This window comes from Myxine glutinosa, chromosome 7 (assembly GCF_964187855.1).
Source record: "Myxine glutinosa chromosome 7, kmMyxGlut1.1, whole genome shotgun sequence".
Taxonomy (NCBI): Eukaryota; Metazoa; Chordata; class Myxini; order Myxiniformes; family Myxinidae; genus Myxine; species Myxine glutinosa.
The window spans coordinates 22,936,361-23,007,997 of NC_136267.1; the positions used below are offsets into that span (position 1 = coordinate 22,936,361).

A 71,637-nucleotide genomic window follows, 5' to 3' on the forward strand; every position below is an offset into this window, starting at 1 on the left:
ATATTTTTGAGGTCAACATGGGCCAAATTTCTAAAATCCTCAATTTTCATCCAATTGACTTGAAATTTGAAGAGTATTTGCATATCTGGTCACTGAGTATTTTTATGAGGTCAACATAGGCCAAAAGGTCACCATAGGCCAAATTTCTAAAATCCTCAATTTTCATCCAATTGACTTGAAATTTGAAGAGTATTTGCATATCTGGTCACTGAATTCAACCACCAAGTATCTTTGAGGTCAACCTAACCAAAAGGTCAACATAGGCCAAATTTCTAAAATCCTCAATTTTCATCCAATTGACTTGAAATTTGAAGAGTATTTGCATATCTGGTCACTGAATTCAATCACAAATTATATTTGAGGTGAATATAGGCCAACAGAGGCCAAATTTCTAAAATCATCAATTTTCATCGGATTAACTTGAAATTTGAAGAAGACTTGCATATCTGGTCACTGAATTCAACCACCAAGTATTTTTGAGGTCAACATCAGCCAAAAGGTCACCATAGGCCAAATTTCTAAAATCCTCAATTTTCATCCAATTGACTTGAAATTCTAAGAGGATTTGCATATCTGGTCATTGAATTCAACCACCAAGTATTTTTGAGGTCAACATAGGCCAAGCTTCAAAAATCCTCAATTTTCATCCGATTGACTTGAAAATTGTACAGCATTTGCACATTGAGTCACTAAATAGGGAAACTAACTATTTTTGAGGTCAAAAGGTCAACTCAAGGTCAACCTTACAAAATTATCATTTTTTATCTGAAAAATCTTCACTTGTCATCCTGTTGACCCAAGCTTTGATCAAAATCGTCAATTTTAATCTTGATGAAATGGACAATTTCCTGTATCAATGGAATTTTTTTTTCTTGGGGGAGGGGAGGGGAGGGGGCGGATTTTGCAAGTATTGTGCTCCGCATGACGTCTTATTGTTTGTTTGTTTGTTTGTCCGCACAGAATAAATATCATTTTCTCTGCAACCATAGGTGCAACTCCACCTGTAGAATTTTACAAGTATAATTATGACATCATAAGTCACGTGGTATGGCCGCCATCTTGGAAAAAAACGAAAAAGGTTGCAGCTCTATACTGAAAGCACTGCATAGAAAAAAATGAGACATGGCTCATTGTAAAGAACTCTCCATGGGGAATAAAATGTGTAAATGATGACGTCATAATTCGACAAGTACAAAATGTCATCCGATTAGGATGAAATTTCTTGAGCATCATCTCGGGATAAATTGGTGGAGCAAAAAAAAATAACGATGACGTCATTTGGTCACGTGGTTCGTCCACCATATTTGTGTTAACACAAAAGCCTAAAAACTACTGAAAATACGTCCTGGCGAGGGTCTGCAATCTCTGATTGCTCTTTCTTGTTTGTTTTGTAACTCGGATGGTTTCAAAAGAAAACTGTTGTTTACGTTTTGCAGATTTTGAAATGTGTCAATTTCTCACCCACCCCAACTCTCCGCTTTGCCTTCTCTCCCCCAAACCAACCACCATTTTCTCTTGTATTCATCAATTTTAATTGTCTGAACTTAACTCTCTATCCCTACTGCTCTTCCACACCAACCCCATCCTCCATGTGAACGTGCAGGTAATGTCATGACCTTAAAATTCCTGTCCGACGCATCTGTGTCGGACCGTGGCTTCCGAGCCACCTACAGAGCCATTGAACATTCCAAAAACCACCAGGAAGTTCCTGATCTTGTTCAGGCAAACCAGAATGAGAGTTTGGCAAAAATGATGTCACAACAAGAGTACCAAAGCAGGGGAGATGCACGGAACACATAAAGAGGACTTCTCTTGAATCCAGGGCCATGACGACCCATCCAAAACCATCATCCTTTGTACCCCGTTAACCTCCTCAGCTCCCTCTCACCTCTCTTTCCACTGTTCCTTCTGCTCCGTTGCATCCTGATCCATTCAGTGTTCTAGCTCTTCCATGAGCCTCGACTTTGCAGATAAAAAGGGTCCATGGATCTCGTGTACACAATCGAGGTCCACGAATCTTGTTTTCCATGTCGATGTTCACACAATAAAACAATTACCCTCAATTCATCAGCACCGTCTTCTTTCTCCCCTCTCAACCACAGTTGTTATCGTGATTCATGATGATGCTTTTAAACAACCCAGCTTGCTCGTAAATATTGGAACCCCTCAGTTCACTCTTAATGCTCCCGTTGTTTTACAAATCCAGAGCAAATTGCACAGAAAGTCCTTTCCATCGTGAATGTGCAACCAAATTGAGAATACTCTGAAAAGGGAGAGGTAGAGACCTTCACAGGACATTATACAGTGGACCACTACCTAAACTAGAGAGTCCATAGAGCACCTTTCCCCACACAGTGTATGAGTATGTAATTAAACTTAAATTAATTAATTTTAAAGGTTGTATGGAAATTTTCGGGAAGTTTAGCCACGTTGCAGTCTTACGGACGACCTTATATAACATGTCCAAGTACTGATAAACTGGAGGTGTTTGGAAATGACAAGAAGGTGATTTGAGTTTTGGAGTGTTCAAGTGTATAATTCTATTGAAATAAAATAAAGATTGTAAAAGTTGTATAAAATTTTTATTCCGGACGTTTACCGCCGTTGATGCAGTGGCTATTACACCACCAGCTCGTCAACTTCAGGAAAAGAGCAGAGAACAACATCGCAATCTATACATGGTCTTCGTGGACTTTACAAAAGCGTTTGATCTGGTCGGGAGAGAAGGCCTGCGGAAGCTGTTACACAAGGTCGTCTATCACGCTAAGTTGGTCAACATCATCAGATCCTTCGACGATGGAATGGTTGCTCGTGTGAGGGACAGCGGATGTACTTCTGAGTCATTTCCTGTTACCAATGGCACAAAGTAAGAATGTGTGCTTGCTCCCCTATTATTGAGCATTGTGTTTTCCTTGATGCTCCATGATGCCTTCAAGGATTGCACCCAGGGAGTGATGATCCAGGTTCGCACCGACGGTGGGGTCTTCAATTTGCAGCGTCTGCGTCACTTGCCGCTTCCTGTAACCATCCCAGAACCTCCTCCATCTGGCGATATTGCTCATCTCATGGCTAACATCATTCATGATGAAGCACCTGGAACCGCTAAGCAGATTGCTTGTGCTACCAATCCAAATCCCAAATTGTCACAAGTCAAACGGTGCATTATGTCAGGTGACTGGCCATTACTACCGGAAGGGGTGAAACCACATCTCATCCCGAAGGATGGGTTGTCTTCTAATGCAGACTGCCTGCTTTGGGCCCAGTGGTAATTCCGGCTAAACTCCACGGAGAAATTATGAGCGAACTTCACAATGCTCATCCAGGTACAGTCACCATCAAGGATATTGCCCGAGCCCATGTTTGGGGTCCCGGTTTGGACAGTGTTATCGAATCCAGTGCACACACGCTATTGTCACGCTTGTCAAGCCCACGCCAGGACACCACCAATCTCCATCGGCCATGTGGTCGTGGCCATCTTCACCATTGGGATGAAGGGCCGAAAAAGATATATAGCAGGATATCTCAAAAAGGTGTGGACGGAAACGGACGAAAATGGGTGGAGAGGCAGGTTGGGGTTGTGACAAGACCAAATCGATTTGATTTTGGTGAAGATCTGAATGTGGATTCGGATATAAGAATTTTTTTTTAAAGTGATTCTTCACCATTGAGGGATCGGATGAAAACCGATAAATAACATGAGGTTTAAAAAAGTTCTGGACGAGTTATGAATAAACTTGGTGGATGAGTTGGTTTGGTGACAAGAACAAGCCGATTAGATTTTGGTTCAGGCCCGAATCCAGATTCGGCCTATCAGTGGGATACAAAAAAAAACTGTTAAGCCTGGCGGAGGTACAGTCGTGGGCAAAAATATTGACACTCTTGCACTTTTTTCAAATAACTCACAATTTTCTCCAAAAATGAGTTGAAATTGGCAAAAGTATTTGGTCCCCACAATTCTTAATTTCACTGGAAATATTACAGAACCTTTGTTTTTGATTCAGAACTTAATATATCCTTTTAAATCAGAAAATAAAAAGAAATGGCATTGACAAATTATTGACACCCGAGACTTAATATTTGGCATCACAACCTTTGGACAAAATAACTGCGATCAAGCGCTTCCTATAGCCAGGAATGAGCTTCCTCCACCCCTCTACTGGCAGTTTGGCCCACTCTTCTTGTGCAAACTGCTCCAGTTCTCCAAGTTTTGAAGGGTGCCTTCTTCCAACTGCTGTTTTCCAATTTCCCCACAGGTGTTCAATGGGATTTAGATCTGGACTCATTGCTGGCCACTTCAGAACAGTCCAGCGTTTTGTCTTGCATCATTCCTGGGTGATTTTTGAAGTGTGTTTGTGGTCACTGTCCTGCTGCAAGACCCATGACCTCTGACAGAGACCCAACTTTCTGACAATGGGTTGAACATTGTGCTCCAAAATGCCTTGGTAATCTTCTGATTTCATGATGCCATGCACACATTCAAGGCACCCAGTGCCATAAACCCCAAAACATCACTGAACCTCCTCCATGTTTGACTGTAGGGAAGGTGTTCTTTTCTTTGAAGGCTTTATTTTGTTTTCTGTAAACATAGATCTGACGTGCTTTCCTAAAAAGCTCTAATTTGGTCTCATCTGTCCAAAGCACATTGTCCCAGTAGATTTGGGCTTGTTCAGGCATGTTTTGGCAAACTCCAGTTGGGCAGTGGGGTCGTCCTGCGTCTCCTACCATAGAACCCCCTTAGATTGAGTTTGCAACGGATGGTGTGAGTTGAAACTGCCGTACCTTGTGTCTGAAGGTCAGCTTGAATCTGTTTGGTAGTTGATCGAGGTGCTTTCTCCACCATTCGAACAATCCTTCACTGCAATCTTTGATCAAGTTTTCTCTTCCAGCCACGTCCAGGGAGGTTGGCTACAAGGCCATGGGCCTTAAACTTCCTGATAACATTGCGTACGGTGGACACAGGAACATCAAGTTCTCTGGAGATGGACTTGTAGCCTTGACATTGTCCATGCTTGGCTACAGTCTTGTGTCTGACCTCCTCAGGTATGGTTTTCTTTCTTTTCTCCATGCTCATTGTGGTACACACAGTGACACAAAACAGCAGAATGATTCCTTTTCTCTTTTCAAACTGGTTGAATGAGTGATTTTTATATTGCAGGCACCTGCAACTCACCACAGATGAGTTCAATTCCAAAGTAAAGGAGAATCACCTGCTTGAAATCTAATTATTTGCAACAACTTCTAAAAGGTGCCAATAATATTGTCCGGGCCATTTTAGGATTTCTGTGTGGAATAACCTAAGAATTCGTATTTTTTCAGATTTTTCTGTTTTGTTCCACTGCAAGCCAAAGAAATACATATGTGGATATTAAATGATTTTTTAATTTCAACAATTTTCTGGCAGAAATGGTGCATTATTTGAAAAAAGTGCAAGGGTGCCAATATTTTTGGCCACGACTGTATGCGCTCTACCGAGTGCCTTTCTAGTTGAACCCGAGATGCCTCCTCATGTAAGTTTGTCACCAACCAATGTATCTGAACTTCCTCTTGACCCTGAACCCTCAACAGTCGCAAGCAAGGACAGCCCTCCAGTCCCTTAGAATTTTGAGGTCAAAGGTCACTTTCAGGTCAAATGTCTAAAATTGTCATTTTCATCCGATCGGCTTGGAAATTGAACAGCATTTGCATATTGGGTGAATTAATTGGAAAACCAACTAGGTTTGAGTTCAAAGTTAAAGTTAACATCAAACATCTAAAATCATCAATTTTCATCCTATTAACTAGAAAATTCAACAGCCATTCCATAGCGCATCACTGAATTTGGAAACCAACAAAATAATTTAGGTTAAAAGCTCAAACTTCTAAAATCATCAATTTTCATCTGATTTGAAATGAGTTTTGATTAATATCGTAAATTTTAATCTTGATGAAATGGACAATTTGATGTATCCATGGTAACATTTTTGGGAGTGGGTGGGGGTGGGGGGGGGGGGGGGGGGAGTGGATTTTGCAAGTATGGTGCTCTACACGATTGGAAAAAACAAAAATCAAGTTTTACTCTCGCTGACACAAACGAGGCCATTGAGGAACAACATGACATTACATTGCTCGACAAGTTTTCCATTTTATTACTTATCTGGTCTTGTGCGTTATTCTGTCTGTATGTCAGTCGCCTACAGGTCACAATTTGCAACCGATCTTTACGAAACTTCACAAAATGGTAGAGTTGGTCATAAGCAAGAAGCCTATTGTTTTGGGGTCAAAAGGTCAACATAGGCCAAAGGTCACCAAGCTTTGTCAAATTTCTAAAATCCTCAATTTTCATCCGATTGACTTGAAATTTGCAGAGGATTTGCATATCTGGTCACTGAATTCAACCACCAATTATATTTTATGTCAACATAGGCCAAAAGGTCAACATAGGCCAAGCTTCTAAAATACTCAATTTTCATCCGATTGACTTGGAATTTTAAGAGGATTTGCATATCTGGTCACTGAATTCAACCACCAAGTATTTTTGAGGTCATCATAGGCCAAAAGGTCAACATAGGCCAAACTTCTAAAATACTCAATTTTAATCCAATTGACTTGGAATTTTAAGATGATTTGCATATCTGGTCAGTGCCTATTAACTAGGCCACGCTTCCTAACCCTAACCCTAAACAGTATTTTGAGGTCATCATAGGCCAACACCTTACTTTAGGGATTTCGCAAGTATCGTGCTATGCACAACATATTTCTTGTTTCTCCTTTCTTGAGAGATGAATTGCCAGCTTGGCTGTCACTACAAGAAACCTCATGAGCATGTTTACCTTATTAGACTCGTCATTAAAACCAAAAATAAAGGAATGTAAAGAGAACACAACATTCAATTTTTGTGACACAAAATTGAACCAATGAAATAAAGGAAACAATGTCACACAATCAATGAAGGCACGGAACAGATCTTCTGTGAATATGCAAAATGGGCAACATGTGGATGCAGGAGAGAAATTACTAATTAGCCTCCTAAAAGGAAGTATACAGTGCACCAACCTCCAGTGGAAATTACCTGTCCTTTTATATAAGAGCGAGTTCAGGGGTGGGGAGGGAGGGGGCAGGGGTCCCACAGGCATCAGTCCCTTCTACTGGGTCACTTCCGTTCAATGGTGTATTGCTAACTTAACACAAGCCTTGTACACATCTTTACTACTTACCCAGCAGGGCAAAGATGGAAAAGTATGGAATTCATGATGTAAAGCAGAAGCTGAAAATTTTCAACGTAGCTGGAAAAGAAAAAAAAGTCACCTTTAAAGTTGCGTCATCGTAGTATTTTGAAGCCTGGAAATTATGGAAGAAATAAAAATAGCGATAACTTTGTACAGAAACAAGACATCCGAACAAAGTACAACTTTAAATGTTTGTATCAAACTGCGCTATGTTAACATATATAAAAAGCAAATCAGATAAATATGGTATGTCAGAAATCTCATCAAGCTGATCACCCTTTTTGGAAAAATGGGTGGAGGCAGAAGGGACAGATTAAGTTTTGATATTTCCTTGATTTCAGCATGCTTTTGAACTCTGCTGATATGACAGCTGCCATAATCCATTTCAGGCGAGCAGCAGGATATTCAGCAATGCCATCAAGGGTACTCGCCTCATTACTATGAGCATTGTATGTCTGTTCTAATATGTCCAGGAAGACCACAGTATGGCTACCACGAGACCTGGCCACGAAGCATCCCTGCTTCAAAGATTCTTAAACTGCTGGGCAGTCCATTCAAGTGTCTTCCTCTCATGTATACAACAACAGGCATTTTAAGGCCATTTTCCCTGCTAGAGCGGGGGTTAGCCTTGCGGTCCCCATGACAATCTTCTCCATTTTGCTCTATTTTCTGCATCTCTCCTTCTTAACCCCCCCCCCCCCCCCCCCCACTTCCCATGCCCCCGCCGCCAAAGCCCTCTCCCTCTCACAGATCTCTCGATGTCTCTCGGTCCCTGCTCTCAAATGTTGTGTTTGTGTCCTTCCCCCTCTCTCCCCATCTTGTCTACCGCTCCCGATGTTATATGTTTTATGTGTCGGTTTGTCTTTCTGTGTGATTAATGTTCGCTCTTTCACGAGCCTCGATCTTGTATACAAAAAAACAACAAAAAAAACAACCCCCTTGCCCACATTTCTTCTTCCACCATCTTTAGCCAAGTCTTTCTCGGTCTTCCCCGTCCTTGACTTCCTTCTACATTCATCCATCACTCTTCTCAACCAGTCACTTTCATCCTTCCTCAACACATGACCAAACCATCTCAACCTGTTTCTCTTCACAGCATCAATCACAGGCTCTATTCCCATCATCTTTCACAATTCATCATTTGTCTTCCTCTCTCTCAACGATACTCCGCACATCCACCGAACCATTCGCATTTCCACCCTTCGTTGCTGCTCTACGTTCATGACCCATGTCTCGCTCCCATAAATCATAACACTTCTCACACATGCAGCATACACCTTTCCCTTCAGCTTCAACGACACTCCCCCTCCTCGTCAGCACGCCACTCAGTTCCTGAAACGTCTTCCATGCACATCTCACTCTGACAACCGTTGCCGAGTCTGATCCACCTTCTCTGTTCAGCATGTCTCCGAGGAAGCAAAATGTTTTCACACCTTCCAGCTTCACGCCATCTCCAACTCAACATTTCCTCCATCTGCAGCTTCCTCTGTGCACACCTTACACTTGAATGTAGCTGCCACACTGGTTAATGACCCTCTCAAACCACTACATTTTTGATGAACCCACTCAGCGCACATTGAAAATTGTACATTGAACGGAGTTCACTCCGACACCCTTCCTGCACACAGCCACTTCCCAGTTCTTTCCACCTCAACACATGCTTTACCACTTGCCATCACCTTCAGCTTTCTGATATTCACCTTCAGACCTTTTGTCTCCATACATTCCTTCCACTTGTTCATCTTTTCCTTCAGTCCATTCATAATTTCTGCAATCAACACCAGATCATCTGCATACGACAACTCCCATGGTAAACCCTCCTTTATGTTCTGAGCCAGCACCTCCATCACAGCTACAAATAGTAGTGGACTTATTACCGACCCCTGATGCACTCCCACCTTCACCTCAAGTTCACCACTGTTCCCGTCCTTCGTCCTTACAGCTGTGCGCGCTCCTTCGTACATTGCCATCACTACTCTGATCAACCATTCCTCCACTCCTAACTTCCTCAATGCCCATGTCACTAATTCGCGTGGAACCCGATCGAATGCTTTCTCCAGATCAACAAACCCAAAAAACAACTTCTTCCTCTTCTCCATGTACTTCTCCTGCAACTGCCTTGCAATAAAAAGCACGTCTGTCTTTCCTCGACATGGCATAAATCCGAACTGCATTTCGGCACTCTTCACTCTCTTCCTTATCTTCTCCAACACCCTTTCCAACACCTTCATTCCATGCTCCAATAACTTATCGCTCGATACGAGCCACAGTCCAGAGGGTCACCTTTCCCCTTGTATAGAGAGAGGGACAAGGGTACTCAATTCCCAATCCACTGGAATGCGGCCTTCTTTCACCACCAGATTACAGATCTCTGTCATTCTCTTCACACCCCAACTTCCTGCTGCCTTCAACATGTCTCCCACAACTCCCGTCCGCCCTCCCGCTTTTCTACTCTTCATTGCTACTTTTTATCGCTTCCTAAACTTCCTTCTCAGTTATCTTCTCTGCCGGTCCTAAAACTGGGTTACTTTCTATGTTGCCATCCCATTCATTCTCTGTATTCAACAGCCTTTCCACATATCTTTTCCATCTTCCTTTAATTCCATCTGGGTCCACAACGATTTGTTCCACTTCATCCTTCAAGCAACTCACCCCCATCACATGACACCTCTCTTTCGCTATCTGCTTTGCAATCCTGAATACCACTCTCTGACCCTCTTCCGAATCCAAGTGTTCTCCGAACATTTTCCTAAATGCCTCCTGCGCCTTTGCAACCTCTTTCTTTGCAGCCTTCCTGGCTGCCTTATAACTTTCATGGTCTGCCTTTTCTGCTCCCATACCCTTCGCCTTCTGCCACTCCTTGAACTTCTTCCTCTTCTCATCAATCTTCTTTCCAATTTCACCATCCCACCACCATGCTTCTGAGTGCCTCGGTGGTCCTTTTGTCCATCCACATACCTCACCAACGGCTCCCAACAGACTATCTTTCATTGACATCCAACCACGTTCAAGCTCAACCACATCATCCTCTACCATACTCAGCCTCTCTTTTAATGCCTCCCTTACCGTCACCTCTTTCAACCTCCACACCTTCAGTCTCGGTTGGTACTTCACACGCCGTGCTCTCCTCGCACCTTTCACCCTTATGTCGCAGACAACCAAGTGGTGCTGTGAAACAGCCTCCTCCCCCCGGGATCACCTTTGTGTCCCGGAGGTGCCCCCTATCTTGCCTACGCACCAGCAGGTAGTCAACGGTTGTCGTCGACCCACCTGACGTGTATGTAACAAGCTTATTATGCTCTTTCTGGAACTGAGTATTACAAATCAACAAATCAGCTCCATCAGCAAACTCCAAAATCCTTTCACCTTCTCCATTCCTCACACCATATCCGTAACCCCCATGAACTCCCTCAAAACCGTCCATACTCCTTCCCAAATGTCCATTTAGGTCTCCTCCTACCACAACAACTTCCTCATCTCTCACGTTTTCCATCAGCTTCTCTATCGCACACCAGAACTTGTCCTTCTCTTCATCGCTCCGACCAACCTGCGTTTGTCCTTCTCTTCATCGCTCCGACCAACCTGCGGAGCATATCCCGAGATGACGTTCACCAAGAGCTTTCCAATCATCATTTTCACCATCAACCTTTCACTCACTATAGTCACACTCACCACACTGTCTACAAACTCCTCAGAAAACAGGACACCAACACCATTCACACCCTCGCCACACAAACTTGTATTTCTGTCCCTGCCTACCCTTCACCATTCTCACACCACTTCCCTTCCATCTCCTGCATACAACATATGTCCACTCTTCTTCTGACCAATACGTCCACCACTTCTCCTGATCTCCCCGTCATTCCATGTCCCAAATCTCAGAAACCGATCTCCACGTCGGGCATCAGACGTTTCGTCGTCATAAATGGAATGATTTCCAGCCTTGCTTCGATCGGGTTCCCCACCTTGAGTTTTGACGAGAGGGAGTGGGGTCCCCCACGGGGTACTTCGGGCTGTACACTGCCCATATGTAGTTGTAATTGTCATGGTTCTCTTTTTGAGGCAATGTTTTATATGGCCGGATGCCCTTCCTGATGCCAACCCTTAGTCGCCTCTTACGATGCGCAGGGATACGGTGTACTATTCTAACCCGGGGTACACACCGGGGCTTCCTCATGTATGTAGAGGGGAATTGATTCTTGTCCATACTTATAGTGCCCAGCAACTGTTAGGTATGGGAGAACCTTGGCAGATTCAGACAAATGGCCAAGCCAATGCCCCTCACGCTGTGAGCATGGAGATCCAATTCAAATATCAGACGTCTCAGAGCACGTCCCAGAATACAGCATTCTGCTGATGAATCAAGGTGCCTCTGAATTCATTGAACTTCTCCATTACAGATTCTGTCTGAGGAGCTGCATCTCTTATCCTCAATTGGTCATGACCTGTAATTGTTGTGGGACAGGCGATACTGTGACAGTGTCAGTCACTCTCTCAGATCATAAGAATCCTCACAGGGGCTTACACAGGCTCCCCAAAGCAGTTTCCACATTCCTTCATTCAGAACTCTGATGGCACGGAGGGTTTTATAAGAATTCCCCTTCTCACCAATTGATCTTGCTCTGTAATATGTTTTGGGGGAATTGGGAAAGGCAGATACACAGAGTGCTTAATTACCTGGATAAAATGGGCTATTTTTTGAAAACTGACCTTCTTCCACTTGTTGCTGATTAAATATTTGAAGAAACAATAGAACATTGGTGGTTTGAATACTTCACAGGATCTCTATTCGAAACAATCTGAAAAAAAGTCCAATTTGGCTGAAATTGCTAAATATTTGATGAGTTCCCTGATTTTAAGCATTCATCAAATTTGGTGGCCTTTTGACCTCTGGTGACCTACATCTTGATCTGATTTGCATTTCATAGACGTTAACTTATACAGCAGTTCAGTACAAACATATTGAATGATAATGTGTTCATGTCTTATTTCTGTACAAAGTTATGACTTTTTATTTCTCCCACCCCTAAATTCATGGCCTCAAAATTATGACGCACATTTAAAACTGCTTTTCCAGCTACGTGCAAAAAATGGAAAGGGCAGTCCACACTATCACAATTATAGGACGCCCCATGAAGACAGTAGGGGGCACCGACCTTTTACAGCATCAAGTCCACACTTTCAAAAAAAAAAAAACCAGAAAAAGAACAAGTCAGGAGACGACGATGGTTCACACGCAGCGGTATTCAATGGCAAAGGACGGACTACAACCGAAACAGGCCCGGACTGGGGCCCACTTGGCAGGTGTCGGCCCCCGACATGCGGTGTGTGTACATGCCTATTCACAAAGGGCCCCAATGCGCTGCGTGCGCAGGCCTTTAAGAGCCAACTGTACATAATTGTGTGTGGTGCTAGCCTGGAAATGTCAAAACGAAGGTTACTGACCTTGAAATGAGATAGAAAATAATGTATAATCAGTTATGAGGTTAGTTAGCTACACAATACCGAAAATTCGGTTCGATTCCGACAACTTTGACCTTTAAAGGTCAAGGATTCTGAAATTTGTTGAAAAACTTGTATTTCATGATAGTCAGGGCCCTGAGGGATATTTTGGGGCCGTTTGGTTCAAATTCTTCCAAAAGCACCAAATTTGGCCCAGATGCTGCCCATGCCATACTCTTTCGATTTTTGACGGGCCCCATATTGGCGGCATACAAAATGGCCGCTACCCAGATTAGAGGAAAATCAGTTAAATAACCAAAAGGGTTGGAATCATGTATGATACCACTTTTCAGGGGTTTTCGAGGTCGAGGTCAAGGAATCCAATTGTTATTTTGATGATTCGAGGTCAAGGTCAACCCTCAAGGTCATCTTAAAGGTCATTTTTGAGTCAAACATGTCGGTTTTTGTCAAGATTTACGTGAGGTTCACCATTTTATGTTTCTGGGTTGGGTAATCGAACTCTGACCTTATTTTTGACAATTAGAGGAAATATTTACATGTCTATTTCCTAATTTTCAGGCATATGCAGTTCATCAGTCTAATTACAAAGGTACGGATTTTGATGTTTTATGAACTGCATGCCATATCCTTGCGTTTAATTTTTGTGCGATCATGATCCGGGTTCATGTATACATGTCATAAATATGACGTCATAGGTCATGTGACCTGGCGGCCATATTGGATTTTATGAAAACCTTAAAAATGGATCCCTGCCTTCATTTTTCGATCGATTCATTTTGAACTTTGACCACTTATAGTACGCCATGTGATTGGATGCATATCCTAATTATGACGTCATAGGTCAGGTGACATGGCGGGATGGACCGGTATGGTCCCAGGATCATACCGCCCGTCAAAAATCGAAAGAGTATGGCATGGGCAACATCTGCGCCAAATTTGATGCTTTTGGAAGAATTTGAACCAAAATATCCCTAAGGGCCCTGACTATGATGTATGTGATAATATACGATCATGTACATTTCACCGTATCAGGATGCGAACAATGTTATAAAACCATCAAAAATCGACTTTTCTAAATTTCGTGACCTTGACCTTGGGGTGAAAATGAAAAATCGAGCTCCGTGGGGATAGACATGACATTGGCCTAACCAAATCCCTCGGAGAAGATGAAGCTTGAACTCGATTACCCCCTAAAAAGACATCTTTTTCGGGCGTCGCTCCGCCCACAATGGGCGCAATACGCCCACTCCAGGCAGGACACAACTAGATCATGATATCAACCTCCCACCCAAGTTTCATCAAGATCGGATGATATCATCGGGTAGTTATGCTGCAGACAGACAGACGCACACACATGACGGATATAGTGGGCACTTGATAACTCATGAACCAAAAAGGGAAAAAATGAGTTTTGCCCGCCCCCCCCCCCCACCCTCCCCTTCGAAATGGCCAAACTGCCACCCTCATGCTGCAGAACAGTGTGGAGGAATTTTCATCGAGCATGTGTACAAGTTCACCACACCGGACTATCTCACTTGTGGCCATGGCCATTCTGGATGTCCAACACATGTGGTGAGTGGCTGTTCTGGACCAAACAACTGTCTCCCTCAAAATCCTTCCTTGTGCAGAAGCACCCCCCCCCGGCAAGCATTTTCGGCTTCTTTTAGAAGCTTTGTGAACCATTTTAGTTAACCAAACCTGGCGCGCATGCACGATAAGTTCACATGCCCAAAACGGGTTTCTGCACATGTGCAGAGCATTCTGGGGTGGATTACATAGTTTTGAAAGTCCCATATAAACTCTCCTTCGGGGATGAGCTCCTGTGTGTGAAGGAAAAAAACCTATTTCCACAGATATATACTGCACTGTGTCTTCTCGGTCCTCACCACTATTTGTGGAAATCTTTCAGTTTTGGCTTCCACCACTGCTCAATGGTACACGTCATGTGTCAATGGATCAGATTGAGGGATCCATTACCATTGCTCACTTTCCACAATGATTTAATGCAGCTCCACATAAGATCTCACAAATCCAGAGGTTGATGCTCTCTTTTCCTCATGAACACTTACACCGGTTTTTTTGACCATGATCCGTTTTCACCTTGGAAAACTAATTGGGTGCAGAGTTCCAAAAACCTGGTCATAGCCACCAAGGTTGAAAAGCTAAGTGGTCTGACAGCTGAAATGATTGATATTGTAAAGTCCATGGCAGCCATTTTGGATTTTACCATCAAGAATGGGGGGTGGAGGAAGGGAGGAACATTGACACCCCCCCCCCCCCTTTTCCATATCATTTAATGCCGATATACAGGGGCATGTTGAGGAGTTATTTTTCTTCAAAACAGGTAAAGATATTCGAATAAAACTAAGACTGGTAATGTCTGTATTATAGCCTTGGTGCTTATGTATTTCTCAACATAATCACCACTAAAGGCAGGTAGGTGGTCTTTCTCTCCGGCCTTTCTCCCCCAGCTCTCTCTGTGCTCTGTCCCCCAAATATTCCTACAGGTCGCACAAGATCTGCCAGCAACCCTCTGATGGTTAAACTGCCGAAATCTCGGCTCTCTGCTCACCTTCACTCTTTCATTCCTCTTTTCTCCCGCCTCTGGAACAAACTCCCACACTCACTTCAATCACACTCCTCCCTCCAGGTCTTTAAAACAGCTGTTCACCACCATCTCTTATCTTCCCCCATCCAAAACCTTGATCTTTCCTACCCCCACTAATTCACCCCAGATCCACCTTGTTTGAAATTCCAACTTCTTTCCTGGAAGTCCTGGCAGTGTCCATATGTTTTATACCTCTCCCACCCTCCCCCCCAAAGCCCTCTCCCTCCCACAGTTCTCTCGATGTCTCCACGTCTCTCGGTCCCTGCTCTCAAATGTTGTGTTTGTGTCCTTCCCCCTCTCTCCCCATCTTGTCTACCGTTCCCGATGTTATTTGTTTTATGTGTCTGTCTTTCTGTGCGATTAATGTTCGCTCTTTCACGAGCCTCGATCTTGTATACAAAAAAAAAAAAAAGACACAATTCTGCCAAAGTTCGAGGAGTTTCGTGATGACAGCACAATATATCTGCCTACGTCCTGCTGAGTTAACCAGCGCTTCCACAGCAAACATGACATAATCATTGGAAGAAAAATGTCCCCCATTAAGGTATTCCTCAAGTTTTGAGTAGAGATGAAAATCTGATGGAGCCAAGTCAGCACTGATGACCCTTTATGGTGGTACTCCCAAAACTAACACGCTCAGGATCGTAATGCCATCTTGACCCACGTAGCAATGAGATCTAGTGTCAGAATCACGAAACTTCGCATGCAGTAGCAGGACAAACGAATACGCGGACTGCACCTTGTTTCATTTGAATACCTTTACCTGTTTTGGAGGGGGAAAAAATAGGCAGCATTACTTTTCAACACAACCTCGTATTACTACCAACTGCATTAAAAAATTAACTAAATTTCCATCCTCAGCACTGCCAGGGCTCGTTTAGGAGCACCTAGGCCAGTCATGTTTCAAGTGGTTGGTGTTGCATTGTGATTTGAGACTTCAGCAACGGTACATGCAGAAACCTCACCCAAACACAATGCTTTGCTCTCCTTCCTTCGACGGCCCTCCATGTAATGGCCTGCATATAAAATACAGGCTGCATGGAAGGTGCTTTTTCAGGAAGGATCATTCCGTGACAACTTTCTCTATGGAATCATGTATCGCGTCGCATCACCTAACAAAGTATATTTCAATTTCGATGAAAAAAAAAAAAAAATTGCGTCGGAGTGGCAACCCATCCAGGATTGTGCCCAATAGCCTAGGAAACTGCTTCGGCAGCTCTATGCACCATCACGATACAAAAAGGAATGGTCATTATATATGAAAAAGCTCACGGAATCACAATATCTCCATGCACTAAAAACCTGAGGAAAACAAAATAAATAAATAAATTCTTTAAAAGGGGGAAACAAGTTCGGAAACGATTTTCACTCTAAAATGGAAAGATTGTGGGAATTTTAGAGAACACAATTGTCTCATCTTCATCCTCCAAACCCAACTAATCTGATGTGCTGTTTCCATGAAGCACTTCAAAACATTGCCAGTTTCAAGTTCAATACCATAATGCAGTCTACCCACGCATCAGCACAATACAAAACTATTTTAAATTTCAACCATAAGCATGCATGAGACACATTTGAGAACAAAGGACTTTATTTCAAGACTTTCAAGACCTGTGCCAAATGCCTGGATGGGAATAAAGGACTATTTCAAGACGAACAATTCAAGCGATGCTGCCTGCATTGGACGCAATCCTGGGCCAAAGATCTGCACATTCCTTTGCCACGGGCCCTGTAATGGCAGAACCTGCAAAAGACAAGACATTTTAACATTTACAGAACATTTCACGACAAAGCAAAACAATCAAAATGAAGGGATTTGGGCCCAAAAGAGCCACAGCTCATTAGAAACCAACACAGATGTGTTTCGGTGCTGCTCCTTTCATCCGCCAAGGTTTCATGTTAGATCGGCATCTTTGAAGAAGAAGAAAAAAAAGACGAAAAAAAACATTTCTGCAGTGCTCCAATTTTGTATGATTTACTTGAAAACCACATTAAAATTTAGTCGACAATAATCCACAACTATCATCATCAAATTGTCTACTGGCGCCTCCTGCCCCCCCCCCCCCCCCCTTTCATTATTATTACGAGTCACATGGCGAATGCTTTCAATTGGACAAATTGACAACTCAGCCCATGGCCTGGCTAAGCAGTTTAAATTATAAGAAGTACACCAAATCAGGCGAAGGCCTAATTATCAGAAGCAAAGCCAGCGAAGGACTAATTATCAGGAGCAAAGCTAGCGACGCACTAATAATCAGGAGCAAAGCCAGAGAAGGACTAATCAGGAGCAAAGCTAGCGACGCACGAATTATCAGGAGCAAAGCCAGAGAAGGACTAATTATCAGGAGCAAAGCCAGCGACGAACTAATTATCAGGAGCAAAGCTAGCGACGCACTAATAATCAGGAGCAAAGCCAGAGAAGGACTAATCAGGAGCAAAGCTAGCGACGCACGAATTATCAGGAGCAAAGCCAGAGAAGGACTAATTATCAGGAGCAAAGCCAGAGAAGGACTAATTATCAGGAGCAAAGCCAGAGAAGGACTAATTATCAGGAGCAAAGCTAGCGACGCACTAATAATCAGGAGCAAAGCCAGAGAAGGACTAATCAGGAGCAAAGCTAGCGACGAACTAATTATCAGGAGCAAAGCTAGCGACGGACTAATTAATCAGGAGCAAAGCCAGAGAAGGACTAATCAGGAGCAAAGCTAACAATGCACTAATTATCAGGAGCAAAGCTAGAGAAGGACTAATCAGGAGCAAAGCTAGCGACGAACTAATTATCAGGAGCAAAGCTAGCGACGGACTAATTATCAGGAGCAAAGCCAGAGAAGGACTAACCAGGAGCAAAGCCAGCGAGGGACTAATTTATCAGGAGAAAAGCTAGCGATGGACTAATTATCAGGAGCAAAGCCAGAGAAGGACTAATCAGGAGCAAAGCTAGCGAAGGCCTAATTATCAGGAGCAAAGCTAGCGACGAACTAATTATCAGGAGCAAAGCCAGAGAAGGACTAATCAGGAGCAAAGCCAGCGACGAACTAATTATCAGGAGCAAAGCCAGAGAAGGACTAATCAGGAGCAAAGCCAGCGAGGGACTAATTATCAGGAGCAAAGCTAGCGACGGACTAATTATCAGGAGCAAAGCCAGAGAAGGACTAATCAGGAGCAAAGCTAGCGAAGGCCTAATTATCAGGAGCAAAGCCAGAGAAGGCCTAATCAGGAGCAAAGCTAGCGACGAACTAATTATCAGGAGCAAAGCCAGAGAAGGACTAATCAGGAGCAAAGCTAGCGACGAACTAATTATCAGGAGCAAAGCCAGAGAAGGACTAATCAGGAGCAAAGCCAGCGAGGGACTAATTATCAGGAGCAAAGCGAGCGACGGACTAATTATCAGGAGCAAAGCCAGAGAAGGACTAATCAGGAGCAAAGCTAGCGAAGGCCTAATTATCAGGAGCAAAGCCAGAGAAGGACTAATTATCAGGAGCAAAGCCAGAGAAGGACTAATCAGGAGCAAAGCTAGTGACGAACTAATTATCAGGAGCAAAGCCAGAGAAGGACTAATCAGGAGCAAAGCCAGAGAAGGACTAATCAGGAGCAAAGCCAGCGAGGGACTAATTATCAGGAGCAAAGCTAGCGACGGACTAATTATCAGGAGCAAAGTCAGAGAAGGACTAATCAGGAGCAAAGCTAGCAAAGGCCTAATTATCAGGAGCAAAGCCAGAGAAGGACTAATCAGGAGCAAAGCTAGCGACGAACTAATTATCAGGAGCAAAGCCAGAGAAGGACTAATCAGGAGCAAAGCCAGCGAGGGACTAATTATCAAGAGCAAAGCTAGCGACGGACTAATTATCAGGAGCAAAGCCAGCGAGGGACTAATCAGAAGCAAAGCCAGCGAGGGACTAATTATCAAGAGCAAAGCCAGTGACAAACTAATTATCAGGAGCAAAGCGAGTGATGGACTAATTATTAGGAGCAAAGCTGGCGACGAACTAATTATCAGGAGCAAAACTAGCGACGAACTAATTATCAGGAGCAAAGCTAGCGACGGACTAATTATCAGGAGCAAAGCCAGAGAAGGACTAACCAGGAGCAAAGCCAGCGAGGGACTAATTATCAGGAGCAAAGCTAGCGATGGACTAATTATCAGGAGCAAAGCCAGAGAAGGACTAATCAGGAGCAAAGCAAGCGAAGGCCTAATTATCAGGAGCAAAGCTAGCGACGAACTAATTATCAGGAGCAAAGCCAGAGAAGGACTAATCAGGAGCAAAGCTAGCGAAGGCCTAATTATCAGGAGCAAAGCCAGAGAAGGACTAATCAGGAGCAAAGCTAGCGACGAACTAATTATCAGGAGCAAAGCCAGAGAAGGACTAATCAGGAGCAAAGCTAGCGACGAACTAATTATCAGGAGCAAAGCCAGAGAAGGACTAATCAGGAGCAAAGCCAGCGAGGGACTAATTATCAGGAGCAAAGCTAGCGATGGACTAATTATCAGGAGCAAAGCCAGAGAAGGACTAATCAGGAGCAAAGCCAGAGAAGAACTAATCAGGAGCAAAGCTAGCGAAGGCCTAATTATCAGGAGCAAAGCCAGAGAAGGACGAATCAGGAGCAAAGCTAGCGACGAACTAATTATCAGGAGCAAAGCCAGAGAAGGACTAATCAGGAGCAAAGCCAGCGAGGGACTAATTATCAGGAGCAAAGCTAGCGACGGACTAATTATCAGGAGCAAAGCCAGAGAAGGACTAATCAGGAGCAAAGCTAGCAAAGGCCTAATTATCAGGAGCAAAGCCAGAGAAGGACTAATCAGGAGCAAAGCTAGCGACGAACTAATTATCAGGAGCAAAGCCAGAGAAGGACTAATCAGGAGCAAAGCCAGCGAGGGACTAATTATCAAGAGCAAAGCTAGCGACGGACTAATTATCAGGAGCAAAGCCAGCGAGGGACTAATCAGAAGCAAAGCCAGCGAGGGACTAATTATCAAGAGCAAAGCCAGTGACAAACTAATTATCAGGAGCAAAGCTAGTGACGGACTAATTATTAGGAGCAAAGCTGGCGACGAACTAATTATCAGGAGCAAAACTAGCGACGAACTAATTATCAGGAGCAAAGCTCGCAACGAACTAATTATCAGGAGTAAAGCTTGTGACGGACTAATTATCAGGAGCAAAGCTAGCGACGGACTAATTATCAGGAGCAAAGCTAGCGACGGACTAATTTATCAGGAGCAAAGCTAGCGACGCACTAATTATCAGGAGCAAAGCTAGCGACGCACTAATTATCAGGAGCAAAGCTGGTGACAAACTAATTATCAGGAGCAAAGCTGGCGACGGACTAATTATCAGGAGCAAAGCTGGTGACGGACTAATTATTAGGAGCAAAGCTAGCGACGGACTAATTATTAGGAGCAAAGCTTATGACGGACTAATTATGAGAGCAAAGCCAGAGAAGGACTAATTATCAAGAGCAAAGCTAGCGACGAACTAATTATCAGGAGCAACGCTAGCGACGAACTAATTATCAGGAGCAAAGCTAGCGACGGACTAATTAAATTATGAGAAGCAAAGCTGGTGACGGACTAATTATGAGGAGCAAAGCTAGTGACGGACTAATTATCAGGAGCAAAGCTAGCGACGGACTAATTATCAGGAGCAAAGCTAGCGACGGACTAATTATCAGGAGCAAAGCTAGCGACGAACTAATTATCAGGAGGAAAGCTAGCGACGAACTAATTATCAGGAGCAAAGCTAGCGACGGACTAATTATCAGGAGCAAAACTAGCGACGGACTAAGTATCAGGAGCAAAGCTCGCGACGGACTAAGTATCAGGAGCAAAGCTCGCGACGGACTAATTATCAGCAGCAAAGCTAGCGACAGACTAATTATCAGGAGCAAAGCTAGCGACAAACTAATTATCAGGAGCAAAGCTAGCGACGAACTAATTATCAGGAGCAAAGCTAGCGAAGGACAAATAATTATCAGGAGCAAAGCTAGCGACGAACTAATTATCAGGAACAATGCTAGCGAAGGACTAATTATCAGAAGCAAAGCTAGCGACGAACTAATTATCAGAAGCAAAGCTAGCGACGAACTAATTATCAGGAGCAAAGCTAGTGACGGACTAATTATCAGGAGCAAAGCTAGCGACGGACTAATTATCAGGAGCAAAGCTAGCGACGGACTAATTATCAGGAGCAAAGCTAGCGACGCACTAATTATCAGGAGCAAAGCTACCGACAAACTAATTATCAGGAGCAAAGCTAGCGACAAACTAATTATCAGGAGCAAAGCTAGCGACGAACTAATTATCAAGAGCAAAGCTAGCGACGCACTAATTATCAGGAGCAAAGCTGGCGACGAACTAATTATTAGGAGCAAAGCTAGCGACAGACTAATTATCAGGAGCAAAGCTAGCGACGGACTAATTTATCAGAAGCAAAGCCAGAGAAGGACTAATTATCAAGAGCAAAGCTAGCGACGGCCTAATTATGAGAAGCAAAGCTGGTGAAGGACTAATTATTAGGAGCTAAGCTAGTGACGGACTAATTATCAGGAGCAAAGCTAGCGACGGACTAATTATCAGGAGCAAAGCTAGCGACGGACTAATTATCAGGAGCAAAGCTAGCGACGAACTAATTATCAGGAGCAAAGCTAGCGAAGGACTAATTATCAGCAGCAAAGCTAGCGACGAACTAATTATCAGGAGCAAAGCTGGCGACGCATTAATTATCAGGAGCAAAGCTAGAGACGCACTAATTATCAGGAGCAAAGCTAGCGACGGACTAATTATCAGGGGCAAAGCTAGCGACGGACTAATTATCAGGAGCAAAGCCAGAGAAGGACTAATTTATCAGGAGCAAAGCTAGCGACGGACTAATTATCAGGCGCAAAGCTAGCAACGGACGAATTATCAGGCGCAAAGCTAGCAACGGACGAATTATCAGGAGCAAAGCCAGAGAAGGACTAATTATCAGGAGCAAAGCTAGTGACGGGGACAGGAGAGGAAGAGTTGGGGAGGAAGGCAAAACCAGACATATTACCTACATCACTAAATATCAACTCAATTTTGATCCTCAAATGATAAATACCACCGGCAGGGCTTGTGCAGGTGCATGGATGCCACAGTCATGTTTCAAGTGGTTGTTGCATTGCGATTTGAGACTTCAGCAACGATACATGCAGAAACCTCACCCAAGCACAATTCTTTGCTTTCCCTTCTTTCGACGGCCCTCCATGTAATGACCCACATAAAAATACAGGCTGCATGGAAGGTGCTTTTTTCAGAAGGGCCCGACTGACGGTGAAGCTTTCAACGCTCAATCTTTATACAAATGTCTCATTTCCAACATGACAACTTTTTCTCTCTGTGCACCATCTGGTAAAAGCTAGTATTCCAAGTCATAAATCATGAAACTTAGGGAATTAACCCTTTCGTAAGGATGGGTTATTTGCGAGTATCAATCAATTCCTCAATGAAACTGAGGCCATGGTATGCAGAGAATAGAATCAGACATGCCGCTGACATGGAACAGTCTGTGATCTAACATATAAAGAAGTTTAACGTGTTTATACAGGAACCAGTGCAAACAAATTTTGCATGGCCTCCTCTATCATCCAGAGTCTCGAGGAAAGCCAAGGGTTTGGATTTAAAAAAATTGACCCCAGATAAAATCAGATAATTGGGCTTCAGGCCTCGATCTGGTATTGTGCATATACACTCCTTGGGTTGTATACATTGTGAAGACCGACCACCTGTCCGTATTTATAATATATACAAAACTTTATAAACAAAACTAAACCAAAACTTATTTTATAGAAAACATTTATTTATCCGTTTTATTCCATTTCCACACACAGGTTTTATACAAACGGCGTCTTTGCACAGACGCCAGTTTATGATCGAGGAACAACTTATTTCAATTGAATCTTGTATTTTGAACACTATAGAACACGAACCTGCAGTTTATAGTACTTTGGCTATGAATTTGGCACAATGTACGGAATCTCCTCCCACCATGCGCAGAGAGGAGTGTGAGATTTTTATTTATTTATTTCTTTTTAAACTATGTCTGCAACTACATACGGACAGACAAACGCTGTTCAAGACGGCTTTGTCCTATGGGCTAAGCCTTAAAAAGTTTAACTTCAATTATGGGGGGAGTTTATGGGGTGAGGAGATTTCTAAACCATTCTAAACGGTGGTTTTTTTTTATGGGGGAGTTTAGGTGTTGTTAGGAAGCCTGGTGTTGGGCTAGCGGCTAGGGTGCCAGTTTAGGATCCAAGGATCCTGGGTTCGAATCCCGGTCGATCGCTGAATTAACGCCAGGGGGGTTGACTCAGCCTGTCATCCTTCCGAGGTCGGCTAATTGCGTACCAGTTCACTGGTAATTCCCTGTGTCGTAAAAAGGCGACAAACAGGGTTGGCGGCAGGAAGGGCATCCGGCCGTAAAACATTGCTTCAAAAAGGGGACCAAAAAAACAACAACCACGGCCCCCGAAAAAGGCCAACCCCCGCTTTGCGGGGAAAAATGGCCTCTAAACGGTGGTTATGAACTCTAATATACGAGCTCCAATATCAAAAGCAAAAATACATCCAGACAGATCATAAATTTACAAATGAGCAAGGAACTGCAGTTTCTGGAATGGCATATTCAATTTTTACATTATTTTCATGTCTTATCCCAAGCCATGTGAAAATTAAAGTGTTAGCCAAACAAATTTTGATTTTTCTTATAGTAGATTATGCGTTAAAAAAAAAGTCATCGTTATGTTCAGAAATGTCTGAGAATGTAAGAGGAGCCTCCAATGAACCTCCAGCATCTGGGGTCCTTCCGAGGGCACAAGCCCCCACCACCCCAGCCTTTGTGATGGGATCCGAGACCGGCAATATTGCATTTGGTGCTGCAACCCAAAATACCAAATAAATCACTGCTCAGTACCTGGTACCGACCACCTGTCCGGCTCAACAGGCATGGATCAGGTTACAAACTCTGTAGCTCGTTCATGGGATCAGCAAAATAATCGTGAAATACAATGAATGGTGCAAACGGGAAAGGACCACCTGCTTTACCAAACAAGTCACACATCTTTTGTTGTAATAGCTTTGAAAAAAATATTTGTCAGACAACCTTTCATTTCTCCTTTGTTGTTGACAATCACTCCTGCATTGTCCTCAAAGTATAGAAACACACCATCCTTTCTCCGGAAGGCTTTTCGTTGCCTTATCACCACCGCTGGATGAACTGAAAAATAGGGATATCAAAAATAAAATTAAAATCAAAAGGGTCGGAACACAGCAACAACCGCAAAAATGCAGGAAAAAAATAAATAAAAACCACCGTTTAGAGGCCATTTTCCCCCGCAAAGCGGGGGTTGGCCTTTTCGGGGACCGTGGTAGTTGTTGTTTTTTGGTCCCCTTTTTGAAGCAATGTTTTACGGCCGGATGCCCTTCCTGACGCCAACCCTTTTTGCCGCCTTCAACGACAAACAGGGAATTACCAGTGAACTGGTACTCAATTAGCCGACCTCGGAAGGATGACAGGCTGAGTCAACCCCACTGGCATTAATTCGGCGATCGACCGAGATTCGAACCCAGGATCCTAGGATCCTAAGCCGGCACCCTAGCCGCTAGCCCAACACCAGGGATAGGGAAAAAATAAAAATAGGAAATAAATAATAAAATAAAATAAATAAAATAAAATAAAAATAAAAAATAGGAAAAAAATAAATAAAATAAAATAAATTAAAAAAAGAGCACAAAAGTGCATCGGGTGGGGAATGATTACCTGAACAGTCTTTTTAAATGTTAGGGAAGCCAAGAAAGCAAATAAAACTCTGTCATGCATGAGTGGGGAGTGGGGGTGCAAGGGGGGGGGGGGGGGAGAGGAGGGAGGATAGGAGAGGAAGAGTTGGGGAGGAAGGCAAAACCAGACATATTACCTTCATCACTAAATATCAACTCAATTTTCATCCTCAAATGATAAATACCACCGGCAGGGCTTGTGCAGGTGCACGGATGCCACAGTCATGTTTCAGGTGGTTGTTGCATTGCGATTTGAGACTTCAGCAACGGTACATGCAGAAACCTCACCCAAGCACAATTCTTTGCTTTCCCTTCTTTCGACGGCCCTCCATGTAATGACCCACATAAAAATACAGGCTGCATGGAAGGTGCTTTTTTCAGAAGGGCCCGACTGATGGTGAAGCTTTCAACACTCCATCTTTACACAAATCTCTCATTTCCAACATGACAACTTTTTCTCTCTGTGCACCACCCGGTAAAAGCTAGTATTCCAAGTCATAAATCATAAAACTTAGGGAATTAACCCTTTCGTAAGGATGGGTTATTTGCGAGTATCAATCAATTCCTCAAGGAAACTGAGGCCATAGTATGCAGAGAATAGAATCAGACATGCCGCTGACACGGAACAGTCTGTCATCTAACATATAAAGAAGTTTAACTTGTTTATACAGGAACCAGTGCAAACAAATTTTGCATGGCCTCCTCTTTCATCCAGAGTCCAGAGGAAAGCCGAGGGTTTGGATTTTAAAAATTGACCTCAGATAAAAACCAGATAATTGGGCTTCAGGCCTCGATCTGGTATTGTGCCTATACACTCCTTGGGTTGTTTTTTTTCCCCCCTGGGAGTGATAGAGTAATATGTATTGTGAAGACCATATGTTGTAGTTGTCGGGATTTGTTGTCAACACAAATTTCATCATTATAATGTTCACACGTGGGTCTGGGATAAAACTATTGCTTTACACAGGCTTATTGCAACACCTCGGTATTCAAGCCTCGATTGAATATGTTGCTTATACACTGCCTGGGGTTTCTCCAAGAGTGATTAATATGTTTTGTGAACATCGTATGTCGAGGTTGCAGCGATTTGTTGTCAACAACACATTTAATTATTTCATCGAATTTCCCCGGGCACATCAGCATTTGTACACGTGCACGTTACACACGAAGCGAAATGTGAGGTGAAGCAGTTGGGTAACTTTGCGTTTACAGATGCCAGTTTATGTTTTATACAGACGTTTTATGCAAAACTTCATAAACAAAACAAAACCAAAACTTATTTTATACAAAACATTTATTTATCTGTTTTATTCTATTTCCACACACAAGTTTTATACAAACGGCATCTTTATACAGACGCCAGTTTATGATCGAGGAACAACTTATTTCAATTGAATCTTGTATTTTGAACGCGAACGTGCAGTTTATAGTAATCTGGCTATGAATTTGGCACAATGTACGGAATCTCCTCCCACCATGCGCAGAGAGGAGTGTGAGATTTTTTAAAATTTATTTCTTTTTAAACTATGTCTGCCAGTCGAACAAAATTGAAAATCATTCCAAAGAGGAAACTTTTTTTTAAGGACCCAAACAGGCATGAAAACAACGTATCGTTCTGATGATAAATACCACTAAATACCTGAGGTGATCCACTGCGTCAACGATGGTAAATTCCGGAATCAATTTTTACGACTATTGCAATCTTTATTTTATTTCAAATGAATTATATACTTGAACACTTTAGAACACAAATCGCATTCTTAACGCTTCCAAAAACATCCAGTTAGCAGTACTTGGGCATTTATGCAAAACTGCTTCAACAGCGCTAAACCTATGGATTTTTAAACAATTTTTATCATTATTCCATTTAAAATGAAGGATGCAGTTCAACACTGCATGGGGTATCGTGTTCTATGAACTCCAATTTATACAGCACAAAATATTGCGGTGACGATTTGTCCGATGACTACTTGTGTCCTTGTATTTAAAGTAAGAGTGGGCTATACGGGGGTCAAAAATACTTTTATTGTTATTCTTCTTCGGTGACAGTTTTTTTGTATTCCATTTGACCTATCTCAACATGAAATGACAAAATTTTTGGCCTGGGGTCCAAGAAAAAAAGTGTACAGGGCAAAAATTGTAGTGTAAAAAATAGACAATGTGAAATAAAAATAGACAACATAACATGTCTTTATAAAAATATGATTACTCAACATCGAAAACATCAAAAATATGTCAACTCAACATCTGAAGGTTTGACACTTCTAATTTCATAAATAGATTGCCTGACCCCATAAACATAGGGTTAGACACCACAACCAAGTAAAAAGACCCAGGAATGACAAAGTTATGGCTAAAAATGTGATTTTTCAGGGAAAACGGTGGCCATTTTGGATTTTTGCCCTGCACACCGTTTTCTTGGACCCCAGGCCGAAAATTGTCATTTCATGTTGAGATAGGTCAAATGGAATACAAAAAAACTGTCACCTAAGCAAAACAAAAAATGACCCATTTATAGCCCACTCTTATTTAAAGTAAAGTACATGAAGGTCCCGTGACGTGCTTTGACCTACATACGAATGTATAGAATCTCCACCTTGAGCATTGAGCATTAAAATATATAAAAATGAATAACTGATGGGTCAAAACAAAGTACAGACCCTTTTTCCGGAGTTCAGGCTTTCCCTTCTTCACGGTGGCCATCACCATGTCACCAACAGCTGCTGCAGGTAGCCGGTTCAGCCGCCCCTTGATACCTTTCACGGAGATTATGTACAGGTTCTTGGCACCTGTCGCACAAATAAAGCATTTTTACAACTTCTCTTTGCTCTTTTCACTCCACCAGTGAAACTGTGCAACAAGATGGGAGACAAGTACAATGAAGAAGATTACGACAAGGAAAATGAAGAAGCACGAACAAGAGAAGAGGAGAATAATAAATAAATAAAAGAAAGCTCCATGTCAAATGGAGAGAAAGTTTGAGGAATCAACAACAGCACGTGAAAATACTTTGCCTTCCTTCCATCAACAGCACTAACTGTTGTTGTGTGCGTCGACCCCAGCACACGGGAGGGAGGTCGACAAGAATGACCAGGCAGAGAAACACAAACATATACCCACAGAATCCTTAACCTCGATATCTATTGGTTGGAGAAAACTGATGGTTGGAGATAAGTTTTCAAAAATACGATACCAAAAGCCGGTTCTACAACTTTAAATATCTTTAAAATGACCTAAACTTGAGGTTTCATACACATTGAATTTTAATTTCCTACAACTATGAAGACAGAAAAGGAAATGCACCCAACTCTTCATGTCAAATTAGGGGGGGGGGGGGGGGGGCTCCATCTGGTTGGCCATATCATGGTGAATGGTGAAGAATCACTTTTAAAATTCTACGAGCTGGATCCGGATCTTCACCGAAATTGAAACAATTCTTCCTTGTCTAACACACAACCTCCTCAAGTTTCGTCCAAATCCATCCATAAACCTTTTTGAGATATCCTGCTATGTATCGTTTTTGGCCATATCACCCAATGGTGAAGAATCACTTTAAAAATTCTACTAGCCGGATCCGAATCCAGATCTTCATCAAAATCGAATCATTTCGTCCTTGACGCATACTCTACATCTCTGCCAAATTTCGTCCGAATCCGTCCACAACTTTTTGAGGTATTTTGTTCACAAACGGACAGCCAGGGGTGAAAAAATAACCTCCATGCACCTTTGGTGGCGGAGGTAACTAGAACGGAACTTGCCGAGGTCTTGCCTCCAGAACCTCTCCGTAATGGCGAACAGCCGACATACCGGATGTGGAATGACGTCACGGTGAAACGGTCAATACTCGTGAATGGACGATGGGGCCTTATGAAACACTAGGGCTCCGCAAAGAATGGACGATATTAAGAAGGCGGCCATTTTCTATCCAGGCCATTCCTACATGGAGAATACCCCACACGATTCTCTTTTACACACTCTGCAGAAACGACTTATGAGAAGAACGACTGAGGTGTGTCCTCGCCGTAAGTAGAGTTGAGGTAAAAGGCAAATGACGCTTTTCGTTTTTCCAATCCTTGCAAAAGGCTTCAAAGCCAATACTATTCGCATATTCCGCGCTTTTTTCACACTTGGACAACGCACCGGTGTTGTCCGCACAGTTGATGACCGCCCCCACAGGTAGGCCCAACGAGATGCGGAACTTGGCCCCCGAGCCCCCTCCACGTCCTGCAGGGAAGAAAATATAAAACACCTTCACTCCCAAAAATCCAAACATCTCGGCTTCACATGCAATCGCCCATTTCATCCAGTGCAAAGCACCAAAAAAAATTCCACTTATACGAAGCTATACGGATCGACGGGGACCAAGGCAGCATGCCGGCCATCGAACAAAATCAGATAAAGTAAAACTAGCGCACAAAACCCGAAAAGGGTGCGATAAACATCATTATAAGTATTTATATCCATCAAATGCCTCCTGTAATCAAACACAGAAGCAACCAAGGAAGAGGATGACGCCAGATTCGTCTTCACACAAAAAGCTCACCCCTCTTCGACATCTTGGAACTAGGAAAAGAAAGCTCGCATGGCCTGATGGGTAATTCTTCTTCCGCCGCTATGTCATTGTCGCAGAGAACCACTTTCGTTTTATTCTAAATGCATTTATTTTTTATTTAATGACCTCTAAACGTATTTGTTCAAATAATAAAAATGCAATAGTTTTGTAAATATAGTTTATGATATTATGAATAAACCCAGTCGCACTTCCGCGTCCCCAGGAAATAGGCTCCCCGCGCTTCCGCAGCGAGAAGAAGGAATGAATTATCTTTCTATTATATTGATGCGTGATTAGTCATGTACATGCTTGTGTGTACTCTGAAAACGATGTGAACTCGTCTGTAGGCTCCTGTTATTATCTTAAGAATTGTTCATATAATGGCAGCCATGACGACGTCATCGACATCAGGTTGACGCATATTTAAAGTTTTTTTTTTTCTCTTTGATTTCACCTGCAAATTGGATGTATTTTTTATTTCGCAATTAATTATAGCCAGCGATAGTAAATTATTCTCCTTAAATTTTAGGGTTGTTGTTACATCTAACCTAAAAAGTAACAACAACAACAACAACAACAAAAACAACAGCAAGAAGACACAGAGTCATTGCGCATCTCTATCTTCATTCATGGCTCAGGAAGTATCGTCAGCGCAAGACTCGGTCCCGGTTCGTGCCCTGGCACCCGGAGACCCACAGCTCATAGCTGACATCGTAAATCATCTGAAGTCACAGGGTCTGTTTGACCAATTTCGCCGGGACTGCCTCGCAGATTTTGACACCACGGTGCGGTTAACAATAACAGCCGAGTTTACAGGACAAATTTAAATGTAAATATAGCCCTTGTATTGCATTAGTGATGGTAACGTGTGAATGTCACCCCCCGCGTCTCGCGGCGATTAGCCCGCCTACCAGAACCTGCGGCAGCGAATGGAGAACTTTGTGTCGAATCACCTGGCTGGGCAAACCTGGAGTCCTGAGCTCAACAAGAACCAGATGCGGAACAGTCTCCGTCAGACCATCTTGCAGTGAGTTATTCGCACAATGGGGGCCAGCATCCCCTCTACCCCACTCTTACTATGTCTTCCACAACCCTCCTAACATTTCAATCTTGCACGTTAGATGGTCTCCTCTAAATATTACGTACGCAACATTGCCTAATTTAGACTCCACCCCCTTTATTACCCCGTACTCGTCATCAGCCCAACAAGCAGGTGCACAGGTAACGCACTTACCTTTCAGCTATCTCGTACTAAAATGTCTGGTACATTGCATCCCTCGTGTGGACGTTAAGCCGGGTGTCCCGTCTGCTCGCATTAGTTGGTGGACGTTGAAGAGTCTTCAACGTCCACCATGGTGTCCCATGGAGTCTCTCACGATGAGAAATGTGAGTTATCGCCGGCATTCCAAACAAGTTTCAAATTCCTGACACCTTAGGTCGAACGTCAGTCCTGGTCAGCTGGTTTGTGAAAGACTTGGGCCAAAACACGTTCTCTGATGGACCCCGCAAGGTGGGAATAATTGGTATAGTTAAACTTAAAGAACTAGTCGTAAACTATATTACCTGTTCGTACTGACCGTTCGTACTTACCCTTTTCTTGTGCCTCCTCCAATCCTACTTTCACATTTCCCAACATTCCACCCAAACTCGTCTGCCTTTCCTTTTCTCGCCCTCCTCTCCTTATCATCAATTATCACTGCCTCCCCATGCCTTGCTTACATACTATGTAGACAAGATCAACATGGCCAAAACATCAATATGGCCAAAGGTCACCAACAATTTTCAAATTTCTAACAACAACAACAACAACATGCATTTTAAGGCCATTTTCCCTGCTAGAGTGGGGGTTAGCCTTGCGGTCCCCATGACAATCTTCTCCATCTTGCCCTATTTTCTGCATCTCTCCTTGTTAACCCCCTTGCCCGCATTTCTTCTTCCACCATCTTTAGCCAAGTCTTTCTCGGTCTTCCCCGTCCTCTACTTCCTTCTACATTCATTTCCATCACTCTTCTCAACCAGTCACTTTCATCCTTCCGCAACACATGACCAAACCATCTCAACCTGTTCCTCTTCACAGCATCAATCACAGGCAATATTCCCATCATCTTTCGCAATTCATCATTTGTCTTCCTCTCTCTCAACGATACTCCGCACATCCATCGAACCATTCGTATTTCCACCCTTTCCAGCCTTCAAGACTAAATCAAACTTCAAATTCAAATTCTATTGACTTCTATTGATTGATTCAAATTCTTCAAGACTTCAAATTTCTAAAATCGTCAATTTTCATCCTATTGACTTGAAATTTGAATAGGATTTACATATCTGGTCACTGAATTCAACCACCAATTATATTTTAGGTCAACATAGGCCAAAAGGTCAACATAGGCCAAGTTTCTAAAATTGTCAATTTTCATCCGATTAACTTAAACTTTGAAGACAATTTGCATATCAGGTCACTGAATTCTACCACTAATTATTTTTGAGATCAAAAGGATGCTCTACTGAGTGCCATTCTACTTTGTTCTGTTTTGCCAAATGTCGCTCGATGAGTGATTTGCATTACGAGATTTCTAACGTCATGAATCGTTCCTTGGCAATCCCTTCCTCTAGGTCAGGGCTGTTGGAGTCTGCAGTGGATCGCATCGTCCACCAAGTCGTCAATCCAAAAACCAACTACATATTCCGGCCGCAGATTGAGCACGTCGTCCACGATTACCTCGGCCTGGTCGACGAGGGTGGAGAGGGAGAAACGAGCGGTGGAGTTTATGGGGGGGAAATGGACATTGACGTGGAGCCAATAAGTCAGACTTTCCCTTCTAGCCTCGGGCAGCCAAGTGATGGGTACAAGTCTGGCGGAAGTGCCCTCAGTGCACCTGGTAGTGAGATTGCATGTACTCTAGAAGATTTATAATTGCTTTTATTTAACCGCACATACACACAAGGAAGGTAAATCCGATTTCTCATATTTCTGCGAGATTGCAGGGTTCAGCTCGCTATGGTGGTAATTTTTATTCGATTTTATATCTTTACATTACACCAATTTTTACAAATTTGCAGACAGGCCCATTTTATTCTGCTGTCTTTATTGTGGAAAAGGGAAGTAGGCTTTTTTAGTCAGGCAGCTTAGCAAATGGACGTGGACGTTCTGGACAAAAGCGCGAAATTTTCCCCACATGCTACCCATAGCTTTAGCTTTCCATTTTTGATAGGAACCATTTCCTCCGAATACATTATGGCGGCCATCTTGGATTTTCAAAATGGCCACCATGTAAAACCTTATATCTATCAATATCTCAGCTTCTACTTAGGATCATAATCTTGGTGTCTAAACATACATTTTCAGGGTCAAGGAATACAACTATACCATTTAGGATAGTGTCAGATTGGTTATTTGGTCAAAAATAAAACAAGGCTTAGTTATTTTCAGTTTTTTTTTTTCAGGCAGAACAGTTCCATCAACATAGAGGAAAGAAAAAGAAGTAAACAGATGGAGAAGTTAAGTGACATGTTTTATAGGATGACTAGCCGAAAGCACCCGTGTTGCCCGGGTTCTTTGTGAATGAATTTAATACTATAATTCAGCTTTTACTCGTGGCCGTAGAAGATTGACTACTATAATTCAGCTCAGCTTTTAATTGCGAAATTGGCCCAGCCCGGCTGAGGCGGCCTCAATCGGCCTCGCCACCTAGCCTAAAACCTTCCCATCCGGGCCCATCCCGACATTTTTTGTTTCAGAGGTTTTCTCCTATCTTTCACCATTCAGGAGATTAGCGTGTGCAGACAAACAAGCAAACAAAAACTTTCTTTTATATATATAGATTATTTCTTAAGAAATTAATAATTTGATTCATTTTCAGGTTGACCAGCATGATGGATTGGAACATGTGGCCAGGTTTTTTTTTTTGTACACAGAACCGAGGCTCGTGTAAGAGCGAGCACATTGAATATGAAAACATGCACTGACACATAAAACATACAAGGAAGGGAGCGGGAGACAAGAGGGGAGGGAGAGGGAAGCACACAAGCACAACAACAGTAGAGAACAAGCACGTCGGTAGATCTGTGGAAGGGGGATGGTTGGGGAGGAGGGAGGGGTAGACGGTACAAAGCAAATGAACACCACCAGGAATACCACTAGAAATTTCAGGAAAGAAGTTGGGGATTGAAAGAGGCGGATTTGGTGAGTTTTAACGGGGGTAGAAAAGATCAAGGTTTTGGTTGGGGGAAGATGAGAGATGATGGTGAACAGCTGTTTTAAAGACCTGGAGGGAGGAGAGGGATTGAAGAGAGTGTGGGAGTTTGTTCCAGAGGTGGGAAAAAGAGGAATAAAAGAGTGAAGGTGAGCAGAGAGTCTAGATTTTGGCAGTTTCACCAGAAGAGGGTTGCTGGCATATCTTGTGCGTCCTGCAGGAATATTTGGGGGACAGAGCACAGACAGTGCAGGGGGAGCAAGGCTGGAGAGGAGTCAGTAGAAGACAGAAAGACCACCGACCTGCCTGTGGTGAGAGAGAGAAAGGCCCTCAGAATCGGCTTCATCGCGGGAGATTCCAATGATTCTGAATGCTTTGGTTTCAACCGCGTGAAGCCGAGCTCGGTGTGAGGCAGGAGCACCAGCCCAGAGGGGAGAGCAGCATTCCATTGAGCTGAAGATGAAAGCTTTGTATGTGGTGAGGTGAGGAGCTCAGAAGTGCCCAGAAAGGACTTCGCACGACGGAGGATGCCCGGTTGGCAACTGGTGTTGGAGGCACGCTTGGAAATGTGGTTTTCCCAGGAAAGATCATGGCAGATAGTGTGGCCCAAAAGCTGGGGTGACAGAACTTCTTCAAGAGGATTGTTCAGAAAGTAGATGGGAGGGTTGTCCAGACGGTCTTTTCGGAGAGACAAAGTGAGAGAGACTTGTCAGGATTGAAAGACATGTGCCACTTTTTTGACCAATTTGTGATATTGTCCAGGTCTACAGAGTGGCATGCTGACGAGTAGGGGAGTGTCGTTGAAGCTGAAGGGAAAGGGGTATGCTGCATGTGTGAGAAGTGTTATGATTTATGTGAGCGAGACATAGGTGATGAACGTAGAGCAGCAACGAAGGCTGGAAAGGGTGGAAATGCAAATGGTTCGGTGGATGTGTGGAGTATCGTTGAGAGAGAGGAAGACAAATGATGAATTGTGAAAGATGATGGGAATCAGGTTGAGATGGTTTGGTCATGTATTGAGGAAGGATGAAAGTGACTGGTTGAGAAGAGTGATAGAAATGAATGTAGAAGGAAGTAGAGGATGGGGCAGACCGAGAAAGACTTGGCTAAAGGTGGTGGAAGAATAAATGCGGGCAAGAGGGTTAACAAGGGGAGATGCAGAAAATAGGGCAAAATGGAGAAGATTGTCATGGGGACCGCAAGGTTAACCCCCACTCTAGCAGGGAAAATGGCCCTAAAATGCCTGTTGTGTTGTTGTAGTTGTTGTCCAGGTCTACAGAGAGTGAAGAGGCTGCTACCTGCCGATCTGAGGGTTAAGATATGGAGCGGCAGAGAGTGGAGTCATCAGCAAAGAGATGGAGAGGATTTTCCAGAGAGTCGGAGAGATCATTGATGAAGACCAGAAAAAGCACAGAGCCCAGAACACTCTGCTTGAGGAATTCCAGCCTGAACAGGAAGGGGAGATGAGGGAATTCCATTCAGGGTCACACGTTGACTGCGACCGGTGAGGAAGTCCGTAAGCCATGCGTGGAGGTTTCCATGGTTACCATAAGAGGAGAGTTTGGTGAGCACGGCAGGGTGCCAGACCGTATCGAAGGCAGGCGATATGTCAAGGGAGACAGCTCTGACTTCCTGTTTGGCATTGAGGACCTCCATCCATTGTTGAGAAAGCAGAAGCAGCATGTCCAGAGTAGAATGACCTGGTCTGAATCCAAATTGATGACCCAAGATCAAGCCATTGGAGAAGAGGAAGGATTTGATGTCAGAAGCGATGATTGATTCCATGACCTTGCTGATTATGGAATCCTTGCATTACCGCTTGTGTAAACCGGTAATGTTGGCTGATTTCCTAGCAGATGGCAGATGACCTTGAGCAAAAGAGAGGGTGAAGAGAACAGAGAGAGGGTGAGATAAAGTGGCAGAGCAGGATTTTAGGACCCGTGGGCTGATGCCATCTCGTCCAGTTGCAGAATCTGAGTCGAGGTTTGACAGAAACTTCTCCACCTCATCAGGAGAGAAGGACACAGAGTCCACGAACATCTGGGTTTGACTGGGTAAGGTGGGTACAGAGAGAGATGGGTTCGGGACACAATATTTTGAGGCAAACACAGAGTTTAGGCATTCGGCTTTTTCACGTGTAGTCAGCTGTGGATCCGTTTGAGGTATGGGAGGGGATGGAAGGGGAACAAACACCAGAAACAGATTTGACCAGACGCCAACAGGATTTGCTGGAGGGAGACAGGGTTGAGAGTTCAGTCTTGAGAGTAGAGAGATATTGTTTCCTGGCTCTCCTAAGGGTAGACACACACTTGTTCCGAGCTTTGTGAAAGGAACTGAGATTGCCATCAGTTGGATTAGCCTTCCAAGAGGCAAAGGCAAGTTGGTTCAGGGCAACTGCCTCACCACAAGATTCAGTGTACCATGGACGGGAGGAAGGGTATGACAACTGAAGACGAGATGGGATAAATCTGTGCATGAGACGGAGCAGTTTACTTTGGAAGAATTCCCAGGAAGAGTTGATGTCAGAGGCAGTAGAGATGGGAGACAATTCCAGATAATTAATGGCTGCTTGAAGACTGTGCCATTCGGCCTGAGTGAAATGCCAGACTCGTCGGTGCTGAGGAGGCTCTCTGAGAATGGCCAGAGAGACGTCCACTTTATCAAGCAAATGATCAGAAGAACTGATTGGAGCAGAAGAAGAGCAGCAGACATTTGCAGGGAAGTTTGTCATAACCAAGTCTCGAAGAGAAGATGCTCCGTTGACTGATATCCGGGTCGGGAAATTGACAGATTGTGTCACTCCCAGTGAATCGCCGAAGTCCTTTGCTGAGGTGCCATGGCTGGTGAGAGAGGTACCCACCCAGCCAGCTAGCATGATAACAGTTGAAGTCACCACATATGAGGAAGAGAGAGTTGGGATGAGTGGATAGAAGTTGGTCCATGTTGTCAGACAGCGAGATGTAAAAGGAGTCATCACCGTTTTGTGGACAGTACAACACACATATGAACAAAAGGTGGGAGCGGAGGGGAAGCCATAGCCAAAGGTACTTCTGGGGGTGGGGTGGAGAGAGGGCAGTGCAAGGAGAGTGAGGAAGAGTTTTTGATAAAGATAGCAACCCCACTTCCAGGGCGAGGCTCAGGTCTATTATACCGGAGGAGGGAGTAACCAGGAAGAGATATTAAGGAATCAGAGAGATCTTGAAGGTGGAAAGTTTCTGTTATAATCAGATTACATCTGGTTTGTCAGAAGCAACCTGTATGGAGAGATCAATCAGGTTTGAGCGAAGGCCCCGGATGTTTAAGGTCCATCCCATTAAGGAAGAGGAAGGGGGAGCATCGGGTACAGGGGAGGGGAGGGGATGGGTAGGGTAAGATGAGGGGTGAGAGGGGGAGGTAGGGAGAGCTGTTGATAGTGTGTCAGAGATTGCAGAAGAGTTAGGAGAAAGGGAAGGATGAGGAGGACAAAAGGTTTGATGGTGATTGGATGAGGTACAGTGAGGTGTTGTTTGAGGCAGTGGGAGGACAGAGCAAAGTAGGAGGTGGAGGTATGAGATGGGAGGGAGAGGAAGTGTGGAGGCGGCAGCTTTGAGGGGGAAGGGGAGGGGGGAGAATTGGAGAAAGATGGTCGGGGGGGGGGGGGGAGATTAGAAGGGGAGGGGTGGGGGGGAGTTTTGAAGAGGAGGGGTGGGGGGGAGTTTTGAAGAGGAGGGGTGAGGGGGCAGAATTAAATCAATCAATCAATCAATTCGGTTTTATTAGAATGAAAGAAAAAAGAAAAAATGTATAACGTCAATGTGTTTAATGATTAATAATGTCAAGTTTACAAAATAAATAATTTCACATAGTAACAAATACATTATACAGAGAGAAAAAGAAAACAATTATCTATTTGCAATGGCGAATCAATCAAAACAGAAGAAATTCATTTCCAAGGTTGAAATGCTTTGGTCATGAATGTCAATTATTACATTCAAAATATCTAAATATTTGTATTAAATAACCTACACTGACCTAAAATTGGTTTCATATCTATCATTACAAAAATTCAATATTCAATCAATTAATCAAAGTATTTCAAATTATGCATCTTATTTCAGTTATACAGGAAAAATGTATTTACTTTGTGTCAAATAGCACATGCTGTTAATAAAAATTAAAATATTTCGAGATTATTACAGAAATTCAGAAAATCAACATTAAATAAAGAAAACAAAACAAAATAAATTAATTTAGAAAGTTAAAATATATTAATCATGCTCCCCGAATTATGCATTTTATTTCAATAATACAGGAAAAATATATTTACTTTTGTATTAAATTACACATGCTGGTAATAAAAGTTGAAATCTTTCGAAATTATTGAAGAAATGCAGAAAATCAAAACAAACAGAAAAAAAAAATTCATTTAAAAGATTAAAATACATTCATCATGTTTCAAGAGAGGCTTTGCCGTTCACCTGGGAGCAGATCACGATGCCACAAGGAAGCCAGGGATCGATTTTGCAAAGTTGGTGAGTATATCATTTCTTCGCGTAGCCAGGGAAGGAATGCCGAAGCTGCTTAGGAGTTCCTCGTAATGATGTTGATTAGGGTACGCGATCATCCTAAGAGCTCTTCGCTGCACTCTCTCTATGCTATCAGACTGCTGTACTGTCAGGCCACTACTCCAAACGGGTGCACAGAATTCCATCAAAGGGCGAATATACACTGTGTGGATGAACACAAGATCTCTGTCTGAAACACCGTTATTCTTCAATTTGCACAAAATGTAGAGGTGGCGGGATGCACGCTTGATGACTTGCTCGACCTGCGCATCCCACTTAAGGTTCGACTGTATGGTAACGCCAAGGAGGCGGTGTCGACACAGATTCAAGAACTTAATTTCCCATGGTAATCAAGGGGGAAGGGGAACCTTTGCGTAGAAAACTGACATTCATTATTTTGCATTTTTCAGCTTTTGTTTTCATTGCATTCAAACAGCTCCACTCCGAAAGATCATCCACAGGAGACTGTAAATGACTTGGTATGTGATTTATGGACAAATTCAGCAATGGTAAGGTCGTCAACATATTTCCATCTTTTCTCAGTAGTCAAGGCACCATCATTGATCATAATCAAGAAGATTACCGGACCAAGTTTGGTCCCCTGCGGAACTCCACAGGACAGCTGTTGCTCGGATGAAGATGCACCGCAGCATCGAGTTGTCTGCAGGTGTTGCGAAAGAAGACCAGCGATCACGGAGATAATGGCCTGGTTGACCCCCAGCTGAATCAGCTTCTGAAGAGCCTTTGTGTGGTCGATCAAATCGAAGGCTTTCATGAAGTCAATTGTACAGATGGTGGCATGATGACCCGGTTTATCGATGCCCCGGTGATGCTCATCAAGCAGGCTGATAAGGTCATGGGACACAGAGCTGCCTTTCATGTTACCAAATTGCTTTGAATCAAGTTGGTCTTTGATATCAGCCATCACCCATTCTGCCAGAAAGCCTTCGAAAACACGTGCTATTATCGGTGTGATTGATATTGGTCGAAGTTGACTAAATTCAGTGACTGGTGATATCTTCGGCACAGGACACACAGATGCAGTTTTCCAGCTGCTTGGAAAATAGCCATTGAAAAGACAATCATTGAAGATGGTGGTCATGGGCAGTGAAATCTCGAATGTAAATTCCTTTAACAGTCGAATGGGGACATCTGTCGGATGTCCAGCCTTTGATGCATTCAATCTGCAGAGACATTTACAAACCTCCTGTCTTTCAATGGTTGGGGGAGGCAGCACAGGGAGGTAGGCTGGTGATGCAGTCAAGTCCAGACTAGGCAGTTCATTGCATACCTGGGCAAAATGACGGTTCAACTCGTGTGCAATCTCTGATGGCAGTGTGTCTGAATCCAGCAGCAATGGTGATGATTTGCGCATTCCAGTAAGATTTCTGATCTGCCGGTGCCATTTTCCAGGTTCGTTCTGTTTCAAATGATCAATTTTTCGAGCATAGAAGTCCTTCTTGGCTGTACAAGATTTCGCGATCGCTTGTATGCGCGATTATCCCCTCGGTCATACTGTGCATCACAGGTAACAATGAGACGTCTGATGTGGTTATTCACCCATACCTTGTCACTCAGTCGACGGGTGATGGAGATTTTTTCGAAGTGATATCTATACTGAGCTGTGATAATTTGTTGGAACCAGTCAGCTTTCACATCAACATCAATCAGCTCATTCATGTCAGATCAGTCCGCTTGCGTTATCCACTGCCCAAATCATCGTACAGCCCGGTCTCGGAAGGGTCGACAGAAGTACTGTAATGTCCGTTGTGACCATGCTTGGGTTTAATGAGATAACCATGTGGTCACTTTTCCCAATAAGGGCCGACATAACAGGGTCGTGATAGTCACCTCCCATGTCAGTAAAGATTTTGTCCAGAATTGCAGCTTCTCTGGTGGGTGCAGTAACAATTTGACGTAGCAAAGTATGGAGTTCAATGGATTATGTATTCAGTACGTTAAGGTCTCCCATTATAAGCAATGATGCATTGTCCGAGTGCACCCGAATCGTGTCAACCATATTAATGATGTGGGTGCAAAGTTCATCTCGGTTGGGAGATCGGGGCAGGCAATACACCACACAAACGAAAATGTCATTCTTCAATGATACGCTTGAGGAGAATCACATGATCACTTCACCCACATGATTTCATAGTGTGGTGGGACAATGTCATCAAAGACTTGAATTGCATTCATGTCATCGTGTACATAAAGCGCCACACCTCCACCTGTACGGTTATCACGATCATGATGGAATTGGTGATATCCTGAAAGTGTACATGCCGAAGCAGGTTTCTCGGCAGAGAACCATGTTTCTGTGACAGCAATCAGATGAATATCCCTATGCTGAGTGTCTATCGTTGCTTGCATTCAACACAAGGGTGGATGGGAAACGTGGCTGATAATCCTGGGGATCTGTTTAGGTTAAAACTGTTCTCAAGTTTGAATGACAGCTAATGTTTTTGAGATTTCTATACTCTTGTTTTCTATTAGAGACCTTCTGACATTGATTCAGATGTGCCCGTGATGAAGCAAGGACAGGAATGGGATGTTGACCTTTTGAAAGGCGCGACGTCCACGTCTAGTTGGCTGTGCACTACATACGTCATACTGTTATAGTGCATGATACACATCCAATGTTACTGGATAGTGGTGACAAGAAGCCCCAATCGATAAAAGCTCCTCTCTAGAGTATGAAAGATCAGGCATTGTTGCAAAGAAGATCAAAAACACAGCAACAATAGCAGTTTTTACAAAGCTGGTCATCACTGCTTATTCATGTTCAAGTACGCCTACTCAAGTGGATGAAACATAATAGCCTGTTGTGAAGTATGGTGCACTGACATCTATATATATATAAACGTGAGTTGTGTGTGTGTGTGTGTCTGCGTTTTATTCAGAAATGGCTGAACAGATCTTCATCAAACTTTTAGCGGTTCATCAGTGAGTGCCTGGGAGTGTTTTAGGCAAAAAATAAAAATGAAAAAATGGGGGAAAAAAAGTTAGTTTTTTGGGAGTTAAAAAAAAAAAAAAATCGCTTGATAGTGCCGAAGCCTTTTAAAATGAATGACAGTTATATACAAGTACACATTCGCATAAATAAATACAAAACAATTACCAGACATTTGAATACAAATAAATCAAACAATTCCGGAAGTGTACAAATTTGGTAGTACGGCTTCTTCTTCTTCCTGATCGGCATCACACTTAACTCAGAAACGTGAGCCACATTCACTCAGAAACGTGAGCCACTCCCCTTCCTCTCCTCCCTCCCCTTCCTCTCCTCCCTCCCCCCTCCCCTCCCCTTCCCCCCCCTCCCCCCTCTCCCCACCCTTTCCCCCTCCCTTCTCCCCTTCCCTTTAAGATGTAAATTTTCTGTAAAAGAGCTTCCACTTCTGACTGCTCCCCTTCTCCCTCTCCCCACCCTTCCCCCCTCCTTCCTCCCCTTTAAGATGTAAATTCTCTGTAAAAAAAAAAAAAAAAAAAAAAGCCTCCACTTCTGACTGCTCCCCTTCCCCCTCTCCCCATCCTTCCCCCTCCCCCGTCCCCCCCCCCTTCCCCTCCCCTCCCCACCTCCCCTTTAAGATATAAATTCTCTGTAAAAGAGCTTCCACTTCTGACTGCTCCCCTTCTCCCCCTCCCGCCCCCTTCCCCCTCCCCTCCCCCTCCCTGCCTCTCCTCCCCCTCTCCTCCTCTCCTCTCCTCCTCCTCCTCCCCTCCCCCCTCCCCTCCCCCCCATTCCTTTCCTCTCCCCTCCCCCTCATTCCGTTCCCCTTCCCCCAGTTCCCTCCCCCTCCCCCTCCCTCCTCCTCCCTTTCCCTTCCCCTCCCAGGATACAAAATAGGACCTGTTAATGCATCAGCTTTTCTTTTTCTTTTTTTCTTCAAGTTTTATGTTCAGTTTCTTTTTTGTGTTTAATAAAAATCGTGTTGCTTTTCTAAATGGTATAGTTGTATTCCTTGACCCAGAAAATGTTTGTTTGGACACCAAGATTGTGATCCTAAGTGGCTTAGAAGCTGAGATAAAAATATATATATAACCACCTTTAGAGGCCATTTTTCCCCGCAAAGCGGGGGTTGGCCTTTTTCGGGAACCGTGGTTGTTGTTGTTTTTTGGTCCCCTTTTTGAAGCAATGTTTTACGGCCGGATGCCCTTCCTGACGCGAACCCTTTTTGCCACCTTTTAACGACAAACAGGGAATTACCAGTGAACTGGTACTCAATTAGCCGACCTCGGAAGGATGACAGGCTGAGTCAACCCCCCTGGCGTTAATTCAGCGATCGACCGGGATTTGAACCCAGGATCCTAGGATCCTAAGCCGGCACCCTAGCCGCTAGCCCAAGCTGAGATATTGGTAGATATCGGTTTTTACATGGCAGCCATCTTGAAAATCCAATATGGCCGCCATAATGTATTCGGAGGAAGTGGTTCCTATCAAAAATGGAAAGTTATTAAGGTAATGGGTAACATGTGGGAAAAATTGGTGCTTTTGTCCAGAACATCCATATCCATCTCAAATCCGGTCCAAAGCTGCCAGACTATTTAATGGTTGACAATTTTCTTTTTTTACGTCCTCAGCACTGTTACTCTATTATTTTTGGCGTTGATGCACTGAAGTCGATTGAAATCACTTGCATTTGTACAGTACCAAGTTTTCTTGGGCAAGTATTACCGAAAGATGTCCTACACTGAGACGTGCATATTGGAATGGAAAACTCCTCTTTACAAGACGAGTCAGCAGAAAAATAAGGATACATTAATTCGTTTTCGCGACCAAATGTTGGTAGAGGTGAAGTGACATTTTGGAAATAGGCCTCTTCTAAAAAGAAAGAAAAGTCATATTTTAAAAAAATAATTAAATTTAGTAATTTTCGTTTTCTGAGAATATCATGACCGAGGTGGTGTGTGTCGGGAGAGGCAGGGAGGTTATAAAATTATGATTTTGAAATGCGATTGATGAAATGGACCTTTCTCCCGAATCCAGAAGTGAACAGATGATGAGGGTTCGCTGGTGTGATAATATCTCAATACAATCGTGATTTAACATTATATTTAGCTATATTAACAATATAGTATTAATTCGTGATTGGAATGATGAATGATGCTGTTTGGAATACAAATATAGAGATATTGAGTTTAAATCAGAATGAGGAAATGACCTAAGTGTTTCCATCCGTGACATTCACCAATTCCCCATTTGCAGTTTTGCCATTGACTGGATCTGGCAACATTTGGACTGGGTACGTTTTTTGCCCAAGTACTTCACGAACCTGCTGTCAATGCCTGGCATTCGACTGAAGGTGGCGCAGTATTGTGGAATTTATTGGTTCATCGTTTGCCGTTCGCCATTTTCTTCTTTTTTTTTTTTTTGCCAAGTCATTCAGGAACCGGCTGTCTATGCCTGAAGTCAAAAACATTTAATCCATTATTTGTTAACTGCTATCCCCACCCAGGTCATACTATCATCTTCAACTAAAATATCAAAGAAGCCCGACTACGCCGGTGTTAGGCTATCGGGCTTGTTTTTTTTAGTTTTTGATGGCTACCCTACTGAAATTGATCATGATACCCTAAATATATTATTTGGAAAATTTGGTGCTTTTGCCTGGTCTGTAACGGTATTTCCTATAAACCACCTTACTATAAGCCTTTATAGCTATGTGAAAGTGCTGCGTGTAATAAATGATACCCAAACCCATTTCTTCGTGGGTGTAGGGAAGTGTTTTAGGCCCCATTAAAAAGAAATAGAAAATAACAATAAGTCAGGAGACGACGATGGTTCACGAGCGAGCGGTATTCAATGACAATGCTCAATGAGCAATGTTATGAGGTTAGTTACCTACACAATACCGAAAATTCGGTTAAATTCTGACAACTTTGAAAATTTGACCTTTGTGACCTTCAAAGGTCAAAGGTCGAAGATTCTGAAATTTGTTGGAAAACTTGTATTTCATGATGTATGTGATAATATAAGATCATGTATGACTTTTCACCCGATCAGGAAGCGAACAATGTAATAAAACCATCAAAAATTGACTTTTCTAAATTTTGTGACCTTGTGACCTTGACCTTGGGGCGAAAATGAAAAATCGAGCACCGTGGCGCTAGACACATGTCATTGGCCTAACCAAATACCGAAACCCCTGTCAAATTCCCCCAACTCCCTCGGAGAAGATGTAGCTTGAACTCGATTACCCCCTAAAAAGACATCTTTTTCGGGCGTGGCTCCGCCTACAATGGGTGCAATACGCCCACTCTAGGCAGAACACAACTAAATCATGATATCAACCTCCCACCCAAGTTTCATCAAGATCAGATGATATCATCGGGTAGTTATGCTGCGGACAGACAGACACACAGACAGACACACACCCATGACGAATATAGTGGTCACTCTTTGATAACTCGTGAACCAATTAGATTACTTCAAAATACCAACTTGATTAGAACAGCACCGGGTAACACTGGGTACCCCTGCAAGAATATCATACATGATATCATTCTTCACCATAAATCACTGAATGAGATGTTTTTTACTACGTTCATAGCTGTGTATTTTAAGAGTACAGGCTCTCCTCACTGTATGCACTTCCTGTTAATGCATTTTCACTATACGCAATAAATGAACGGACACTTTTCACCATATGCCATGGATTTTCACTGATGCGCATTTTTTTTTCCACCACTGCGTCTAAAATGGTAGCGTATGTGCTGCAACCTAACAATGGAAGGGGAAGCGTATCTAGGATGATGGAAGGTCATTATTTTAATATTCCATGGTAAAGCAAAGGGTGTAAATACAGCAGTATTGTATTGCAAATTTACATCTATTAAATTGGTGTGTGCCATCAAACGGGTTTATTAATTTTTGATCTGCACGTTGGTCATACTATACTTCGGACTGCACTACTTTGGATGTCATAATCGAGGGACATCAAGTAACTTGATACGTTGTGAGTAATTTTTGTAAAACTCGTTTATTTTTCCTCTATTTTGACGTATTTTTGGTGGGTATTCATTTATTTATACCTTTAGTGATCTGCATTGATTTATCGAGTTATATGTCTCTTGTATTTAGTTAGGTTGGGTTTGGTTGTGTAAGGTGTCTGAACATCAGCCCCCTCAGGAACGCATCTTCGATTCATAACTCTGTCTATGGTAAAATCTTTTTTGCTATACACACTATTATGGAACGCATCTCCTTGGCCATCGAAGGTGGACGGAGGTTATATTTTCACACCTGTTTGTCTGTCTCAAAAAGTTATGTGGATAGGATAACTCAATAAGTTATGGACGTACTCAGCCAAAAATTGGTGGACAGGTTGGGTGTGTGACGAGGACAAATTGATTCGATTTGATGAAGATCTGGATCCAAGATTTATTTAAAGTGATTGTTCATTGAGAGAGAGAGGACCTAAAACAATATACCACACAATATCTCACGTTATGCATGGATTCGGATGAAACTAGGTGGACGAGTTGGTTAGGTGACCAGAACAAGCTGATTCGATTTTGGTTCAGGTCTGGATGCAGATCCGGCCTATCAGTGGGATACAAAACGCAAACTGTTCAGCCTGGCGGAGGTATGCGCTCTACCGAGTGCCGTTCTAGTTTATTGTGTAACACTTTGTGACTGACTGCAGTGGCTAACCTTTGAGATTTTCCGAATTTTCCATTTCTAAATTATGGTGCATACATGTGAGCTCTTCTGAGAAAAAGCTACCTCTCCTAAATGTTTATCACAGCAGAATGTATCACGAGGGGGTACAGCTACATGAAAAACATAATGAAGTTTGGTCCCGCCAGATGGTACCGGCAACGCCTACTGGCCCACGGACTACTGCACAGGGCAGTATCCCTGGAATAATTGGTGCAAAACCACAGCCACCCTCTCCGCATGAACAAATGAACCAGTAAAAGAAAAGTTGTCTTGTTTGTAGCAGAGATGTTTGACAGCATGTCTTGAAGAAATAAAATGTTGTTAATTGTTGTGATTCAGACATGGGAAGGCATCTGACTCGAGTAGTTGTGCTTCGGACCTTATTGTTTGTTGTGTGATTGCTTTTTTACTTGCCGGAAAATTTTTTCCGGCAAGTATGTTGATCTGTTCGTTTGTCTGTTTGTCTGTCTGTCTGTCTGTTTGTCTGTCTGTCTGTCTGTTTGCAGCACTGCGTCTACACCGTTGCACGGAGAATCGCCAAACTTTGCACACATATTGGTCTTGCCCTGGAATAGACTGTGCCCAATTGATGACGTCATCGGTGACGTGGTTCGGCCGCCATCTTGGAAAAACCGAAAAACTTTGCACCTCTATATCTCCGAAAGTACTGTACAGAAAAAATTGAGACATGGCTCATTGTAAAGAACTCTCCATGCGGAATAAAATATGTTAATGATGACGTCATATGTCACGTGGTCGGCCGCCATCTTGGAAAAACGGCAAAAATTTGCACCACTATATCTCCAAAAGTGCTGAACAGAAAAAATTGAGACATGGCTCATTGTAAAGAACTCTCCATGGGGAATAAAATATGTTAATGATGATGTCATCGGTCACGTGGTTCAGCCGCCATCTTGGAAAAACCGAAAAACTCTGCACCTCCACATCTCCAAAAGTCCTGTATAGAAAAAATTGAGGTATGGCTCATTGTAAAGAACTCTCCATGGGGAATAAAATATGTTAATGATGACGTCATCGGTCACGTGGTTCGGCCGCCATATTTGTCCTAAATGGCCGATAAAAAAGTACATTCCGGCAAGTCCTCGGTCTCTGACCGATTTTTCATCTCAGTGTTGGTATGTTTTGTCCAGTACACAGACGTGGGCATGAAGTCCATGACTCATGTTTGGAGAGGGAAATGATGTTGGCATTGAGACTTGCAATTTTTAAGTCTCCATTTTCTTTTCTCTACACCAATGATGTTTATGGAAGATCAAGGTGACAGAGGGTATGAATTGACAGTAGAGCAGCCAGGAAACTTGGAAACAAGAAGCAAGGGAATTAATGAACAGTAAAAGAGGACAAAAAGGAAACGATATAATCTGCTAATAAGAGGGTTGGGCTTGGAAGGTGTTAATGTGGGTAATAAAATGTAGGTAAGGATGGGGGATGTGGAGGAGGCTGGTTAAACAAAAAGTAGGCCACCAACCTGCTTGTTATGTGAGAGTGGAAGACCTCATGCTTCTGCCTCATCACAGGAGATAATGTTGATGGTTTTATATTCCATAGAATCTAGGAGACGGACGTCATGCTGGGGTGCCAGCTCATAGGGGAGAGCAGCACTCCATTGAGCTATGGATACAGGCCTTGGTTGAGTAGTTATAGATACAGGCCTTATAGATTGAGTAGGTCTGATTTTTCAAGGAAAGGCTTGAAAAGATGGAGGATGCTCAGGCTGCTTTCCAGCTTTGCTACATCCATCGTCAGCCAGGGAGAGGCCGTGGCTGATGGTGAGGTATACAAGTTCAAGAGACCTCTTCCAGTGGCTAACTGTAGAAATAGATAGTTGGTGTCACAAATTATTTGAGACTGTTAGACGGTGTATTAGTACAGTGTGATAACGTTTGTATGCCTATGATTTGATATAGAATCACTTATATGTGACTATGTAATGTTGGTTGAGGTGAGATGCTTACTTTTTAAGCTCAAGAGTAAAGAGCTCAAACTCCGTCGTTATGATTTTCTAGGAACACTTTTAGCTGTGGAAAGATCACCTAAGTTCAGGAAATTTCTGGATGTAGAACCATCTAGTAATTTTGAGTCGTTTATCGAGGGCAAGGCTTTTTTGAATCTTCTTGCTTGAGTGTACAGACATAAAAGTGGAGAAGGAATGGTGGAGAAAAAAGGAGTATGGGAGAAAATTAAGGAAAATAATAATAAAGCTATCAGTTGCTTTGCTTTGTAAAATGCCATGGCCGAGTGCTGCGTGTATTGCTCGTGTTTTATCTATCTATAATTCCAGTAATCTCTGTATGTCTGTATGTCTGTGACCGCTGTTTCTCGACAACCACGGGTCCGATATACTTGAAACTTGCCAGGTATATTGCTGGGGACCCGAGGATGTGCCTTTTCAAGGTTTCATATTAATCGGAGAAGTAGTTACCGAGCTATGTCCAAAAAACGATTCAACCAATCAGAGAGCAGCGAGCTATCACGTGTGCCGAACGTGGCGAACAGACTCTGCCTCGGACGGCACATTTGAGAGCGTATTCATTTATTTCACGTTGGCAAACTATGTTGCCGTTAAACTATGTTTTAAAACTAATTAAAACTAATTTGCGACATATTAATCGGAGAAGTAGTTACCGAGCTATGTCCAAAAAACGATTCAACCAATCAGAGAGCAGCGAGCTATCACGTGTGCCGAACGTGGCGAACAGACTCTGCCTCGGACGGCACATTTGAGAGCGTATTCATTTATTTCACGTTGGCAAACTATGTTGGCGTTAAACTATGTTTTAAAACTAATTAAAACTAATTTGCGATTCATCGTAACTGCGATATGCGACCTTCCGGACAGTCAAATGAGGACGTCACTTCCGGACTTACGGACTCGCAAGCCGTTCGCTTTCCGTTCACGCAAGCCGTTCGCTGGACCAAACCATTTCATGTAAATAGAGGGGGGGGATATAATTTTAGATATCTATCTATAATTCCAGTAATCTCTGTGTGTATGTTTGTATGTATGTATGTATGTATGTTTGTCTGTGACCGCTGTTTCTCGACAACTACCGGTCCGATATACTTGAAACTTGCCAGGTATATTGCTGGGGACCCGATGATGTGCCTTTTCAAGGTTTCATATTAATCGGAGAAGTAGTTACCGAGCTATGTCCAAAAAACGATTCAACCAATCAGAGAGCAGCGAGCTATCACGTGTGCCGAACGTGGCGAACAGACTCTGCCTCGGACGGCACATTTGAGAGCGTATTCATTTATTTCACGTTGGCAAACTATGTTGGCGTTCAACTATGTTTTAAAACTAATTAAAACTAATTTGCGATTCATCGTAACTGCGATATGCGACCTTCCGGACAGTGAAGACTGCACTTCCGGCAGCCAATCACAGAACGCGTTGTTGCGTAGGCGTGGCCGATGTGAGAGCGAGCCGAGCCGAGCGCGTGCGCCATTACGGTTCGTAATTCGATTTCTTCCGGAGAAAATAATAATTTCTCGATTTCTTATGCGCATTATTTCTCCCAATTCAGTCAGAGCGAAGGGCGGAAGCGAAGAGCGTTGTTTTTTTTGTTTATGGGCGTACGGGCATACGGGCGGGGTAGAGCGTACGGGTAGCGTTTTTTTTTTTTTTTGGCAAGGAACGGGCACCCACGTACGGGCATGCCCTAGTATATATAGTACGGGCATGCCCTAGTATTTTAAATAAACACAGATTTTGACTTCACCCGTCTGCCAGTTGAACACCGATGGATAAAATAAACTTCGAGCTTTGTGGCAATGGGTTCGTTTGATCATCTTTCTGGAGCATCAGTTGGTTGTTTAATGTTTATGTCGATGAATAACAAGATTGGGCCCAACACATTCCAGCCTACACTGGGAGAGGAGAGCAAAGGCTGCCATTGATAGCATCTTAAATGCCAGTGGACAAAGTCATAAATCCAGTAAGTAATGTGGTACTGCATGCCAGAGGTAGAGAGCTTGGTAATTCATGCAAGATGGCAGAATGTTGAATGCCTTAGATATATCCAGGCATGGATTAAAGACTTAGGGCCTGCAATCATTTAAGAGAGGTGGCGCAGCATGTCCAGGACTTGTGACTGGGACATAATCCAAACTGATGGTCGGAGATGAAGCTGTTTGAAAAACAGGAAATTATGTAAGCAGAAATAATGGATTGCATGTCTTTGCTTATAATAATAAGTAAGCTATATGTGACTATGTAATGTTGGTTGAGGTGAGATGCTTACTTTTTAAGCTCAAGAGTAAAGAGGTGACTGCGTAGTTATGATTTTGTAGTTGCACTTTTAGCTGTGGAAAGATCACCTAAGTTCAGGAAATTTGGTAATTTAATTTGGTGGTCTTTAGTTAAAATAAAAATACTTAAACAAGTCGAGATACATTCAAAGTGCACACCCTCCATGCCAAATAAATAAATTAATTAATAACGTGTGCTCCGGGGCCCCCTCGGCCTACAGTGATGCCGCTGTGCAGTGCATGGAGATGCAATTGGGAGGGAGCAGGTATAGAATAATTGATTAATTGTGTAATTAAAAGAAATAAATAATAATCGTAAAATAATTAATTTATTAATTAGCTCATAGCATACCTAAACCACCACCGTTTCATCCAAATCTGTAACTTTTTAAAAAATGATTAATTTATCGAAAAATTAAATGATTAATTGATTAATCAATAAATCAAAAATATCCTTTATGGCCACATCGCTTGGTCACTGTCGTGTCCAAATATCAGCTTCCTAGCTCAAAAGGTGTCTGAGATATTGGCCAAATGAGGAAGGAATTAAAGAAGTGTAAAGCCTTAAAAACCACTAAAAACACATCCTGGCGAGGGTCTGCAATCTCTGATTGCTCTTTCTTGTTACTTTTGTTATTAGAAGGGACCTTGGGAAAACGCCACGGTAAACCTATCTTTACACTTATATACACCTCAACATGCAACCCCATTGGTGGGGAAAACCCCCTTGGGGAAGGAAGGGGGCAAATTAAGTTGCTACAACCTCCATCGGGTGACCCTAAGTGCTCCTGTTAAGTTTGGTTGAGATTGGATAAGTAACGACCTAATGTACCGTGGACAGACAGACAGACAGACACCAAATTGCATATTGATATATTAGATACGACTTCCCTTACAACAAGGAATTTCAATACAAGATGCCATTAGGTCCATCAAATATGGTGCTATGGTTGCCAACCTACAGTTGTTTGGCTGTACACTATCTTTTTTAAATGCTGAACGTCAAGCAAGAAAACATCACACTGAAGGAGCTGTGGCTCCCACGTCGATCGAAAGAATGGACGCGACAAAAAGCTTGAATTCATCTGAGCTGCTTTATTCGAATCAAACACTCAGGCACTCTGGGAAAAACGTTTTACGGTCAGCAATATATATCTATTCCGCCAGGGGGTTTGCCCAGGCCTGGCGCCAGGGGGCGTGGCCCCGCGTCCCGGCTGCGGCCTGGCAAGTTGAGGGCGAGCCTGCCCGGGCGTCCCGACCGAGGCCTGGCAAGTCGAGCGCGGGCCTGCCCGGGCGTCCTGGACGAGCCCGGCCTGGTGATCGCTCCGCGTCCTTGATAGGTGCAAAGCGATTGTGTAACCCCAGCGGCAGCCGCTACACACGTCCCCCCAGAATCGACTTGCACCGGCAGGGTCAACTTGAGGGGGGTCCTGATGACCCGGCCGAAGCGACCCCTGGCGGGTCGTGGGAGGGGGTCCGGTGAGGTGGTGGGCGGTCGAGTGGGGGGCACCGTGGACGGGGGGCGGCCTCGCCGCGGCGGGAGGGCCACCCGTGGTGGGTGGTCGACGTCCACGTGCGCCGGCTTGAGGCGGTCCACTGCAATCCGGTCCGACCTGCCGCCGATGTCGATGACGAACGACTTGTCGTCCCGTCGCAGCACCCGGAAGGGCCCGTCGTACGGCGGCTGGAGTGGCCGCCGATGTGCGTCGTGACGCACAAAAACATACTCCGCGGTGCGGAGTGCTGGGGGGACGTAGGACTGGGGGTCACCGTGGTGGGATGTCGGCACGGGGGCAAACCGTCGGGCGGCCTCCTGGAGGTCCGAGCGCTGGCGAGCTGCGGACCAGGGGCTGGTAGCGTCGGGCACGAATTCGCCCGGGACGCGTAGCACCTGGCCATAGACCAGCTTGGCGGTGGATGCCTGGAGGTCCTCCTTGGGGGCCGTGCGAAGGCCCAAAAGGACCCACGGCAGCCGGTCGGCCCAACCGCCGTCTTGAAGGCCGGCCATGAGCGCGGCCTTCATGGAGCGGTGGAATCGCTCGCACAACCCGTTTGCTTGGGGGTGGTAGGCCGTAGTACGGTGGAGCTTGACCCCCAGGTTGCGGGCGACCGCGCCCCACAGCTCGGAGGTGAACTGTGGTCCGCGGTCTGACGAGATGTCCGCCGGTGCGCCGAAGCGGGCGACCCAGGTGGCGATGAAGGCCTGCGCCACGTCGGCGGTGGTGGTGGAGACGAGGGGAACGGCCTCCGGCCACCTGGTGGTCCTGTCCACCATGGTGAGCAGGTGTGTGAACCCTCGTGATGGGGGAAGGGGGCCCACCAGATCCACGTTGACGTGGTCGAAACGTCGTTCGGGCACGGTGAAAGGTGCCAGCGGGGCCTGGGTGTGTCGGTGGACCTTGGCCCGTTGGCAGGCGGTGCAGGCGCTGGTCCAATCGCGGACGTCCCGACGAAGGCCGTGCCAGACGAAACGCGCCGACACCAGCTTCTGGGAAGCTTTCCGGCCCGGGTGGGAAAGGCCGTGGAGGGAGGCGAAGATGCGGCGTTGCCAGGTGACGGGCACGATGGGGCGAGGCCGGCCTTGGGAGACGTCGCAGAGCAGGACAGTGTCCGCGCAGGGGATGTCGGCCAGGCGGAGGCCCGTGTCCGCCGCCCGGAGGGCTTGCACCGTGGTGTCGGTGGTTTGGTCCGCCGCCATAAGCGCAAAATCCACGCCCAGGTGGACCGCGTTCGCGCTGGCCCGGGAAAGACAGTCGGCCACGGCGTTGTTTTTGCCGGCGACGTGCCGGATGTCCGTGGTAAACTCCGACACGGCGGAGAGGTGGCGCTGTTGGCGGGCCGACCATGGCTCCGTGACCTTGGCCATGGCGTAAACCAACGGCTTGTGGTCGACGAACGCCGTGAAAGGTCGGCCCTCCAGGAGGTGGCGGAAATGGCGGACGGCCAGGTGTAGACCGAGGAGCTCCCGGTCAAACGTGCTGTATTTGAGCTCGTTCGGCCGGAGCTGCCGGCTGAAAAAAGCGAGTGGCTGCCAAACCCCGTTCACCCATTGCTCATGTACGGCGCCCACCGCGTAGTCGGAGGCATCCGTGGTGAGGGCGATGGGAGCGTTGAGCACCGGGTGAGCGAGCAGTGTTGCGTCGGCGAGGGCCCGCTTTGAGCTTTGGAAGGCCGCATCCATTGCTGCGGACCAGGCGATGTCGTGCTTGGCCGGCTTGCCCCGGAGGGCTTCGTAGAGGGGCCGCATGAGTTGAGCAGCGCGGGGCACGAAGCGGTGATAAAAATTCACCATTCCCAGGAATTCCTGCAGGGCCTTTATGGTGCGGGGACGCGGGAAAGTGGTGATGGCCTCGACCTTGGTTGGCAGCGGCACAGCCCCGTTCTTGGTGATGTGGTGGCCCAAAAAATCAACGGCCGTCGTGCCGAAGTGGCATTTGGCCGGGTTGACGATGAGGCCGTGCTCGCTGAGGCGCCCGAACAGTGTTCGGAGGTGGAGGAGGTGCTCGGCCCGGGACGTGCTGGCGACGAGGATGTCGTCCGGTAAACGAAAAGGAACGGCAGGTCACGCAGCACGCCGTCCATCAAGCGCTGGAACGCCTGAGCCGCGTTCTTGAGACCAAACGGCATCCGCAAGAACTCGAATAAGCCGAACGGCGTGATGACTGCCGTTTTAGGGACGTCGGCCGCCCTGACAGGTACCTGGTGATATCCCCGTATGAGATCAATTTTCGAAAAAATGACCCGTCCCGCCAGACGGGCGGAGAAGTCTTGGATATGCGGGATCGGGTACCTGTCGGGTGTTGTAGCGTCATTAAGACGGCGGTAGTCGCCACACGGGCGCCATCCACCCCCCGGCTTTGGCACGATGTGCAGTGGCGAGGCCCACGCGCTATCGGAGCGCCGCACGATGCCGAGGTGCTCCAACGCGTCGAATTCGGCCTTCGCAACGGCAAGCTTGGCTGGGTCGAGGCGGCGGGCCCTGGCGTAGACCGGCGGGCCCGTGGTTGGTATGTGGTGCTCGATCCCATGCCGTACTGCGACGGCCGAAAACGTCGGCCGCGTGAGGGCCGGGAACTCCGCGAGCAGGCGAGCAAACTCGTTCGCCGCCGGGACGGTGCATGCCAGCTCGGTCGGCGCGGAGCTGCTCAATGTGCATACCAGGGAGCTGAAGGTTTCAGCGTTGATTAAACGACGCCGTTGGACGTCCACCAGCAGTCCGTGTGCGCAGAGGAAGTCGGCGCCTAGCAGAGCCATGGGCACGTTGGCGGTTACAAACGTCCAAGCAAAGCGTTGGCCGCCGAAGCAGAGGGTGACGTTGCGCGGGCCGAAGGTGCGGATAGTCGATCCGTTGGCCGCAACCAAGGAGGGGCCGCAAACCGCGGATTGCCTGTCCTGGTCAGAGGCGGGCATGACGCTCACTTGGGCGCCGGTGTCGCACAGGAAGCGCCGTCCGGACGCTTTATCCGTGATGAACAGTAAGTTGCCCGTGTGACTGTGGCCGGCGCTCATGGCAGGTAATGAACGCCGGCCTGGCCGTTTCCCGACCCGCCGAAGGTGCACGGGGGTCGGCATGTCCGGGCCTTCTGTCCGAACCTGGCATGATAGGAACACCACGCTTGGTCGGGTGGAGGCTTCGGACGTCGTGCTGGACGTGGTCGGCTCGGTATAGCGGCCGCCAATTGCGTCGGCAGTTCGGCCGTCGAACGCGCCGGGTGCTCGGGCGCCATGGATGGTGCATCAGGCGGCGGCGGGTCCCATGTCGCCGCTGCGATGCGCTGTCCCGCGGCGGAGATTTTGTCGGCTTCTCTGGCAAGGGCCCGGGGATCTGTGATCGTCGTGCTTGCCAGGGCGAGGCGTACCGGGTTAGGCAGCTGACGGAGGAACAGCTCCCGGAACAGGAATGCCGGACAGTGCTCGCCGAGCAGCGAAAGCATGTAGTCCATTCGCTCGGAAGGGCGCGTGTCGCCGAGCTCAGGCAAATCGAGCAGGCGCCGTGCGCGTTCCGCCGCTGGGAGGGCGAAAGCATCGAGGAGAAGCTTCTTAATCGCGCCGTATTTGTCAGCGGCTGGCGGGCTCTCGAGGAGGCTCAGGGCGCGGGCTGCGGTGGCCGACCCGAGCGCAGCGACCACGTGGTGGAAGCGGGTGTCGTCCGCCGTGATGCCCCGCAGGGCGAACAGGGACTCCGCTTGTGCGAACCAAACCGCCGCGTGAGCCTCCCAGAAGGTAGGCAGTTTAAGGGCGACTGCCGTGTCCATGTCGGTAGGTCACCAATGAAGGAGCTGTGGCTCCCACGTCGATCGAAAGAATGGACGCGACAAAAAGCTTGAATTCATCTGAGCTGCTTTATTCGAATCAAACACTCAGGCACTCTGGGAAAAACGTTTTACGGTCAGCAATATATATCTATTCCGCCAGGGGGTTTGCCCAGGCCTGGCGCCAGGGGGCGTGGCCCCGCGTCCCGGCTGCGGCCTGGCAAGTTGAGGGCGAGCCTGCCCGGGCGTCCCGACCGAGGCCTGGCAAGTCGAGCGCGGGCCTGCCCGGGCGTCCTGGACGAGCCCGGCCTGGTGATCGCTCCGCGTCCTTGATAGGTGCAAAGCGATTGTGTAACCCCAGCGGCAGCCGCTACAACACCATTGTTCAGCAACGTCCCGACAAAATAAAGGATTTGAAACGCGAACAGAGGAAATGGAAGGAACAAAACCAACGGAGTGGATATGAAATGTAGAGAATCAGGATGAGTATGAGCGTACGCGATACCCCTGTCACATCATTAATTCACGTTCCCTTTAACGTCGAGGCTAGGACGGTAACCCCGGGTATCAGATCTAATCCTGGGTACCAGATTGAACACTGGGTACCAGATCAAACCCAGGGCACCAGATCGAACCCCAGGTACCAGATTGAACCCCCGGGTATCGGTTCGAATCCCGGGTACCAGATCAAACCTCGGGTACCAGATCAAACCCAGGGCACCAGATCGAATCCCGGGTACCACATTGAAATTATGGCACCAGATAGAACCTCGGGTACCAGATCAAACTCCGGGTACCAGTTCGAATCCCAGGTACCAGATCAAACCTCGGGTACCAGATCGAATCCTGGGTACCAAATCAAACCCCTGGATACCAGATAAAATCCCAGGTACCAGATCGAATCCTGGGTACCAGATCAAACCCCGGGTACCAGATCGAACCTTGGGTACCAGATAAATTTCCGGTTACCAGCTCGAACACCGGGTACCAGATTGAACCCCGGGTACCATATTGAAACCCTGGCACCAGATCGAACCTCGGGTACCAGATCGAAACCATGGCACCAGATAGAACCTCGGGTACCAGATCGAAACCATGGCACCAGATAGAACCTCGGGTACCAGATCAAACCCTAGGTATCAGTTCGAGCCCCGGGTACTAGATCGAGTTCCGGGTACGAGATGGAACCCCGGGTGTCAGATCGAATCCAGTGTACCAGATCGAACCCCGGGTACCAGATCAAACGTCATGCACCCTATAACACTTTTTCTTGAGACCGATTAAAACAGCAGGACAGGCATCATTCGCCCATTAACCCCAATGCTTTTCACTCGGAACGTAAAACCAAAGGGACAGGAAGTGGGTCGTTTGTTGTTTTTGTTCCGTGATTTTGTTCCGAGTTTTTGTTCCTCCCGTCGTGGCATTGATCTGAAAGATTTTTAAAAAATCGTTTCAGATATTTATACGTAATATTAACACAGATTGCTAGTGCCATTATAATTTATACATTAAATAATTTGGAGTTTATTTGGTTTGTGGAGAAAAGTATAAAATATACGTCCTCTCTGCCGTCCGAGTTACCACCCGTCTCCGATATCCAAATATGCTTAAACGAGTATTACATTTTTTGAGTTAAAAGTGCTGGTCGGTCTGATCGACACGTTCCTCGGTTTATTATTTATTGCACGAGTAAGAAAATGGAAGTACGGAGCATAATGAAAGTGTATTTATGAAAAAATGCGTTAGAGTAGACGCTGTAGTGTTGTGGGCCGTTACGGTCTGGAGTAACGAGGCCCAATCTGTGGCGATGGACGAATGGAGACCGAACCCTCGGGCTCGACCTTTCTACCCAAAGCGGAGACTCGCGGGTTTACAAGGTGGAGGAGCGGGACTCGTATCTTGGCGATGGGTCACGACCCCAGGACCGCGCGGTCTCCGCAGGGTATGTCAGGCTGCGGCTGTTGTTTTTCTGCTCGTCACCATATTTATTAACGTCAAGCTCATCCTGGAGACGAGAAGAGAGGAGATGGGTAAAGGCGCAGTGCGAGCGCAGGACTGGGATGACCCCGGGGTCGGTCAGCTTCCCCAGAGATCTCTGCACCGCTCGGTCGACGTGGAGGTCTACTCCAGCCGGAGCAAGATGTTGGTGACCGTGGACGGGACCACCGTTATCGCCGATGAGGAGCCCGATCAGGGTAGAGGGATCCACATTGCCGTGCTCAATCAGGCTACCGGTAGTGTTATGGCTCGGAGGGTCTTCGACACGTACTCGCCGCACGAGGACGAGGCCATGGTGTTGTTCCTCAACATGGTGTCCGAAGGCCGCTTGCTGGTCTTTGGCGTCAAGGACGAGGCGTCTCTGCATCTCAAGGCGCCGGCGAGGGCTCGCTTGACCGGCTTCGGGAGCACAGACGCCCGGTCTCTGGCCTGGCGAGACATGTGGGCTTTTGTGACCGCCAAGGGGGGCTCCGTTTATGGAGAAGGGGGGTCTAAATCTCCGGCCCTGTCTGCCTGGGCCGAACCTGTCCTCTTGAAAGCTTCGATCCCACTGGCACCACCCAATACCGGCGGCTGCAATTGGGGTTCAGATGCGATATCCCTGCGCCGAATGGCGTTCTGCGGAAAGCTCGAGGGATACGGCAGTCTCTGCAGTTGTCGGGATCCCGCACCCATTGCTCTGCACCCACCTCCGCTGCCCAACAACCACGTGCACGACGTGCCGGTGGCTGTGATCGCGAGCAACCGTCCGCACTACCTGTACCGCATGCTGCGCTCGTTGCTCTCCGCACCGGGCGTCAACCCTGCTGTCGTCACCGTTTTCATCGACGGCTACTTTGACGAGCCCATGGACGTGGTGCGGTTGTTTGGCCTCCGTGGTGTGCAGCACACTCCCATGAGCGTTCGCAACGCACGCGTATCGCAGCACTACAAAGCGAGCCTCACGGCCATCTTTAACCTGCATCCCGAGGCACGCCACGCCATTGTTGTTGAGGAAGACCTTGACGTGTCGGTGGACTTTTTTGGCTTTTTTAGCCAAACCATCGGCTTGATGGATCTTGACGATTCCATATACTGCGTCTCTGCCTGGAACGACCAGGGTTATGAGCACACGGCCGAAGATCCAGCGCTATTGTACCGAGTAGAATCTATGCCTGGCCTTGGCTGGGTGTTGGCAAGGTCACTGTATAAAGGCGAGCTCGAGGCTAAATGGCCCACGCCTGATAAGTTGTGGGATTGGGACGTGTGGATGCGCATGGACGCACAGCGCCGTGGTCGTGAGTGCGTCGTGTCCGATGTATCCCGCACGTTCCATTTCGGCACTCTGGGCATCAACATGAATGCCTATTTCCAAGACACTTATTTCAAGAAGCACAAGTTCAACACCGTGCCAAGTGTACAGCTGCGCGATGTCGACCGGCTGAAGCAGGACGCCTACGAAGTCGAGATCGAACGACTGCTCCGAAAGGCCGTGCCTGTTGACCACTCTAAAGATCCATGCGACGATGACACGTTTGCCCCACGTGCGGGCCGCAGCCTGGTGCTGTATATCGTAATGGAGCACGAGAGCGATTGGTCGACGTGGTTGCAACTCGCGAAGTGTTTTGGTATTTGGGACCTTGATGCACGTGGTTCCCACCGTGGTCTCTGGAGGATGTTTCGTCGGCGGTCACCTCTGCTGGTCGTGGGTTCTCCGGCTTCACCATACGCGGTTCACAAGCCTGCCAATATCACAGCTGTGCACTTGGATGCACCTGTGCAACAGCAGCCTCAACAATAGCAGTGAGAATCGACCAGGTCCCCGCAACAACAGTGCCATTGGTGAAGTGTATTGGGGATGCTTGAGTGAGGTGTATGCACTGTACGTTTTGGATTATGGAACGCAGGAGTGGAAAGTTTACGTGTTCGGGGTAGGAGGTCAAAAAATATTCATGAAAGTGTGACTATTCAGTATTCAGGAATTTAATTTATTAAGAATAGTAATAAAGTATTTTTCATCCAGACTAAAGAAGTGGAGTTGAAATGCTTTTGAAAGTTTCTGATATTGAAAAGGAATGTGATCGACACGGCACTAGCGGGGGTTCCCGGCATTGCCCGATGGATCTAATTGTCGGCATTTTGAAGAACTAATTTCTTCTTTTTTGTGGGGGCCTAAAACACTTTCCTACAGCAACTAAGGAATGCTTGCGGTGATAATTTAATACTACTTTTCACATTGATATGAAAGGTTTAGGCACTGCAGAGCGATTAAAATAAAAATTCAAGATTTTCAATTTTTTTTTTGCCTTAAACAATCTCCGACGCTCACTGATGAACATCTGAAAGTTTGATGAAGATCCCTTTGGCCAACTTTGAGAAACGTGGTGACACAGACAGACAGACACACAAACATCTCTTATAGTGTGGATTCGAAAATCGAGAAATCTCCTCCATGAGCCTCGACATCGTATCCCAATATTAATAATATAAAGTATGTTAAAAGCTTGTATTTGCACGTTTCGGTATTGCGATCATCATTTTGAGGTACGGACATTGTGGATACATGAAAGTGGGATTTTTTCTTTTTTCTCACCGCCACCCATGATGCCACCTGCTCCACATTAGCTTTCTTTCCCTCTAATTCCCTTTGCTTCTGTTTCTACACAAAGCACTTGATCTAATCTCCACATCATTTTACATCACATGTTTCCTCTTTCCTGTCTTTCCCCTTCCATTCCTTTTTCTCGGTTTGTTTTACATGTAGACACACCTTCCCTTTTCCCCACCTTGGTGTGTACATCATATGTAGATGATCCCAATGCTGACCATAACTATTTATGATTCTATTTATGGCATATTTTCCAAATGATGTAAAAAAACAAAAAAAACATCAGCTTCAATATCGAGATGAAAAAAAGAAGTATGAGATAGGAAGTCCTTTAAGTGTATGATCTTTAACTCTATTTTGCTTTTATTTTAAACTCGGAAAATTACCTGTTGCTCCGTTCGTGTTTTTTTTTTTGTTTTTTTTGTATACAAGATCGAGGCTCGTGAAAGTGCGAACATTAATCACACAGAAGGATAAACCGACACATAAAACATATAACATGGGGAGCGGTAGACAAGATGGGGAGAGAGGGGGAAGGACACAAACAACATTTGAGAGCAGGGACCGAGAGACATGGAGACATCGAGAGATCTGTGGGAGGGAGAGGGCTTTGGGGGGGGGGAGGCATGGGAAGAGGGGTGGGAGAGGTATAAAACATATGGACACTGCCAGGACTTCCAAGAAAGAAGTTGGAATTTCAAACAAGGTGGATCTTGGGTGAATTCGTGGGGGTAAAAAAGATCAAGGTTTTGGATGGGGGAAGATAAGAGATGGTGGTGAACAGCTGTTTTAAAGACCTGGAGGGAGGAGCGGGATTGAAGGGAGTGAGGGAGTTTGTTCCAGAGGCGGGAGAAAAGAGGAATGAAAGAGTGAAGGTGAGCAGAGAGCCGAGATTTCGGCAGTTTAACCATCAGAGGGTTGCAGGTAGATCTTGTGCGACCTGTAGGAATATTTGGGGGACAGAGCACAGATAAGAGCTGGGGGAGCAAGGCCGGAGAGGAGTCGGTAGAAGACAGAAAGACCACCTACCTGCCTGCGGTGAGTGAGTGAAAGGCCTTCAGAGATAGCTTCATCGCGGGAGATTCCAATGATTCAGAAAGCTTTTAATGCTTTTTTTAAAATTTAGTGCCAATTTAATCAAAATACAGCATGTTGCACTTCACAAAAATTCTGCTCTATTCCCTCTGTATTTTACCAAAGGTCATCTTCGTTGCTGTTTCATATGCAGCCTGTGTCTGCTGATTGCATCATTTTTGAAAGCGTAGTTGTGCCACTGATGCAGTGCCCCCTGCTTCCAGTAAGCTGATAGGTATACTCATTTTGCCGATTTCAGAAGGATGACAGGCTGAGTCAACCCACCTGGTGTTATTAGTCCCCTACCGGTGTACACCGGAGGGGACTATAGGTTTGCACGCCGTCCCTCCGTCCGTCAGTCTGTCAGTCCGTCAGTCCGTCACGCAAAGAACAGTTTTCCGGACTTTTTTTCTAAACGCTTAACGCTAATGATTTCAAACTTGGCACATGGTTTCCTCATGATAGGTTACAGATCGAGTTCGAACTTCACGACGTTTCGATCATTTTTGACAAAGTTATGGCACTTTGAACTTTGGGAATTCTGATAATTCTGATGATCCTCAACTCAGTGCCATTTTAAGTTTTAATTTCCTTTAAAAAAGATTTTCTCTGCAATAATTGGACCGATTGAGATCAAATTTTCACCATTGGAGGGACTGTCTGTATAATATTTTAATGGTAATTATGACGTCGCAGGTCACGTGGTTCGGCCGCCATATTGTTTTTCGTGAAAATACGAAAACGCATTTTTCTCTGCAACGGCTGAACAGATCGAGGCCAAACTTTGCAGGCAGAATCGCATACCCATGACGAACAAAAAAGTCAGCCAGCATGACGTCATGTGTCACATGGTTTCAGAGTTATGACGTTTTTAAGCATGAACCTTTAAAACCGAGCTCCTCCCTCATTTTTGATCCAATCGAGGGAAAACTTCACAGATCTGTTCAGCATGTCAGTCTACTAAAATGTCCTTTTGGAATTTGCGATAGGGCACGTGGTTTGGCAGATATCGTTCATTAAACGAAAATATTTAAATAAATAAAAATGGATATCTCTTGTTTATTCTAGAGTTCTCCTTTAGCCTGGTGTTGGCTTAGCGGTTAGGGTGCCGGCTTGGGATCCTAGGATCCTGGGTTCGAATCCCGGTCGATCGCTGAATTAACGCCAGGGGGTTGACAGCCCGTCATCCTTCCGAGGTCGGCAAATTGAGTACCAGCTTGCTGGGATGAATGATCCCGGTGTGTACCCCGGCTTAGAATAGGTACACCGTATCCCTGCGCATCGTAAGAGGCGACCAAGGGTTGGCGTCAGGAAGGGCATCCGGCCATAAAAACATCGCCTCAAACAGGGAACCATGACTGTCATGGGGCCTGCAAGGCTAACCCCCGCTCTAGCGCGGAAAATGGCCTTAAAACGATCATTCATTCATTCATATTCTAGAGTTCTCCTCAAGCCGCACCGCGCACCCTCAGCCTCGTCTCGCGAACGTCAAAAGCGCGACACAGTGCGCGCTTTCCGGAGGGGCGAAGCCGAGCAACATATATACATATACACATTGATCATTGATCGTGAACCGGAAAATATAATTAATTACTGATATTTAGCGACTCGAAAGGTTCTTCATCAACAACTTATTTTGTCGTGCTTCTGCTGACCTGTCTGCAAGGTGTATAAATCGAAGTCCCGAGTGCGAATCACAGGTGAGCCCGTCCTGAGGTAATTAGCGATTGGGAACGATTCAGAACCTGTGGGTAAATAACCCTTTGGTAATTTCCCCAACAGTTTTCCGGACGACAGACTGCCTGCCGGTAGGGGACACGTATTGCAGCGCAATACTCAGAATGCTTGTTTCAATGGCATGACGGCGGCTCAAACTCAGGACCGACCCTAAGGTTTCAAGCCAGCCACCTTAACCGTTAAGCCAACACCCAGCTTGAGGTTATCTTTCATCTGCTTGGAAGTCAGGTAACATCACCTTCATCAACCATCGTTGATGCTTATATATGGCGTGAGCAAAAATCACCTCCGCTTCGCTGTAAAACTCAGTGTTGGATGCTTTGGTATGAACCTCCATTTAAAATGAGTGAAATGAAACATTTTGAAAATTTCCAATTATTCTCTCGGATTTCAACATCATGATGCATGTTAAGTTGTTTAAACTTTCTATACATAAGATGCTGATTTGTAATACTGGCTACCACCAGATGGCGCTATACAATGCACATTTACATAGAGAGAATTGCCATCTTCCTCCCCCCGATATGCTACCCAGACAGACGCCATACTTGGGGCACCCTTCGGCAACATGCAAACTATGAAGCATAATATATAAACAAACATACAAACACAAATTGAGCTTTGTGTATTAAATAAGTGATATAAAGCTTGTGACGGCTCGTGCATTTTATAGAAATTTTTCGTCGGGCACAACATTGTTTAAAACCCCACATGAGGCTTCTTCGAACTTTACGTGCACCATGAAGTGCCATTTTCCTCGTATGCTGCTGCATTAGGTTCCCATTAGGTTCGCTAATGAATAGAGAACTTCCAGCGAAGGGGAATTAATCTGCATGCCATGCCTCAAATAAATCCTTGCTGGAATACTTATTGAGTATTAATTTGAGAGCAGAAACATCAAACCTTTAGGTTTCATAAAAACCTTTTTATCTTATTAGTTCAGAAAGCAATTTGTTTTTATTAGTCCTCTCCAGGTTCACTTGAGGGGACTACAGGTTTGCTCTCCGTCTGTCCGTCCGAACATCCCGCCTGTGGTTTTCCAGACTTTCCAGCCTTATCCTTTAACATATTCAACTGAAATTTGGTACATGGCTTTATTGTGATAAGTTACAGAACAAGTTCAAGTTTCAGAGCATTTCGTCAATTTTTCAGAGTTGTGCCCTTTTTGGACTTAAAAAATATCAATCCAGAGGGGACATGTATTGTAAAGCAATTCTCCCTCTTGTTACATTATATTAGACTAGTGGGGTCACCTGTGGGACCCCACGGGCATGGAGGTGTATCGTTGCGATTGGTGCAGCCGTTTTTGTGGTACCTGGGAACGGATGGACGGACAGACATTTGGTGAATTATAGTAAGATGCAGATAACTTCATCATTATTACCTTGAGTAGTTACCTGGGTCTCGTGCTCTTTTTCAGAAATACAAGATATTCCCTGTCCTCTTCAGGAAGTGTGTTTAAAAGCCTGATGTATGGCCTGCCTAGTTTCAAACCGAGCACATCCTTTGACTGAAACCTTGTACGAACTCTACGCTCGTGATGCCTTTGCATTTTCCATATTGTGCCGAAGTGTTTTTCCTCGCCTCGATAATCTGAGCACTCACTCTGTATGGTTGTAAAGCACCCTGTTTATGCTGGTCACGTGCTTGGGGGCCCACTCAGGTGACCGCGCCGAAAAAGGTGGCAAACACAACCCGTCACCGAGGTGGTTGCAGCCCCAATTCCAACCTATTGGAGAAAACCAGCCCTTCAACCAAATACGAGTAAAACATTAACCATACTTGGTGGTGTAATGGTTAGTGTCCACTCTGAGTCTGTGACGTCGGCGGTTCGAACCCTGGTCGAGTCGCACCAAAGATTTTAAAATGGTACGTGTTGCTTCCTTGCTTGATGTTTGGCGTTTAGAAGGATAGAGCACTGATGATCCTCAGGTTGGCATCCATGATGAAGAGGAAACTCTCCTTCGGGTGAGAAAATCTGTGCCAGTACTGAGTACTCCCGGAAGTGACGGCACTTCCCTCAAGCTCAGTGGCTGTTTGTCGTGTGTGTGTGTGTGTGTGTGTGTGTGTGTGTGTGTGTGTGTGTGTGTGTGTGTGTGTGTGTGTGTGTGTGTGTCATGTGTGTGTTAGTGTGGTTCAGCTACACTACAAGCCTCAGATCATGTAAAAAAAAAAAAAAAACATTTTGGTGATAGAAAACATCTCTTTATTAACGAAACTTGTACAATTTGCTCCAGATTACCTTACACTTAGGTCGATCATTAAATTTCCAATGGTACCTTTTTTTTAATCCTTCTACAACAGGTATCTTTAGAATAAAGCATGATGACGGGCGTATGCTCGTTTTAGTAATAGATACACGTATTACGAAGATATAAGTAGTTTGTCAGTGATTATTTTTCTTGATGACAATAACTGCCCTGTATGGTTTATTGGAGGTGGGTGTTTATTTTTTTTCACCTCCCTCTCCCTCCAGAGGGTGTTGGGGCGTTTATTGGAGGGAAAACGGTACATAGCATGATTGGCCAGAAACTAGTTGTGTAGCGTGACTACAAGATGGCACAAGAGGGGCGATTGGACGGGACATCCTCACCCAGTGGTCTCGTCAGCCGATCATTATTTGGGGGGTAGCTGAGCCCCATGGGTACATGGAGGTGAGTGGCCAGATGCCGTGAGGTGCTTCCCCTATACATGCAGCAATCTATATAATAATACCGTAAGGACTCGACTTTGTTATCCCTTTTACGCCGCACCCAGTGACCCGATGCCCACGGCACTTATGGATTTACGATCTACGAACCGCGCTCTTTGTTTATCACGTACAGCCATACCCAAAAAATTTGAATTAGCCGACGGGGCCCAAAAGCATCCGATTAACTGCCGATACGGCGCCATCTTACGACGCCATCGTATTGGCGTCTGCTGGGCGAAGGCGAAGCGAGCCGTCCGCTGATTGGACAGTCGAGTGGTGTGAACATGGGTGGTGTGAACCAAATGGTCTTTTTATTCCCTTGAACATTTGAAATTAGGATATATAAGGAAACGTCTTTATCGTCATTTTAATGAAGTTAAATGGAGTGACGTTGCGATACTCGGGGTGCGTTGCATAAATCCTCGTAACTCAGAGAGGTGTAGCAGGTGGTGAGACGTAAGGAAGCTTAAAGATAACGAGCTGAAAACAGACGAACGATATGTCAATCTCTTTCTACACCGAACGGAAATAAAAGTATGAGAGCGGGAAGGCATGGCCTGAGCACTTCGAGCAGAGGACTGATTGGACTTAACTTAAAGAGAAAAAATTGGAGCTTAACGGCAGAAGAAGAAGATCCCATGAGCGCTCCCCGATGCCATCCATAATGGTACACTCTATCCATACACCACATCCTCCCTTCCGTGGATGTTCCACGGGTTTCGGCTAGTATTAATAATAATCCCGGATGAAGAAGGTTCTGTTAAACATGGATTTTAGCCTTTATTTTCAGGCAAAGACCTCTGGTTGTTTGTCCACTTTGCATGAAAAAGACATTTTTCCCTCTACATACTTTTTTCTTCTTGGAAGCACAAATTAATTTGGATACTTATGATAGTTTAGAGGTTTTGTAAATCTCGTATGTGACAAGGTGTATTTATTATTTTATTTTATTTTGTATACAAGATCGAGGCTCGTGTAAGAGCTAACATTGATCATAAAAAGACAAACTGACACATAAAACATATGATAAAGGGAGCGGGAGACAGAGGGAAACACACAAGTATAACATTTGAGAACAGGGACATCAGGAGATCTGTGGGAGGGAGAGGGCTTGGGGGGTGGTAGGAGGCATGAGAAAGGGGGGGGAGGGGGAGGAGAAGTATAAAACACATGGACATTGCTATGACTTCCAGGAAAGAAGTCGGTATTTCAAAAAAGTGGATCTGGGGTGAATTAATAGGGGTAGAAAAGATCAAGGTTTTGGATGGGGGAAGATAAGAGATGGTGGTGAACAGCTGTTTAAAAGACCTGGAGGGAGGAGTGGGATTGAAGGGAGTGAGGGCATTTGTTCCAGAGGGGGGAGAAAAGAGGAATGAAAGAGTGAAGGTGACTAGAGTCTTGATTTTGGCAGTTTAACCATAAGAGGGTTGCAGGCAGATATTGTGTGACCTGTAGGGATATTTGGGGGACAGAGTACAGACAGAGCTGGGGGGGCAAGGCCGTAGAGGAGTTGGTAGAAGACAGAAAGACCACCAAGCTGCTTGCGGTGAGAGTGAAAGGCCCTCGGAGTTAGATTCATCGCGGGAGATTCCAATGATTCTGAAAGCTTTGGTTTCAACAGCGTGAAGCCGAGCTATACTAGGTGTGAGGCAGGAGCACCGGCCCAGAGGGGAGAACAGTATTCCATTGAGCTGCGGATGAAAGCCTTGTATGTTTTGAGGAGCTCAGGTGTGCCAAGGAAGGACGTCGCACTACGGAGGATGCCCAGTCGGCCACTGGCTTTGGAGGCCAGATTGGAAATGTGGTTTTCCCAGGAAAGATTATGGCAGATAGTGAGACCCAAAAGCTTGAGTGACAGAACTTCTTGGAGAGGATTATTCAGAAAGTGGATGGGAGGGTTGTCCAGTCGGTCTTTTCGGAGAGACATCGTAAGTGTGTGAGATTTGTCAGGATTGAAAGACATGTTCCACTTGTTTGACCAGTCTGTGATTTTGTCCAGGTCTGCAGAGAGTGAGGAGGCTGTGGACTGCCGATCTGAGGGATGAGGTATGGAGCGGCAGAGAGTGGAGTCATCAGCAAAGAGATAGAGAGGATTTTCCAGAGAGTCGGAGAGATCATTGCTGAAGACCAGAAAAAGCACAGGGCCCAGAACACTACCTTGAGGAACTCCATCCAGAACAGGAATGAGAAATGAGAGAAATCCATTCAGGGCCACACATTGACTACGACCAGAGAGGAAGTCCGCAAGCCATGCATGGAGATTTTCATGGATACCATAGGAGGTGAGTTTGGTGAGCAGAGCGGGGTGCCAGACCGTACTGAAGGCGCGTGATATGTCTAGGGAGACAGCTCTGATTTCCTATTTGGCATTGAGGACCTCCATCCATTGTTGAGACAGAAGCGATGATGTATTCCATGACCTTGCTGATATATAATTGGGAGCAGGCTGATTGGTCTGTAGTTGCAAGGATCTGTTTTTGCACATTTTTTGTATAAAGCAATGTTGGTTGATTTCCAAGCAGATGGAAGATGACCTTGAGCAAAAGAGAGGGTGAAGAGAATAGAAAGAGGGTGAGATAGAGCGGAAGAGCAGGATTTTAGGACCCGTGGGCTGATGCCGTCTGGTCCAGTTGCAGAATCAGAGTCGAGGTTTGACAGAAACCACATTGTCAGGAGAGAAGGACACAGAGTCCAGGAGCATGTATATTTTCATTTATTTGCCACACAAAATAAGTCCTGTTGAGGGTCTGCAATCTCTGATTGCTCTTTCTGGTTTATTCTTGTGCTGATGGATTTGACCAATCAGTGATTATTTATATAAATAATAATATCACTTCCCCTACAAGGAACATCAACGCAGGAGGCCATTTGGCCCGTCAAGCCTGTGCAATGGTTGCTAACCGATGCTTTTTTTGGCCGTGCTTTATCCTTTTTAAATGCCCACCGTCAAGCAAGGAGACAACGTCAACCATTTTAGAAATTTTACAAATGGTCTACTGAAGGAGCCGGGGCTCCCACGTCGATCGGAAGAATGGACGCGACAAAAGCTAGAATTCATCTGAGTTGCTTTAATGAAATCAAACACTCAGGCACTCTGAAAAACCGTTTATCAGTCAGCAATATATATCTATTCCGCCAGGGGGTTTGCCCAGGCCCGGCGCCAGGGGGCGTGGCCCAGCGTCCTGGCTGCGGCCTGGCAAGTTGAGCGCGGGCCTGGGCGTCCTGGACGAGCCCGGCATGGTGATCGCTCCGCGTCCTTGATAGGTGCAAGGCGATTGTGAAAACTCAGCGGCAGCCGCTACACACGTCCCCCCAGAATCGACTTGCACCGGCAGGGTCAATTTGAGGGGGGTCCTGATGACCCGGCCGAAGCGACCCCTGGCGGGTCGTGGGAGGGGGTCCGGTGAGGTGGTGGGCGGTCGAGTGGGGGGCACCGTGGACGGGGGACGGCCTCGCCGCGGCGGAACGGCCACCCGTGGTGGGTGGTCGACGTCCACGTGCGCCGGCTTGAGGCGGTCCACAGCAATCCGGTCCGACCTGCCGCCGATGTCGATGACGAACGACTTGTCGTCCCGTCGCAGCACCCGGAAGGGCCCGTCGTACGGCGGCTGGAGTGGCCACCGATGTGCGTCGTGACGCACAAAAACATACTCCGCTGTGCGGAGTGCTGGGGGGACGTAGGACTGGGGGTCACCGTGGTGGGATGTTGGCACGGGGGCAAACCGTCGGGCGGCCTCCTGGAGGTCCGAGCGCTGGTGAGCTGCGGACCAGGGACTGGTAGCGTCGGGCACAAATTCGCCCGGGACGCGTAGCACCTGGCCATAGACAAGCTCGGCGGTGGATGCCTGGAGGTCCTCCTTGGGGGCCGTGCGAAGGCCCAAAAGGACCCACGGCAGCCGGTCGGCCCACCCGACGTCTTGAAGGCCGGCCATGAGCGCGGCCTTCATGGAGCGGTGGAATCGCTCGCACAACCCGTTTGCTTGGGGGTGGTAGGCCGTAGTACGGTGGAGCTTGATCCCCAGGTTGCGGGCGACCGCGCCCCACAGCTCGGAGGTGAACTGTGGACCGCGGTCTGACGAGATGTCCGCCGGTGCGCCGAAGCGGGCGACCCAGGTGGCGATGAAAGCCTGCGCCACGTCGGCGGTGGTGGTGGAGACGAGGGGAACGGCCTCCGGCCACCTGGTGGTCCTGTCCACCATGGTGAGCAGGTGTGTGAACCCCCGTGACGGGGGGAGGGGGCCCACCAGATCCACGTTGACGTGGTCGAAACGTCGTTCGGGCACGGTGAAAGGTGCCAGCGGGGCCTGGGTGTGTCGGTGGACCTTGGCCCGTTGGCAGGCCGTGCAGGCGCTGGTCCAATCGCGGACGTCCCGACGAAGGCCGTGCCAGACGAAACGCGCCGACACCAGCTTCTGGGAAGCTTTCCGGCCCGGGTGGGAAAGGCCGTGGAGGGAGGCGAAGATGCGGCGTTGCCAGGCGACGGGCACGATGGGGCGAGGCTGGCCTTGGGAGACGTCGCAGAGCAGGACAGTGTCCGCGCAGGGGATGTCGGCCAGGCGGAGGCCCGTGTCCGCCGCCCGGAGGGCTTGCACCGTGGTGTCGGTGGTTTGGTCCGCCGCCATAAGCGCAAAATCCACGCCCAGGTGGACCGCGTTCGCGCTGGCCCGGGAAAGACAGTCGGCCACGGCGTTGTTTTTGCCGGCGACGTGCCGGATGTCCGTGGTAAACTCCGACACGGCGGAGAGGTGGCGCTGTTGGCGGGCCGACCATGGCTCCGTGACCTTGGCCATGGCGTAAACCAACGGCTTGTGGTCGACGAACGCCGTGAAAAGTCGGCCCTCCAGGAGGTGGCGGAAATGGCGGACGGCCAGGTGTAGACCGAGGAGCTCCCGGTCAAACGTGCTGTATTTGAGCTCGTTCGGCCGGAGCTGCCGGCTGAAAAAAGTGAGTGGCTGCCAAACCCCGTTCACCCATTGCTCATGTACGGCGCCCACCGCGTAGTCGGAGGCATCCGTGGTGAGGGCGATGGGAGCGTTGAGCACCGGGTGAGCGAGCAGTGTTGCGTCGGCGAGGGCCCGCTTTGAGCCTTGGAAGGCTGCATCCATTGCTGCGGACCAGGCGATGTCGTGCTTGGCCGGCATGCCCCGGAGGGCTTCGTAGAGGGGCCGCATGAGCTGAGCAGCGCGGGGCACGAAGCGGTGATAAAAATTCACCATTCCCAGGAATTCCTGCAGGGCCTTTATGGTGCGGGGACGCGGGAACGTGGTGATGGCCTCGACCTTGGTTGGCAGCGGCATGGCCCCGTTCTTGGTGATGTGATGGCCCAAAAAATCAACGGCCGTCGTGCCGAAGTGGCATTTGGCCGGGTTGACGATGAGGCCGTGCTCGCTGAGGCGCTCGAACAGTGTCCGGAGGTGGAAGAGGTGCTCGGCCCGGGACGTGCTGGCGACGAGGATGTCGTCCAGGTAAACGAAAAGGAACGGCAGGTCACGCAGCACGCCGTCCATCAAGCGCTGGAACGCCTGAGCCGCGTTCTTGAGACCAAACGGCATCCGCAAGAATTCGAATAAGCCGAACGGCGTGATGACTGCCGTTTTAGGGACATCGGCCGCCCTGACAGGTACCTGGTGATATCCCCGTATGAGGTCAATTTTCGAAAAAATGACCCGTCCCGCCAGACGGGCGGAGAAGTCTTGGATATGCGGGATCGGGTACCTGTCGGGGGTGGTAGCGTCATTGAGACGGCGGTAGTCGCCACACGGGCGCCATCCACCCCCCGGCTTTGGCACGATGTGCAGTGGCGAGGCCCACGCGCTATCGGAGCGCCGCACGATGCCGAGGTGCTCCAACGCGTCGAATTCGGCCTTCGCTACGGCGAGCTTGGCTGGGTCGAGGCGGCGGGCCCTGGCGTAGACCGGCGGGCCCGTGGTTGGTATGTGGTGCTCGATCCCATGCCGTACTGCGACGGCCGAAAACGTCGGCCGCGTGAGGGCCGGGAACTCCGTGA

At 46.1% G+C, this 71,637-nt stretch overlaps 4 protein-coding genes across 5 annotated transcripts in view; 3 read left to right on the top strand and 1 right to left on the bottom strand.

The window, feature by feature from the left end:
* LOC137431049 (tumor necrosis factor-inducible gene 6 protein) overlaps window positions 1-2,063 on the top strand; it is a 29,601-nt gene extending 27,538 nt beyond the window's left edge. Inside the window, exon 6 of the mRNA XM_068121928.2 lies at window positions 1,604-2,063. Coding sequence (XP_067978029.2) covers window positions 1,604-1,800 — 197 coding nt within the window. The 3' untranslated portion in view covers window positions 1,801-2,063. The remainder of the gene's footprint in view (window positions 1-1,603) is intronic.
* A 14,786-nt stretch (window positions 2,064-16,849) lies between these two features.
* On the bottom strand, window positions 16,850-29,650 carry RPL23 (ribosomal protein L23). The gene is made up of 5 exons (XM_068121929.2): window positions 29,613-29,650; window positions 29,210-29,293; window positions 27,730-27,858; window positions 24,396-24,509; window positions 16,850-17,020 (listed from the first exon to the last, which is right to left on the bottom strand). Exons 1-5 carry the CDS (start codon window positions 29,623-29,625, stop codon window positions 16,938-16,940), a joined length of 423 nt encoding a protein of 140 aa, XP_067978030.1. The 5' UTR covers window positions 29,626-29,650; the 3' UTR covers window positions 16,850-16,937.
* Window positions 29,651-30,177: 527 nt separating this feature from the next.
* On the top strand, window positions 30,178-45,003 carry LOC137431052 (biorientation of chromosomes in cell division protein 1). 2 transcript variants are annotated; one of them, XM_078781367.1, is made up of 4 exons: window positions 30,178-30,406; window positions 30,524-30,648; window positions 32,235-32,815; window positions 42,784-45,003. In XM_078781367.1, the coding sequence occupies exons 1-3, from the start codon at window positions 30,251-30,253 to the stop codon at window positions 32,533-32,535; spliced, it is 582 nt and encodes a 193-aa protein (XP_078637493.1). In that variant the 5' UTR covers window positions 30,178-30,250; the 3' UTR covers window positions 32,536-32,815; window positions 42,784-45,003. The 2 variants fall into 2 exon arrangements, with proteins under 2 accessions (XP_078637493.1, XP_067978033.1); XM_068121932.2 differs by lacking the exon at window positions 42,784-45,003 and adding an exon at window positions 37,537-38,170 and having other exon boundaries at window positions 30,185-30,406; window positions 32,235-33,073.
* A 12,128-nt stretch (window positions 45,004-57,131) lies between these two features.
* POMGNT1 (protein O-linked mannose N-acetylglucosaminyltransferase 1 (beta 1,2-)) lies at window positions 57,132-59,813 on the top strand. Its single transcript, XM_068121933.2, has one exon. It carries the CDS (start codon window positions 57,272-57,274, stop codon window positions 59,318-59,320), a length of 2,049 nt encoding a protein of 682 aa, XP_067978034.1. The 5' UTR covers window positions 57,132-57,271; the 3' UTR covers window positions 59,321-59,813.
* Window positions 59,814-71,637: the final 11,824 nt, after the last annotated feature.

Bases quoted from the DNA above. Each gene is read 5' to 3' on its own strand.
- RPL23 (XM_068121929.2), bottom strand. The intron at 24,510-27,729 runs GTCTGTACTTTG...CCTATTTTTCAG, and splicing joins GCCTGAACTCCGGAAAAAGG to TTCATCCAGCGGTGGTGATA. The intron at 17,021-24,395 runs GTTGTCTGACAA...TGTCTTTTGCAG, and splicing joins CAACAAAGGAGAAATGAAAG to GTTCTGCCATTACAGGGCCC.
- LOC137431052 (XM_078781367.1), top strand. From the start codon at position 30,251: ATGGCTCAGGAAGTATCGTCAGCGCAAGACTCGGTCCCGGTTCGTGCC. The intron at 30,407-30,523 runs GTGCGGTTAACA...CGCGGCGATTAG, and splicing joins TCGCAGATTTTGACACCACG to CCCGCCTACCAGAACCTGCG. The intron at 30,649-32,234 runs GTGAGTTATTCG...CCCTTCCTCTAG, and splicing joins CTCCGTCAGACCATCTTGCA to GTCAGGGCTGTTGGAGTCTG.
- POMGNT1 (XM_068121933.2), top strand. From the start codon at position 57,272: ATGAAAAAATGCGTTAGAGTAGACGCTGTAGTGTTGTGGGCCGTTACG.